The following is a 62,781-nucleotide window of genomic DNA, read 5'->3' as shown; positions in this document are numbered from 1 at the left end:
CAGCCCTGCAGGGGCACTGGCTGCCTCGTGTATGACCTGCCTCTAACGATCCTACCCTGACATGCAGGCTCTGCAGTATGTAAGGAAAGCTATCAGCTGGCTGCCTCGTGTATGACCTGCCTCTAATGATCCTACCCTGACACGCAGGCTCTGCAGTATGTAAGGAAAGCTATCAGCCCTGCCGGGGCGCTGGCTGCTTCGTGTATGACCTGCCTCTAATGATCCTACCCTGACATGCAGGCTCTGCAGTATGTAAGGAAAGCTATCAGCCCTGCAGGGGCGCTGGCTGCCTCGTGTATGACCTGCCTCTAACGATCCTACCCTGACATGCAGGCTCTGCAGTATGTAAGGAAAGCTTTCAGCTGGCTGCCTCGTGTATGACCTGCCTCTAATGATCCTACCCTGACATGCAGGCTCTGCAGTATGTAAGGAAAGCTACCAGCCCTGCAGGGGCGCTAGCTGCCTCGTGTATGACCTGCCTTTAACGATCCTACCCTGACGTGCAGGCTCTGCAGTATGTAAGGAAAGCTATCAGCCCTGCAGGGGCGCTGGCTGCCTCGTGTATGACCTGCCTCTAACGGTCCTACCCTGACACGCAGGCTCTGCAGTATGTAAGGAAAGCTACCAGCCCTGCAGGGGCGCTGGCTGCTTCATGTATGACCTGCCTCTAATGATCCTACCCTGACATGCAGGCTCTGCAGTATGTAAGGAAAGCTATCAGCCCTGCAGGGGCGCTGGCTGCCTCGTGTATGACCTGCCTCTAACGATCCTACCCTGACACGCAGGCTCTGCAGTATGCAAGGAAAGCTATCAGCCCTGCAGGGGCGCTGGCTGCCTCGTGTATGACCTGCCTCTAATGATCCTACCCTGACACGCAGGCTCTGCAGTATGTAAGGAAAGCTATCAGCCCTGCAGGGGCGCTGGCTGCCTCGTGTATGACCTGCCTCTAATGATCCTACCCTGACACGCAGGCTCTGCAGTATGTAAGGAAAGCTATCAGCCCTGCCGGGGCGCTGGCTGCTTCGTGTATGACCTGCCTCTAATGATCCTACCCTGACATGCAGGCTCTGCAGTATGTACGGAAAGCTATCAGCCCTGCAGGGGCGCTGGCTGCCTCGTGTATGACCTGCCTCTAAGTGCTTTTTCTGTGTAGCTTTGTGGCAAGCTGAGCTGGAGCATCATAAAACAAAATTATGTGGAAAATCCAAAAAGAGGCATTCATAAAAATCCTTGATACCATTTATTGTTGAAAGGTTCTCCTTCATACAATTATATTCAGAATAAAAGTTCACATTGCATCATACAAACTTTGATGCAATGGATCTGTTGAAGTATGACACTGGCACCTCGTTATGGATAGGGTCGTATCTCGTTTTCTGTTTTCTTTATTGCCAATTTACATTTGGCAATGACCAGATTTGCTCTTGTACCAATTTGACAATTATAATGAAATGGGCTTCAATCATTGAGACTGTCATTTCAAATAATAATAAAGTGACAGTGATAAATTGAAGTTCTGGGTACCTTATGATTGATACAAGGACATTTCAGTCCCGTCATCTCCATTGGAGGGCTGTGCTGGACACACTTGCAACATTATACTCCACAGTTTTTTTCTGTGCTGCAGAATAACATTAGATTGATGGTCTTAGCCTGTACCTGACATGTGTTCTGTGGCACGTCTAAGTAAAGCATGCTGAATGAGCCTTACCGCAGGCTCTCAGGCTTAGATTTACAGCGGGAGACAATAGCACTTGCTGGTGCTTAAGTTCATCTCAGATCCCCTTTCTCTTCTACCTCAAGAGAAGGACACAGTTCCTCCATCCTGCTCCTTGTGTCATCATACTGTGCAAAACAATAAGGGGATGATCCTCTGGTAATAAAGTCAATGACAATGAACTGAGAAGTTGTATGTTCTCACATTTTCCTGATGTGGGGCAGTTCATTTTGATCTGTACTGAATAGATATGTACTGAAGAACTTTGGTATGAATGCAGAGCACTTGGCTGGTGGAAGCTGCTGGAAGCTGCTGGCACATTGGCAGTGAGGCTTCAGGAACCAGAACAGGAGCTTCATTGTGTTATTTCATGAGAGCAGGAAGCCGTCAATAAAAAAAAAACAAAACAAAAATAAGTCAACACCATTAAGGCTGCCAAAGCATACACTCTGAAAAGGCAAAACGTTGGTATCCACCTCAAAAGCAAATATCAAGCTAAAATGGACGACTGGGACAGGAGACGGATGAGTGCGTGCAAAAGGCCTCACTAATGCACAAATCCATCTGACAGGCTGCTTCCCCCAAAAACCTTGAAAATGTTTTACACGTGGAAATGGACAGAACCCAGCTGCCAGGTCACGATGGCGCTGACCTCACTAGTACCTGGACCATGGAAGCGTGATCACCTTAAATCAGTCTAATGAGCCGCAAGGAAAGGAAAATAGTGATCAAGAAGGCTTAGCTCGTTTGGGACCGATTTACTCAAGTTTGAATAAAAAATTGGGGATTTATATTTGGTTGGATAACAAAATCAAATCAATGAAGTATATTTCCATTTGAAAATTGTTTGTTATGTTATTTACTTACAGTATTATCACACACAAAATGGAGAGTTTTTGTTCAGTTGTGATGGTTCTTTAGACTGGAGATATTAATCAAGCATGAGTTAAAATTTAGACAGACGCAGAGAGAAAACAGCCGAGCAAAAGACAATGGTTAGAAGTGAATTTATGACGTGCTGAGCGAATTCCAGATGCTCCTGGGCTGGGAAGCGGAGCAGGGAAGCGGCAATGAAAAGCCCTGCCATTGTTATCTTGATGGTCAGATGAAACGGCATTTGGCTCCATAAAGCCGCTCATTGGCTCTTTAGCAGGCAGCATTATACTGCCATGTTTGCTCCCTTTTTTCTGACTTCTGATAATTCTGACCCAAACACGGAGCAATTAAGAGGAGCAGTTGAAAGAGAAGGGAGACATGGTCCTTTTGAGCTCTGGATCTTCAAGCCCCCAGCAGCCAATGAACTGGGGAGGGGGGGGGGGGGTTCTGGTTTGCTTTACTGGGAAGGTTAGACATGTTTCCACTGCAGGCCAGGCCCAGGCTCACTGGTAAGTACCATGAACTGGGGCAGAGCCAGCCTCAGATTTATATGTGCTGCATCCATTGGCCCTTTAAACAGTCTGCTTCCAAGAACTTTCCACTTAGCACATGTGAAGCTGTTTACTCAGGATCTGGTTAGAGCCCCTATCAATATGGTCCTAGTCAGACAGCACTTACTTTCCATCTGCGTCACATGTTCACATGCCTGTTAAAAGTGTAATATGATAAATCCGATTTTGCTAATAAAAGATGTTGCAATTTAAGATGACAAGGTATAGTTCAATAATAAGAAATCATCTTGCTTGAGCCAATCAAAGGAGTATTTGTACTGTCCTCACTGCTGAATGTCAGTATTGCAACAGAAAAGAAACTAAATGTTTCAGCCATGACCACAAAATGTTTTCTGTGGTTTATGTTGACTATGGTATTTAGCATAGTGATATTAAGTGTTTTATCTTTGAGTAACATATGTGCCAGTCAATCAACCCTAATCTGGCATCTTAAAATGTCATTTTTTTTTGTGTGGGGCCGTTATCTTTAATATCTTTTTAACATAATTTAATATAATTATATTTATTTAATATCATTCTAATTAACATATTTTTTTTTTGGACTCTCCTGAGTAAGAGAGATTAAAAGTTTACGTTTTTATTTCATTCATGTTTGCTGTAGGGTGTGTTAGCTGTATGTAGTGTATGCAAATATATGACTAAAGCTCTTCTTGAGTATACTTTGCAAAAAAGCACTGCATATGCATTCAGTCTGGTCGCACTGCAAATGCATTCAGTCTGGTAGGACTACATATGCATTCAGACTGGTAACACTGCATGTGCATTCAGTCTGGTCGCACTGCAAATGCATTCAGTCTGGTAGGACTACATATGCATTCAGACTGGTAACACTGCATGTGCATTCAGTCTGGTCGCACTGCAAATGCATTCAGTCTGGTAGGACTACATATGCATTCAGACTGGTAACACTGCATGTGCATTCAGTCTGGTCGCACTGCAAATGCATTCAGTCTGGTAGGACTACATATGCATTCAGACTGGTAACACTGCATGTGCATTCAGTCTGGTCGCACTGCAAATGCATTCAGTCTGGTAGGACTACATATGCATTCAGACTGGTAACACTGCGTATGCATTCAGTCTGGTGGCACTGCAAATGCATTCAGTCTGGTAGGACTACATATGCATTCAGACTGGTAACACTGCGTATGCATTCAGTCTGGTCGCACTGCAAATGCATTCAGTCTGGTAGCACTGCATATGTGTTTCTCAATACTAAGAACGTAAAGAACATACTTGCTCTTGTAAACTTACCTTCAAAGAATGGACTTGGGGTGCAGTGAATCATGGGATTGGTTTTGTTTGGCAAGGATGCAGCCAATGCATCCTTGATATTTGGGGCGGGGTAAGAACAACATTGGGGGATTTTTACCATCCTCCATTTTTCTGTCTCTGAGTATTGGAGCCGGTCATCGGCCATGTAAGATGACATCAAAGTGGTAAATGAGAACACAAGTATGGTGAAGTATGCATATTGAGAAACACCCCAGGACTGATTAGCCATGATCAGGCCGCAGGGGTAGGGTCCTGTCGTTGCTCCCTTCTCCCCAAGTCGGTTCCTTATGCTGTTTTCTTCCCATTTTACTGCATTTTTTTCCACCAGCTGTCCAAGCACAAATGTGCTGAAGCAGCACTGTGTGATCTTCAGTGATGCTTGGTCTGCTTTTACTGTCATGCCCGTCTCCTTTCAGTTTGCTCTGCTGTGGCCTTATGTTCTGTCCATAATTTCTGTCTTTCGCCTTTATCTTCCCTGCCCTCTGTTCCACTCCCACTCTGTCTAGCTTCTTGTGTTTTTTTTTTTCCTTCCCTGTCTCCACTCCTTTCTCTCCTCCTTTCTGTTTTTCCATTTTATGGGCACCAAAGATGGATTGCCAGATTAGGGAGGTATGAGGTAAAGAGAATGAAATGTGGCTACACAGAAGTCTGTGCCAAAGCCGAGGAACTTTCACCTCCTGCTCATCACTGACAGATCTGAGGTTGACATATCTTGCTGTTTAAATGATCAATGAAAGACCAGGTGGTTTTGTAAACAAATGGTTCTAGTTGTCTGTGGGCTGTATTTTACAGATAATGAATGATCGTGTGTCGGGATTTTTGACATTGTTCCGTGTTCTGAAGGAGCCATTAGGTAATTTGTATCCAGAAGGGATTACATTTTGAGACTTGCAACTAACCTATATTAATCACAGAAGTTGTCTGGGTAAATTAAATTTGTAACTCACATTCATGGGCTCTTTCCTTTCAAATGGATAAAGATTTTGTGAGGTTGTTTATGTCATTTAAAGAAGGTTGCACTATGAATGAATCTTTTTAGTTTGGATTCTATTGGTAGCTTCAGAAGGGACATAATTGTGGTGAACGCCTCGCCACCTTCTCATCATCGCAGCTACCTGCTGAATATAGAAACTTTCCTCATAAGCATTGCTCTCCTAAGCCAGTGTTTCCTAACCTGGTTCTCGGGGACCCTCAGATAGTCCATGTTCCTGATCCATCCCAGCTCAAGAGAGAGCAAAAATGTGGACTGTCTGACTGGTAGCTGGGAGGGAGCAAAAATGTGGACTGTCTGACTGGTAGCTGGGAGGGAGCAAAAATGTGGACTGCTGCCTGGTAGCTGGGAGGGAGCAAAAATGTGGACTGTCTGACAGGGAGCTGGGAGGGAGCAAAAATGTGGACTGTCTGACTGGTAGCTGGGAGGGAGCAAAAATGTGGACCGTCTGGGTGTTCTGGAGAGATACTATCCTAAGCATGGCATTGACAAAATGAAACAGCTGCCAAGGGAAACAAAACTGCAAAATCACTCACGTTACACATGGATGACACTACTGAACGATAAAAAGAATAAATCATCAAATGACTGACAAGAAGCAAGTTCATGTTTCTGGTTTTTCAAGCTGTAGTTCTATAGAACAAAACACATTAACCAGACAAAGCATTTTTTTAATGAATAGGCTCTTCAGTGGGAGGTGCAGTAGTACAGTAGTTAGCACTGTTGGTGCACACCTCAGGGACCAGGGTTCGAGTATCTGCCATGGCTCAGAGCTTGCATGTTCTCCCTATGTCATCATGGGCTTTCCTCTGGGTACTCTGCTTTCCCCTAGCAGTCCCACAACAAGCTGAGGTTAATTGGAGTTGTCAAATTGCCCATAGATGTGAGTGTGCCCTGTGATGGGTTGGCACCCCGACCTGTGTTATTCTGGGATAGCCTCTGGACCACCACGACCCTGCATAGGACAAGCAGACCTAGAAAACAAATGAACTTATATTTTCCTAAATGTTCTAAAATAAAATACAGAATGGTTAGCTGACTTTGTTTTAATTCATTTTAGCTACTGGAGCAGATTCAGATTGTGATGTTGATGCTGTACAGACCATTAATGACCAGAGCATCTCCAGTTCAGCAAGCCAAATCATTCTGCTTTTGCCGATGGCAAAGTTGTTACACTGATGTTATGAGAATTTATAACTATTGAATAAAAAAAAAAACTGGACATCTAGAATACTGTTGCCCAATCACAAACCAATGAATTGAGAATAACAGTCAGTAGTTACGCATGTGTGCGATCAGCACATACACTCACATGCTAAAGAAACTGTGGAGTACGATCGATTTTACCCAGTGGTGAGTAGCTGTTAAATAATGTGCTGTACTCATGTAAGATGTTCAGTCATGGTTCTGTGATGGATCAAACCTACTCATACCCAAACCTGAGAGGTGGGCTCCATCAGAGGCATAAGAACCAAGGTTCTGAAGGGGCACGCCATTGTTTGGAATGTTCTGCCGGTTATGGTTACCTGTGGGCGGTGATTCAAAAAATTGTGGAGTCAAACGTCCATAAGTTGTCTTAAGCAGTCACTTGGTATTGCAATCAATAAAACATAGAGGACCAACTGGCAGCACAAAGATATACATTTCCTTTGATCCTGACCTGATCCAGAACCCTTCACCAGTCTTTCCAGCATGAGTATATCCTACTGCCAGTAACTAGTATTTTACCTTATCACATTTAAACAAACTCAAGTTTGTCGATAGATGCATGACTCAAAAAGACCACTATCGCTCTCAAGATGTGTGGTCACTGTCTTGAAGTACTTCTGACATTTGTGAATTATGACTATATTTTTTTGATGAATTTGAAAGATAACTTATCATGAGACTGATTCGCAGGAGAGAAACCGAAGGTACAGCTACTACACCTGCATTGATAGGAGAGGAAATGTAGCATCTTGTGCAGAAATGATAAAATATTCTGATTATATTAAAATATGCACTTTATGCTTGTGGTGAGTGCCCCATTTGCATGTGCTGTAAATACCACCTAATGAGAAGTGTCACACTGAAGTGGTTCGATAAATAATCATCATTTAGTTAATATGACTTACTGAGATGTTCATAAACACGGTATTATAACCTTACTGGATGGGCTTCTGGGTATTTTTAATATATATACTTTTTTTTTTTCCCAAGCAGATTTTCTTTTCCTTTAGCTTAAACTGCTTTTGATAACATTAAAATCACTGTACTTCAGCAGTATAAATTACTTGCCACCAATATGTTTTTTCTTGTGGTTATAAAACAATCCTGATAACATCGTGTTTAACATATCTCACCTCACACAGGTGTGAATGCTGCACGTTGTGTACACAGCGTTTTGAAATAGTAATACAAAAAAGTATCCCAGTACAACTTCTTTTAATCATCAGGGAAGCTAAATAAATGTACACAGAGCAATGTTTGATAATAAACGCCTGAAGAAAATGAACAAGCATGAGCACATTAGCTGAGAATGGGTTGGAGGCCGCCTTACATTCACAGCTTTAATATAAGTCCAAAGGCGATTCTTAACAAAAGGGCTTACAGTGTGACATTTTAAATGTAGCGGATGAGACTTGGAAATTGCTGCAGTCTTTTACTTTAATGGCACCATAAAATGGTATTAGCTCCACGTAACTATACTGGATTTTATAATAACGTCTAAAGTGGAATTTATTTGCTAGGACGAATTTGGAAGAGAATAAATATGAAATACTGGTTTAAATTCTGATATAAAATAAAACAAACATACAAACATTAGGTATTTAGGAGGCTCTAATGGTATTGTGATGGTGTTCTGATGATATTGTGACAGTGTTCTGATGGTATGTGATGGTGTTCTGATAATATTGTGATGGTGTTCTGATGATATTGTGATGGTATTTTGATGGTGTTCTGATGGTATTTTGATTGTGTTCTGATGATATTGTGATGGTGTTCTGATGATATTGTGATGGTATTTTGATGGTGTTCTGTTGATATTGTGATGTTATTTTGATGGTGTTCTGATGATATTGTGATGTGTTCTGATGATATTGTGATGGTATTTTGATGGTGTTCTGTTGATATTGTGATGTTATTTTGATGGTGTTCTGATGATATTGTGATGTGTTCTGATGATATTGTGATGGTATTTTGATGGTGTTCTGGTGGTATTTTGAGGTGTTCTGATGATATTGTGATGTTATTTTGATGGTGTTCTGATGATATTGTGATGTGTTCTGATGATATTTTGATGGTGTTCTGATGATATTGTGATGTTATTTTGATGGTGTTCTGATGGTATTTTGATGGTGTTCTGATGGTATTGTGACGGTGTTCTGATGATATTGTGATGTTATTTTGATGGTGTTCTGATGGTATTTTGATGGTGTTCTGATGGTATTGTGACGGTGTTCTGATGATATTGTGATGTTATTTTGATGGTGTTCTGATGGTATTTTGTTGGTGTTCTGATGGTATTTTGATGGTGTTCTGATGATATTTTGATGGTGTTCAGATGGTATTGTGACGGTATTTTGATGGTGTTCTGATGGTATTTTGATGGTGTTCTGATGATATTGTGATGTTATTTTGATGGTGTTCTGATGGTATTTTGTTGGTGTTCTGATGGTATTTTGATGGTGTTCTGATGATATTTTGATGGTGTTCAGATGGTATTGTGACGGTATTTTGATGGTGTTCTGATGGTATTGTGACGGTGTTCTGATGATATTGTGATGTTATTTTGATGGTGTTCTGATGGTATTTTGATGGTATTGTGACGGTGTTCTGATGATATTGTGATGGTATTTTGATGGTGTTCTGATGATATTTTGATGGTGTTCAGATGGTATTGTGACGGTATTTTGATGGTGTTCTGATGGTATTTTGATGGTGTTCTGATGATATTGTGATGTTATTTTGATGGTGTTCTGATGGTATTTTGTTGGTGTTCTGATGGTATTTTGATGGTGTTCTGATGATATTTTGATGGTGTTCAGATGGTATTGTGACGGTATTTTGATGGTGTTCTGATGGTATTGTGACGGTGTTCTGATGATATTGTGATGATATTGTGATGGTGTTCTGATGATATTGTGATGATATTGTGATGGTGTTCTGATGATATTGTGATGTTATTTTGATGGTGTTCTGATGGTATTTTGATGGTGTTCTGATGGTATTTTGATGGTGTTCTGATGGTATTGTGACGGTGTTCTGATGATATTGTGATGGTATTTTGATGGTGTTCAGATGATATTGTGATGTTATTTTGATGGTGTTCTGATGGTATTTTGATGGTGTTCTGATGGTATCTAAGGCTGGCTGTTGCTCACACCAAAGCTTTATGCTGACATGCTGCCATGTCACTCACTCTAGCACAGCAGGCACTGTCACCCAGATGGTGTTGCCGTTAACAACAAGGCATGTGCAGCTTGCATTACGGAAGGCTGGATCTGCTACAGCCAGGCCTCCTCTCGCTACTAAGGACCAGAAGGATGGAACACACTGGGGTAGAGAATGAGGAGGCAGGTCAATTCAGAGGAAAAGTTTTCAGGTCTGGGGGTTAAGGGGGGGGGGGGGGGCTTGTCATGCCTCACCCTTTTGGTAGTGAAGTGCTTTCAGGGGAAGATGGGCTCCCTTTCAGCGGTAAGCTGAGAGGATGGGGCACACCCTGCCTTAATTATGCCGTAATATGTCAGAATACCTCAGTCCTGGTGCTCTTCCAAGAATGAATGCATGCAGAAGCTTGGAGGGGGTAGGCTGTCAGTGCTTCACTGGCTATCTGTGGAGGAAAATAAATAAGGATTGTACACTGAGCCCCTGTTTTTTCACTTTCTTTTGCGGTGTGCTTTACAGAATTTTTCACTTCCATGCTAATCATGCACATTAGTGGTTCTCTGGAGCACGTCCATGTCGCTGTGTCGAAATGCAGCCCAGAAACTGAAAGTGCTTCATTCTAGGTAAAGTCACATAATAACAACCCATTACAACAAATGCTTGTAAGAGTCAATGTTAATAAGCAATATGTTACCCGTTTATTACAGGTGTGTAGCCTATTCGAGGGTGTGCTGCCAGGGTGTTCTGAGTATGTATTCATTGTGTGGTTTGTCATAATGTATTACACACAATCAGAATGTAACTGAAGACTGTAATTAAATGTTGGTCATCTTTTTAGTTACATTGAGCAGTTAACTTTGCAAATTTAGCCATGTGCCAAATTTAGAATTCATGCACGCTTGTTTGACTCCCGGTGGATCAAGGGCTGGACTGGGATTAAAAATGTAGTTAACTGTAGGGTGGGGGGAGGGGGTGTCACTATAAATTTTGTCAGCCCACACACCCAGTGGTATTGTAACACGTACGTGTATCGATTCTTTCTTACTGTGATCTCTGTGGTCACAATATTCACTGCATTCCTGCAATGAGAAAATGGCACTAAATGTAATATAGTAACATGAAAAAATAGCTGAAAAATAACATTTTAGCAGATATATGCATTGGCTTACTGTACAGATTTAGATCAGGGAGGCGATAAGTGACATATGATGCATCAGAGGCCAGGTTTCTGTTCTTTATCAGTACCAACCTCTGTAGATAGAATCCTGCGGCTCACTTACAGGAACCTTCTACACATAAAACCAGCTGACCACTGTATCTTCTCAGAGGTTTATCTTTGCGTATGAACTAGACCTAACAGGTGATGTCATTTCCTGGAGCCGACTAAGCAATGCAGTCAGCGATCCCCAGTATTTGCAGTAACTGTTTAACACACCAGTGTATTTTTTGACTCGATCACTACCTCACCTCCTTTGGTTAATAAATACCTCATTCAGTTACTTAACCAATTAAGGTAATTAATTAATTGAGCTGGCGGTAAAATTTATCAAACACATGGAATGTCTGGGGTTCCCTTTATCAATGTTCTTGAAGCCATCCAAGAAGATATCAGTACATTTTTAGAGAACAGGCGAAATTCTTCTCATTTTTTTTGCATGTTCCTGTTTGCATATTTGCATTTGTCCTAATGTTAAACTGTGTTTTTTTTTTTCTAAGTAAATATACAGTTACTACCCAGAAAAATAGCTTTAAAGTTTTTCACAGTACTTCATTTTTTGCCTGCCATTCATACTGGATGACACGTCTGTTGTCAGCACAGCATGCATACACAAGCATTTACAAGAACTGTTGCATGGACACACCTGCCTTAAGAGACACGTGGGAGGGTGGAAGACTTACAAAAGAGCCTTTTATTTGTTTCTGGGTCATTAAGTAGAGTATGAAGTTCACTGTTTCTCAGAAAAGCAACCAAAATCCTTGAAAACAATGGCTGTTTTGCCTCTGGGATTGGTTTAAATGCCCCGAACATGTTAGAGCCAAAGAGTCTGAGTAACCCGGGTCCTGAGATACAGAGGTACCTCTTCATCTGTTTACTGCCTTCTGTACTTTGTAACCATGCGTTTGGAAGGAGGGAGCCTTCATTCCAAGTCAGGGTAATTGATTATGTGGACTTTGGTGCCTTTATGTTCAGCCTTTGCCTTCTACTTCTAGGACTAAGATGCTTTTATGATTGGAAAGAGGGTAACAGGCGGCTTAATGAGCAGCTGGGATATTTTATTGTTTTAGTTGGTTCAATGAGTAATATGTTTATAATGAGGGTTTGTTTTGTAGCCCTTCTTCCAGTTACTTATCCTGGTCAGGGTTACTGGGACCTGAAGCTTCTCTCAGACAGCACAATGCCCAGGTAATGGCTGGACGGGACGCCAGTCTGTCACAGGGCACACAGACGCACAATGCCCAGGTAATGGCTGGACGGGACGCCAGTCTGTCACAGGGCACATACATTTACATACTCGCACAAAGAGGAAGAGTGTATATTTGCTCGGAAACACATAATTTAACATTAGAATATGTGCAAATGAACATAAATGCCCAAATTAAAATAAAGATGTAAACGTGTTTACAGTTTGTTGTGCGCACGGACAATCACATGCATGTAGATCTAGGTCAAAACTTTACAACATCTGTGTCTGGAGAAACTGATCAGCGAGTTGGACTGAACCAAACAGCAATCAATGTTCATTTCAAAAAGCAGGGACTGGGAAACACTGTTATCCCCCTCCTCAGGGGGAAACACTGTAATCCCCCTCCTCAGGGGGAAACACTGCAATCCCCTCCTCAGGGGGAAACACTGCAATCCCCCTCCTCAGAGGAAAACACTGCATTCCCCCTGAGGAGGGGGATACACTGCAATCCCCCTTCTCAGGAGGAAACACTGCAATCCCCTCCTCAGGAGGAAACACTGCAATCCCCCTCCTCAGGGGGAAACACTGCAATCCCCCTCCTCAGGAGGAAACACTGCAATCCCCCTCCTCATGGGGAAACACTTCAATCCCCCTCATATAACATTTCCCCAGGTCCCCACATCTGCAAGATAAATCTACAGTCAGAATGGTCTTACTTTTTATTATGTTATGCTCTTTCTTGCCAGAGCATGAACTTCATCTCATCCAGGCCTCACAAGCAGCACTGACCCATAAGGGACGTGATGCATCTGTACAAACGACCCTAGCAGCTCGTTAGCACTTGATCGCCCTCTCCAACCACGTCAGCTCTTAAACTTTCACATGACTCATGGAGTGGTAACTCGAATGAAGAAAATAATCTGTTAGCAAGGTAAATAAAGGCTGCCCTTCCCTTCGTGCAGGGACCTGAGATGCCAGACATGACTCAGAGAACATAGTCAGGCAACCGGATAAGAGGCAGAAAATGGATGGATGAACTGATGGTGTGTTTCAACCCCACCTTCTCTGCGTCTGCGGACAGGACTGGCGCAGTGAAGATCACTAGGATAATTAGGTCAAGTTATCATCCCTTACTGACTGATATTCACTACCAGTCAAAAGTTTTGGCACACAGTGTGATTTTCTACATTTGTATGTTATGCATGTTACTCACTTGGCATTAACTAAAAATACACTCAATATTCTTTGCTAACAAATAAATTTACAGTATGTTCACCTTGAGTACCTTTATTAGCAAGAAAATGTCTTATCTTTGATTCATCAAAGTAACTTCCTCTAGCAGTTATAACAGCAGAGGAAACCTGAGGCATTCTTTCTACAAGGGACATTAAATACTGCTCTGTTTCATGGGATGAAACAGGTAACTAGTTCATTTGAAGTTAAAGGACAACTGTTAGGTTCATGTATTAAATTGGAACTATTTTACGTTACGTTATGATATGGATGATACGTAGCGTGGATCTGCGGATTGATGTGACAGGTGATTAATCGTAATGCAGGTAGAGACGCAGAGTATGTGTATGACTGATACCCAGTAAAAATCTGTGTTACCTGAACGTTGGTGTTGTGTAGTGATTATCCTTTGTAAAAGTGCACAAACACAACAGCCTAGAATGTGACTCTGCAATCACCACACAACCAGTTAATAGGATGTCAGACATGCACCGTTACACACTCTTTCCATGTTTTAAAGGAAACTGACTTACATTTTCATTTATACATGTTCACTCAACTTTCCAGTGCATAACAAGAATAAAAAAACCTGCAGTTTATGAAATAAATGGAAAAGTGGTAAAAACCTGTGATGACAAAGATTGTTGTGAGATGACATCTTCATAGGTTGCACTGCAATATTTATTACATTATGCAAAGCACAAAACAAAAAGGTCTTATTTTAGTACTAAGTATTTTTATTTAGCCAGCATGATAGCAACCAATGTTCATTCTAAAAAGCAGGGACTGGGAAATGATTTATATTACCCATATAGTTAAAAGTTTTAGCTAAATGTCTGGTAAACTGGCTAACCTTTAGTTTAGTATTTTATAATATTTATTATTTTGTTATGTATTTCTAATAAATGTGTTGCTACCTTGCCAGAAGAACTTGCTGATTTATTGCAGCTAATATGATATGTTCTGTCGCAGCCTCTATAGGCATCTGGACAACTGGCTGATGATTGGGGATGGGGGTGTATAGAGGGGAGGTATAGAAGGGGGGTATAGGGGATATAGAAGGTGGATATAAAAGGGGGTATAGAAGGGGGTATGGGGGTATGGAGGGGATGTATAGAAGGGGGGTGTATAAGGGTTACAGACTTTAAAGCTTGATTTAAAAGTAAAAAACAATCATGGCTTTATATTTAAATATAAAAATTATGGCTTTATATTTAAATATAATTTGTGAATATAATATCTTGTAGCTAGTGCTACCAAGTCCTGCATTGTTGTTGTGAGGTGTCATCTGTTACGAAGGGCCTCAGAAGAGCCATGAGCAGGTCCACCATCCTCCAGGTTTGTGAGCTGCAGCAAACCCGTCCCAACATCAGCCATTACGCCATTACGCCAACTCACCAGTACATTTCAGCTCATTATTTTCTCATTGGTTGTTTGGGGTTCTATGACACTGACATGTTAATAGGGAAGTCAAGCACTTCATGGGTCAATCACCTGATATCATACAAGTCACAGTGTTGTGTAGATAGCGGCACTTACTAATCATTGTCTACTTTGTAAAAACGTGTGACTGAGACATAATATTTAGATAAACTTTTGCGGCCATTAGAAAAACTGTCAAATATCACGTATAGTCAAAGGTAATAAATTAAGTACTCTGACATGGTTTAGCTCTGGTTAAAGTGTTAGTTGTAATACATGTATATACACACTAAAAATTTCCTGACCTTTCCCAGAGGCAAGAGTTTTATATTCCTTTGTTTTGTCCAAAATTATAATAGTTTGATTCTACCATACAAACAAAGTGGCAAGAACAAAAGTTTGTGAAGGTATTTTGTACAGTTATTTTAATACTGTTGATTGAAAAGAAAGAAGAAAAGGCAGACGGATGATACCTTAGGCAAGTAACCAGGGTGGTCCATAATAAACGTCTGTGGTCTTCAACCACACCTTTGGAGTCAAGACAACTGAACAGAGGATAAACAAAAGGAGTAACACCTTTGTTTCAGTAAGAGGCTAAAAGGAGCAGACAGACTTACTGGGGAGCAGGAGGGGTTGGACACAGGCAAGGCGATTCTGTCTGAGAAGCTCAGGTCACACAGGAACAGCCACAGTCTGGGTGCGTTTCCTTAAAGGCCCGTTAGCAGCTAACATAGTCGGGCCCATTCAGTTGTATGGTTCCAAATACGTAGGTTGCTAACACAGTTAGCAACAATGCTATTGGAAAACACACTCCTGACCTGATACATATCATATGTTTTTTTTGTGTGTTAGTTATTTCTCTGTTAGTACAGTGTTCTCAAATGGCTTTTGGATTGATTGTTATTAGTGAGCAACTGCAGCAATCTTGGTACATTTTCCTAAATGCCTGACCTCCATACATACACACATAAATATTCAGCAGTCTACAGCCGCCTTTGGACTGTAAGAATGCCAGACTTCCTCTGATGCACTTTGCAGTCGCCCTCAGGACCCTGCTTAGGAGATGCCTTATCAGAAAAGAGCTCAGCTCTTCAGTAAAATACTTTGTAATTCTTAAGTCTGGTTGGAAATAAACGTGCTTTCACTCCCTTGGCGTATGTTTTGCATTCCTCTTTTTGTTCAGTCTTTTGTGTTAAATCAGCCCAAATGGGCAGCAGAATTAGTCTAGTTGTCCTGGGGCAGCTTTGCCTGCTGAGGACTTGAGTTAACTGCCTATGTTTGCACTGTCTGTTGACCTAAGTGTGGTGGAATTCTATAATTCAGTAAACAAACAGTGCCTAGTCAGGCATCTCCGACATACAGAAGGGAGGTATGCATTGCGTACGTTACAGTCCAATTGCTTTCCATGGCCTTTTTTATTGTATTTTTTGGAGTGACTCGAGGACTAACCTGAAGTATGTTTGCTCTTACAGCTCAGGCCCTTCCCTGGCAGTGTCTAACTCCGAAAAGCACACATACATTTCTATCTTTTGTCTCAAACAAAGCAAAGCATTTTTATAATTTCCCAAGAAACTGCTTTATGTCAAGTAACAATAGCACTTTGCACAAGCAATATTTTTACAAGTGTAAAAATATACATAAGCTATTTTATATAAAGAACATACTGTAGAACCATTTTTGTGTTGTGTGTGGACATTTAATTACTAGTACATAATTTCCTGGTGTCCTGGTGAATAAGGTGTCCTTATTCAGGGAAACCAGCCTTGCTTGCTGTTTATGATTTTTCTCATTTGTACAGCTGTGGGTTGTTTAGGCGCTGAAACGATATTCCCGGGGTCGGACACTGACAGCTGTCAGCCATGCCTGTACTGTATGTCTTTCATTACTATGCTGCCTGACAGGCCAGATTCACAACATCCAGACTCATTCCTGATACCGTGATAAATACCTCTTTTCTTGTTACTTCCTGATACTGAAAGGAAAAACAGTTTCACAACTATTCAGCTGTAATTCCTCCTTTGTACAAGTGATGTCTTCCCAGCTGCCTTTAATCTCCATTTTAATGCCTTGGATATGGGAATTCTGCTATATTAACACACAGAAAGACGGTCAAAGTGACAGTTGTTTTGCCTTAAGTGCAAATACTTATTATGAATGTTGGGCAGTGCTTTGTGCTCCTTTACTCTGTCTGACTGAGCATTAGTCGTTAACACAGACTTCAGGTACGAGAGATTATTAAGAGACTTGGAGAGAGGGCAGCCTTCCGCCATCGTTCAGGCCTTCCGCCTTCGTTCAGGCCTTCGTTCAGGCTGCCAGCCAGAAGCATGTGCCATTTGCGGTCATTTCAAAGCAACACTGTCAATTCAAATCCATGCTAAATTTTATGAACTATGAATGAAAATGTCATATTATTTAGTACAAAGTTTAGTCCAGAATTAATAGAATGCTGTCTGCAAGATGCTTAGAACAACGTTTACCTTAGCTGGCCCTGCTTTTATAAAAACTGTTATGTTTCAAATATAAAGTTATGTTTCAAATATACTGTATTTGCAGAGGTTAAGAATTTCCTTAACAAGTAACAAGTTAATTATGAACTTTGCATTGGAGGAAATCCAAGGATTCGGCTCATGGTGGTGTTTGTGAATTTACTTTTCAGTTTCATTGCCTGAAAGTTTGTCTTTAATTGTGTTTTTACATGATAATATCTTGACCATGAATGTGGAGGCAAACCCTGCACTTTAGTATTAGTGTAGCTTCAGAGACCATTATCACCTTTTTTCCTGCCTTCAGTACTCAGATGCACTCAGTTATTTACAAAAGGCTACTATATAGTTAAAGGATAAGTTAAACTATAAATTCATATATAACTTATATATGCACATATATATTTTTATATATACACACGCAACTATACAAATGTACAATGAGGATGAAATAGGATAAATTGCATTATAGTAAACGTTCAGATCAATCAGTAATCCACATAACAGTACCTTTGAAACATCTTTTTGTTGAGGACTAATTTCCCTCTCTGTCTCGTTATGTTACGCTGGACCTTGCCCCCTTTGCTCTCCTACGCCTCGAGTAGACAATTCATTTCTGATGTTATCTATACCAGACAATAGCTAATCATTGGATTATCCTAAATTCCCACCTTAGACATTAGACTTGAGGTTAAAGAGGTCAATATGCAACAGCCTAATCCAAACCCACTGTTGTGACAAACATGGTTGAACATGTAGGCCATTTAAGTCATGTATTCTTGCCAGGAGAGAAACTCCATTCTGAGCTCAGTTGGTAATATGTGGAAAGCATTTGAATATTTTTCCTCAGCATGTGTAAATTTAAATATCTCTGTCTAGTCATAAAAGCAGGCTCTAATTCAATTTAATTTTATTTATATGGCACTTTTAACGAGGAGCATTCTCACAAAGCACTTTAGAGACCAATAAAAAGCCAGGTTTCTAACAAACAGCCTTTCCCATCAGCTTCCAAATTTCCACCAGGTAAATCTTCCCTAAAAGCCTACCAGAAACTATAATTTAAAAGTCTGAAGTCTGCATAGAGACACAGTAGCGTGGCACTGTCCATGTCCGCGAGGAGAAGCTAAAACAGGAAGAGGCTCCAACTCCTGCATTCAGGTGTCAGTCTTACACATCTGGATACATTTGGACCGAGGCTTATGTGGGTCTTACAGGATTATCTTGGAATGAATGTTCTTCAGGAGAACTATTACTCTTTTGTATTTTTGCAAAAAGATTTTTTGAACTGTCTATTGTCACGAGGAAGGTTTGTGTATAGCAAACCAAACACATATTTTAAAAATAATTGAGTAATTTTACTCTAGAGTAACTTCAAAACGACATTGAAACACAAGATGTTTACCTACTCAAGTGAATAATAGTAGTATAATTAATTTACTCGGTAATATCTCAAGAGGGGTAGTCTGTTTAACCACTTTAGTTTGGTTTGACTGAATGACAGTGTTAGTAAATTACTTCTTTAAGTTAAACACTAACATGAACAACTGGGGAATGTGGATACTCCTAAAGTGCCACTACTGGTGGAAAGGGTTGAACTGGTGAACTGGTAGATGTTTGCTTTATGTTTCTGTGTGATACTGATAATACCAAGAGTGACTGTCACACGGACGCCCCCGAAGTCTGAGCCACCACATCCTTCTCCTCTTGAATAAGCCCTCACCATATTTCTGTGTTCTGTGAGAAAGCTTTGGTAAATTTTCTGACATCACACTTTCCTTTAGAAATACATAACCTTGTTTGAAGCCTCTTGAGAACCGCTCGACCATAGACTGATCTTTATATCTACTGCCGCAATATTATCTGCAATTAATACATAACATGGTGCTAAGTAAACATATTACTCTGTTTGAAAACTTTTTCGCAATGAATAGCCTATCACCTCAGGAAAAATGTCAGTTCAGTACATATAACAATCCAGTGTTACCAGCCAAAATGTCTGTATTGTATTGATTGACTTGTGGAAACAAGTGCAGTTGTCCAGGGTGAAAAAGTAAATTGTTTCCATGATAATAAATTTCACCAGTTGTCAAATACAAAGGCAGACATCTTTATTTTTCAAAAATACACAGCTGAAAAAAACAGCACTTCAGAAATAAATGTGTAACATTCCTGTCTTTATTTCAGCACGGCTGCGCTGGCCGTCACCAGCTCACATCTGCCTCAAGCAACAGGCTGCCTCAGAGAGGCAGGTAACTTCATCAAGGATTTAGGACTTTACACATTTCTCAAGCTGCATATATGTTTTGGAGAAAGGTCTGCAGGTTAAAATCGTCCTACAGGGAACTTCAGCCGGACTCCTCATGAGTAAGACAGCTGAAGGCCAGGCTTGTAGAGTCCTGCCCTCACCTCGCTTTGCACTATGGTGACGTATAACTTTACCTTGGCGTATTTACAGTTTTTTTTTTTTGTGTTAAATGGGAGAGGCCTGTTTGCTGCAAAACTGGAGAAGAGGTGAGCTCTGGACAGTGTCACCCTGCACATTAAAGGCAAACAGCCCCTGCACATGTAGAGCTACATCAAAGACAGCCGCCATCCCACAATGCCATCTACTTTGGCCTATCAATCTTGCAGGCTTCGAATGTGAACACAATCACACCTCCCCCAAATCCTACAACTCTGAAAGGAAGATGTATGCACGATCAATATTAGGTGTATGAATGCTTGCATGTGTAGACATTTATTCCAGTTTTTGTAATATTTTGACAGTTAGGTTTGCTCAGTTGACTCGGTCCCATTCGCCTTTAATAAGAATACCATGTCAGCGTGGCAATACGACTGCAGGTAAACATCCTGCTTTTTCATTCTGAAGAATCTCTGTAATCACTATAACTATCCAATAGGAATAATAACAGAGGAAAAAAAAGCAGGTAAATCTGACCTGAGTTGTGAGGGCTGCCTTGTGCTTTATGGACCTGCTCTGTCCGCAGTTTGCATGATCTCCTTCTCTGTTTGGGTTTTCTTTGTTCATCCAAAAACATACAGTCTATGTTGTACCTATGGTGTATCTATAATATAATGTGAGTTTCTGCGGGTCAGTGCCCTGTGACGGACTGCTACGCCATGCGCTGTGCCCCCCCCCCCCCCCCTTGTCATCCTATCAGGGAACAAATGCTTAGAATGGGTGGACATGTCTCTGATTGTTTGTTTGTTTGTTGGTTTATCTGTCTGTCTGTCAGACCTCACTCTGATGTTCTTCATGTCAGTTCATACGAAAGAGGCATTAAAGAAACCATTTCACCATTTTTTGTCCTGTTCTTTGTATCCTTTATGAGTATATGATTTCATCTGCCTTTTTATATCTTAATGCACAGCTTAATGTGTGTTTGTTTATGTGCGAGAACAAAACACACAAACAAACACACATTAAGCTGCACATTATGATATAAAAAGACAGATGATGGTTTTCTTTGTGTATATTGTCCTCACACACACACACACACACACACACACATAAACATAACATACATACACACACACCCAAACAGGTATTTCCCTGCCTATATTTCTTTGATAGATAATTACACAGAACTATGTAGTGTCTTTTAAAATGACAGCATGTCCAGTGTTGAAACAGCAAGTTACCCCGACGTTCACTTCATATTGATGAGAGGCACTCTCGCGCTCTTCTGACTGAAATGTCTCTCAGACAGCGGCTGAAGCTCTGCAGTCTCGCGCTCTTCACTCTGACTGAAATGTCTCTCAGACAGCGGCTGAAGCTCTGCACTCTCGCGCTCTTCACTCTGACTGAAATGTCTCTCAGACAGCGGCTGAAGCTCTGCACTCTCGCTCTCTTCACTCTGACTGAAATGTCTCCCAGACAGCGGCTGAAGCTCTGCTCACTAAGACCTCAGTGCTTCCCACCCCTTGGCTTTTCTGTCTCTTTGTGCAACCAACAACAGGAGCGAGTCACAGCAGGAAAGCGAGTCACAGCAGGAACATCTCAGGCTTCAGTCTAAAAGCCCCGTGGTTGAAATAGCCCTCTAATTTCACTGAACAAAGCAAAATGTTAACGAGCGACACCGAATGATTCAGCTGTAGGTGACAGCAATAGTGTATCATATGTTTAAAGAACTGAGATTATGATTGTTATTGAAAAGAAACTTACGGAGGTTAGCCGTTTAAACGAATCTGAATTACTGGGCCAGAAACAGTTTGCATAACTGAGTAGGCAGCAGTCAATGTACACATTCGATGGTGAAAATGACGTGAAAATAATAAGCACAACACAAGGTGATACAAGTCTAATGTCATGCCTGTCTCTGGTTGTTTGCCAAGGCCTCTCACGCCCGTACTCCTCATTCTTCATCAGCCAAAGACCACTGCGTGTTTATTTGAGAAATGGAGCTGTTGCCATGGCGGCAAATATATATAAATGGATTGCATGTCAGCGTTGTACAAACAAGCAGCAAATAGAGCAAGATCACCTCTATTCAGGAGAGACAATAGCGTGTTCCCTCTGTGGGAGGGCGGGGGATAGGCATTTGAAAGAGTTTTCTTTTTGAGTTCTGCAGGTTTTTCCAGATCTGATTCTGAGTATTCAAGGTTTCGTGGTGAAGGATACAGTGTATAAAGTGTAAGGGGTGTGAATAACTGGATATCATTGCTGCATTTCTCACTGCATAAATTCTTTTACAGTGTGGATTAAATATCAGCCACTTTACCATTAATGCCGTAAATGCTGTCCAGGTATGAGGAAACCAAACAAAAACCAGCTGACGATCAGCTTGGCCATTTCTCTGTAAGCACACACTTAATGCAGGGTCACAGCAGGAATGGGAGCCTGGCTGGTGGGGGGGGGGGGTCGCATAGTACAGGGATGCCTCATCTTTGGCCCTCCACAATTCTGGTATTGAAATCCACTGTATCACCCCTGCTTTCGCTGTTTCCCCCAAATCCTTGATAGTATGAATTAAGATTACAATATTTTTTAAACAGGGGCAGCATGGTGGTCATCACTGTCGCTTTACACCTTTGGGACCAGGGTTCGAGTCTCCACCATGACTCCATGTGTGTGGAGTTTGCATGTTCTCCCCGTGTCCTCGTGGAGTTTCCTCCGGGTACTCTGACTTCCCCCCACAGTCCAAAAACATGCTGAGGTTAGTTGGAGTTACTTAACATTAGTTGGAGTGCCCTGCGATGGGTTGGCGCCCCATCCTGGGTTGTTCCCTGCCTTTTGCCCGTAGCCTTTGAGATCCTCTGGATCCTCAAGACTCTGAATAGCACAAGTGGTTACAGAAGATGGATGTATGCATGGATAATTTTGACCATAAGGCTGCAGCCACACAAAACATGGGGGCCAGACCTCAGCATGTGTGTCATCATCGTCTGTTCCATGCATTTGGGTATATTTGCCAAACTATATGTTATATAAAACTGCATACTCGCTCTAATAAATGTCCTCCCCTCGTAAGACTGCAAAAACAGCCTTCTGTAGTATTTAATTACAATTACCGTGAATCAAAGACTGAAGCAGCAAGATACTAAAGTGTCGCTTTATCCTGGTTTTCTTCAGTTAAACCTAGTAAATTTATCAATAATGGAATCCGCCTTCTTGTTCTATTAAGAAATTAACTGCACTCATCTGTGTACAAAAATTTCCCCTTGTTGATTTAAGCATTCAACTCTGACCCAACATATTAACTCTGTCTATAGTGCAGACAGATGTTATCTGCTTGGTTATGAGCTGCATCCTTTCTGGCATAGAAATATATAGGTATAGATTGGCCTTATATAAACATCATTGATATCATCCTGAAATGACTACAAGCAGCTGTCATTGTCATACGGCAAAGTTGCTCTCATTTGTCCATGAAACAAAATGCACTTTTCTAATATTCCTTGCATATGACATATAAACCTTCAGGTCTAAGTGTAAGTCTGACCTCTAGGATGTTTCAGCTAATGCAATGACAATCTACACATGTCATTGGTTAAATACTGAATTTGATAGATGTACATTTAAATAGCAGACATCCAAAGTGATGTACAAGTGCTCAAAGCTTTGTAGCCAGAGAGCAGAGGCAGTCAGTGGTCCTTGGGTTAGGGGCCTTGCTCAAGGGGCCCACATTAATATCCAAAATTAGGAAAATGAGCTTAAATGTATTATAATCCAACAATTCTCTCTTACAGATAAGATGACACTTTGCTGGAAGAAAATCCAGCAATAAGGATATAAAAGAAGGCTGAATGGATACAGAAGGAATGTATGGATAAGGAGATAATCACAATGACATAAATAACAAGAATATATACAAGGTATATAGAATAAAAAATAAAATAAAAGAAATGAAAAGAAAATAAAAGTAAAATAATATACAATAGGGAAGATAGAATACGTGACTATTGCAAAACAGTAAACAGTGACAGCCTAGTCCAGAATGGCAATAAGGTGCAGCTAATATAGGCAAAGAATACAACTGTGCCATACATATGGGCAATATATGCCAGAAGGGCAACAGCAATCAAAACAACTGTGCCATACATATGGGCAATATATGCCAGAAGGGCAACAGCAATCAAAACAACTGTGCCATACATATGGGCAATATATGCCAGAAGGGCAACAGCAATCAAAACAACTGTGCCATACATATGGGCAATATATGCCAGAAGGGCAACAGCAATATGTGTGCTATACAGGTGGGGTGCGAGACACAGATGGGGAAGTAGGAGTTAGAGATAATGTCATTCTGCTTCTAACTGGCTGCTGATGTAGCTGTTGGAGGGAGAGACATTGAATAACTCAATGGCAGTAGGTGCAAAAGAGCATCTGAAGCACTCAGCTTTGTATTCAGGGGAGATGGACGTTTGGCTGAATGTGCTTCTGAGTACATCCGGAGAACCTTTGGAGTACCTCTGGACTCGAATAAAAATAAACAACATGGAAGACAAGAGAAATTGCACTAACAGCCCAGAAATGTATGTATTTGTCAACATCCTGTGTAAAAAAAAAAAAGAAACCATAAACCGTAACATATATCGGAGCCAGAAGAGGAGCTTACCCTGTCCACTCCACACATCGGCCCATTATTGCAGTGCCTCCGGGAACAGAACACCTCTTTTTTGGGGGGCAGTGTCTGTATCTTTGGGGGCGGATCAGTGGCTGAGGCTGTGTCTGTGGCAGACACAGCCAGACGGTTGCCAGATTTGAATGCTGGAGTGATTTCACCATTGGGCCCTTGAGTGTGGCTCTTAACCACCCTGGACTGGCTGATCCTGCCCTTGCAATCACTTTGAATAGAAGGCTCTGCTAAATTAATAACATGTAAATATAGAGAATGCATGTTCCTTTCCCAAGGAAGTTAGTATTCTCATGAATGGTTTCTACACAGCCAGCAGTTGAGCCGTGAAAGATGCCGGCTTTGTGAACGGCAGCATCCCTGTGCTGTTCGTCGGCTTCCGGAGCCTTACAGATGAGCAGTGTGTGACCATCAGGCGGCCGTGTGTCTCACTCAAAGCAGACCTGCAGGTGTGGGTTCCTTACTGGGATTTGGACAGAGCTGCTGTCCCCAAATTACCATCTCACTCTTTATTAAGCTAAAAAAAAACAAAAGGCATCAAAAAATCCAAAGAAATAGACTGTGTTTTGTTGTGATTTTCTTTGCATTTTATTCCGATTTTGTTCGTACGATGGGCGTGATTTACGCCTGACATGCCTACATGACTGTTGAGAAAATGGTTTCGGTTACAGCAGCGTAGAAATGTTACATAAATGGCTTCAGCAGACATGGAGGGATGAACAATACGTAGCATTGCATCATCTAATCAATGCACATTAGCTCCTTTACTGACACAAACACCATCAGGTTCCGGGTTGATTTCGATAGATATTGCATGGATTACAGACAGTAGCCACTCAGTCTAGACCCCATTCCTGTTGCCTGAGAAAAGTGGCTGATAGACCTGCAGAGGGTTGGGGGAGGGAAGAGGCCTTGAGGCATCTGTCACATGCTGAATGGTTGGGGGAATCCCCTCGACACTGTAGTCCTGAGGCTTGCAGAAGGCCTGAAAGTCAAAGCCTTCTTACCCCAAGGCCCGAAATGTGGTGTCATTAAGACACATGCCAGGTGAACCCTGCGTGCCAGAGCCTTGAATGACAATTAGCAATGATGCATTGTTCCACCTTTAATGGTATAACAGCACATTTGTGTTATCTAACTAAGTAAATAAAGAAACATTCAGAAAAATGTCGCTTTGGATTTAATGCACCTTAGACACAAAACCTGAACAGCTTTACCACATCATAGACGGAGCTACACTCAGAGTGTACACCAGACCTGCAATGTAACAGCTACACTCAGAGTGTACACCAGACCTGCAATGTAACAGCTACACTCAAAGTGTACACCAGACCTGCAATGTAACAGCTACACTCAGAGTGTACACCAGACCTGCAATGTAACAGCTACACTCAGAGTGTACACCAGACCTGCAATGTAACAGCTACACTCAGAGTGTACACCAGACCTGCAATGTAACAGCTACACTCAGAGTGTACACCAGACCTGCAATGTAACAGCTACACTCAGAGTGTACACCAGACCTGCAATGTAACAGCTACACTCAGAGTGTACACCAGACCTGCAATGTAACAGCTACACTCAGAGTGTACACCAGACCTGCAATGTAACAGCTAAACTCAGAGTGTACACCAGACCTGCAATGTAACAGCTACACTCAGAGTGTACACCAGACCTGCAATGTAACAGCTACACTCAGAGTGTACACCAGACCTGCAATGTAACAGCTAAACTCAGAGTGTACACCAGACCTGCAATGTAACAGCTACACTCAGAGTGTACACCAGACCTGCATTGTAACAGCTAAACTCAGAGTGTACACCAGACCTGCAACGTAACAGCTACACTCAGAGTGTACACCAGACCTGCAATGTAACAGCTACACTCAGAGTGTACACCAGACCTGCAATGTAACAGCTAAACTCAGAGTGTACACCAGACCTGCAACGTAACAGCTACACTCAGAGTGTACACCAGACCTGCAATGTAACAGCTAAACTCAGAGTGTACACCAGACCTGCAACGTAACAGCTACACTCAGAGTGTACACCAGACCTGCAATGTAACAGCTACACTCAGAGTGTACACCAGACCTGCAATGTAACAGCTAAACTCAGAGTGTACACCAGACCTGCAATGTAACAGCTACACTCAGAGTGTACACCAGACCTGCAATGTAACAGCTACACTCAGAGTGTACACCAGACCTGCAATGCAACAGCTACACTCAGAGTGTACACCAGACTTGCAATGCAACAGCTACACTCAGAGTGTACACCAGACCTGCAATGTAACAGCTACACTCAGAGTGTACACCAGACCTGCATTGTAACAGCTACACTCAGAGTGTACACCAGACCTGCATTGTAACAGCTACACTCAGAGTGTACACCAGACCTACAATGTAACAGCTACACTCAGAGTGTACACCATACCTGCAATGTAACAGCTACACTCAGAGTGTACACCAGACCTGCAATGTAACAGCTACACTCAGAGTGTACACCAGACCTGCAATGTAACAGCTACACTCAGAGTGTACACCAGACCTGCAATGTAACAGCTAAACTCAGAGTGTACACCAGACCTGCAATGTAACAGCTACACTCAGAGTGTACACCAGACCTGCAATGTAACAGCTACACTCAGAGTGTACACCAGACCTGCATTGTAACAGCTACACTCAGAGTGTACACCAGACCTGCAATGTAACAGCTACACTCAGAGTGTACACCATACCTGCAATGTAACAGCTACACTCAGAGTGTACACCAGACCTGCATTGTAACAGCTACACTCAGAGTGTACACCAGACCTGCATTGTAACAGCTACACTCAGAGTGTACACCAGACCTACAATGTAACAGCTACACTCAGAGTGTACACCAGACCTGCAATGTAACAGCTACACTCAGAGTGTACACCATACCTGCAATGTAACAGCTACACTCAGAGTGTACACCATACCTGCAATGTAACAGCTAAACTCAGAGTGTACACCAGACCTGCATTGTAACAGCTACACTCAGAGTGTACACCAGACCTGCATTGTAACAGCTACACTCAGAGTGTACACCAGACCTACAATGTAACAGCTACACTCAGAGTGTACACCAGACCTGCAATGTAACAGCTACACTCAGAGTGTACACCAGACCTGCATTGTAACAGCTACACTCAGAGTGTACACCAGACCTGCATTGTAACAGCTACACTCAGAGTGTACACCAGACCTACAATGTAACAGCTACACTCAGAGTGTACACCAGACCTGCAATGTAACAGCTACACTCAGAGTGTACACCAGACCTGCAATGTAACAGCTAAACTCAGAGTGTACACCAGACCTGCATTGTAACAGCTACACTCAGAGTGTACACCAGACCTGCATTGTAACAGCTACACTCAGAGTGTACACCAGACCTACAATGTAACAGCTACACTCAGAGTGTACACCAGACCTGCAATGTAACAGCTACACTCAGAGTGTACACCAGACCTGCAATGTAACAGCTACACTCAGAGTGTACACCAGACCTGCAATGTAACAGCTACACTCAGAGTGTACACCAGACCTGCAATGTAACAGCTACACTCAGAGTGTACACCAGACCTGCAATGTAACAGCTACACTCAGAGTGTACACCAGCCTGCAATGTAACAGCTACACTCAGAGTGTACACCAGACCTGCAATGCAACAGCTACACTCAGAGTGTACACCAGACCTGCAATGTAACAGCTACACTCAGAGTGTACACCAGACCTGCATTGTAACAGCTACACTCAGAGTGTACACCAGACCTACAATGTAACAGCTACACTCAGAGTGTACACCAGACCTGCAATGTAACAGCTACACTCAGAGTGTACACCAGACCTGCAATGTAACAGCTACACTCAGAGTGTACACCAGACCTGCAATGTAACAGCTACACTCAGAGTGTACACCAGACCTGCAATGTAACAGCTACACTCAGAGTGTACACCAGACCTGCAATGTAACAGCTACACTCAGAGTGTACACCAGCCTGCAATGTAACAGCTACACTCAGAGTGTACACCAGACCTGCAATGCAACAGCTACACTCAGAGTGTACACCAGACCTGCAATGTAACAGCTACACTCAGAGTGTACACCAGACCTGCAATGTAACAGCTACACTCAGAGTGTACACCAGCCCTGCAAAGATTGATGCAGGAATCCCGGTCTTCCTCTGTAGGGGAATATAAAGCCTATTCTCCACACACAGCAGCACATCCCAGCCAGTCACTCATTTCCCACCCGGTATCCAGTGTGACCAGTAGAGCTCATGCACCTCTGCAGACACCTCGATGTTTTATATATTCCCTTGTAAAGTCTTCTCTGCACGAGCAGGACAAACATCGTACATAGATGCTGTACAGAAGCAATGACTGCAGAGTCTGTAACAGCCTAAGCAGTATCGCTTACCCATGACGCCTGCAACTTTCAGTCCCCCACCCGTGCAAAGCAAATGTAACTGTGAGCTCCCAAAGAAAGGAAACGCAAATATTGTTTGACTACAGCCCTACATGCTTTGATACCCACTGTTTAGCATGACACCTGCAGCATTTACTTGCTGTAAACATCGTGTCTCATTTTGAGCATGCATGCACGCATAGGCAGACTCACGGTATGAAGTCTGAAGCTGACGTGTTCCCATGCTGAGATTCCTCCTTCCAAACGCATGTGTAGACTCTTAAAGCTGGAAAGTGCTCTTTAGTAAGTATGTGCCTGCCCTTCCTGCGTGGTTCCAGAGATACATTTTAGTCACTGTGATCAAGACTACATAGTAGTTACTGAAATTTGGATTAGTGGGTGAATTTTAAGTGCATAAAGCATATTTAAATTTTAAGGACTGAAAACCAAGACTGGAAATCTAACAGTTCACAATTGGTCATATTAAAAACTAAATCCATGAGGGGCCTTATCAAATAAATGGAAGTGATTATAATTCAGAAGAGCATATATCCTCTGATCCGGCAGGACTGTAACTCGCATGCTGAGGCTGGCTGAGGGGACTCTTGTCTCTCGTATGTTGTGCTTCTTAAACATGTTCTTGAAAGCAAATTTACCTTGGATGGCAGCGCCTTAGTGGTTATTTAGCCAGAGGTCTGACGAATACGCAGATACAGCATTGATTCTGTCTTCCGTCACAGGCAAACTCTCTCCATTAGTCACTCCTGTGGTTCACATAACCTGCCCTTGAATTCTGGTTTCCTTTAGGCGGCTTAACCAACATTCCATGAAATCTTTTTTTTTTTTTTGGGTGAGGGGTGTTCTTGACTTTCAACTCCTCGGATGAGTTACATTAAAATGGCCCCCTTTGACTTATATGGAAGCTGAGGAATCAGCTGGCAAACTACGATAAATTATTATGCTTCCTGCGTTAACTAGTGTACCAGACAGCACCCATGTGGAACATTAGGCAGACGTCACTGCTGGCGCCCCCTGTCTGAGATAAAGGGAAATGGGCTCGCTAGGTCGGCACCCCCTCCGAAGACAGCACCCATGTGGAACATTAGGCAGACGTCACTGCTGGCGCCCCCTGTCTGAGATAAAGGGAAATGGGCTCGCTACGTCAGCGCCCCCTCAGAAGACAGCAACCAGCAAGGTGTGGACCAGGGGTTCTTCTTTGGTAGGGCTGGCTAAACGAACCATAGTAAAATGTACATTTTTACATTTGGATGGACATCTAGAACTTTTAAAAACACATCCTTAGTTGACAGGGTGTGTGAGCCTCTCCTTTATTCCAATCCTTATACGTTTCTCCATTATTTGTTACTTATGGACTAAATCACTGTAAGGGAATTGTAATGTTAGGCTATTATGAAGTGCTTTTCTAAAATTAAAATACATTTATAATCATCGTGTGCTTCCAATCGGTCCCAGTTTTGTTAGGTTCTCATTTTTAATGTGAATAACCATAATCGTAGATTTCCCTGTAGTGTTTTTGTTGCATTTTTAACAAAGATTACAATTTCAAAAGGGACGCCCAAGAGCACAGAGCTGCAGGAGCAGACACTCTGCATTTGCGGAGTGTGATTGCTGGAGTAAGCTTGCCTGGGTTTCCTGGCAGTAATTTCACGTGGGCATACAGTATGAGAGAACCCCTCTCTTCGTACTGGTAAAGTACACTTTGCTCACTCTAATCGTGAGCGCCCACTGCGCATAATCATTAAAATACTAAGATGTTAACTGCTTTTATTACAGATATCACAAGCACAGGTTAAAGACCTGAAATGACAACGGAGTTAAAAATGAGCGCGAAATGACATCTAGTGGTGAGAAAGTGAACAGATCCTAGGTCGCCTATCCCGTTAGTAACCTGCCGCTGGATAAAAATGCCAAACCGGTAATAGCTGCTTAGATAAATTCAGAAATCGTGTTCTCGCGCACACACATTATGCAAAAATCTACGTAGTTTCTGCTATGCCTGGTTCTGTATAAAACTTCGCGGTTTATTTCCTCCTCGGCTCGCTTCAATCAACGGTCCTGGCCGAGTATGCAGTTCGGTCTCCATCTTGCGTGTGAAGCCGAAAAGGCACTTAATCACCCAGGCCGGGATCCAGCCCGTATCACATGCCGCGCGTCACTCAGGACAAACGGTGTGGAGCACCGACTTGCACAAATTACACAGAAACATTTCACGGCTCCAAGCAATACGTAGTAATTGGCTGTCATATGATATGATGATTTCGCGCGTATTTCTTAATGATTATTTATATTAAAGAGAACCATGTTTTGATGAAAGGCAATGCATGAAGCAAGAAAATAACATGTTAACCAAGTGTAATGATAATAGGAATAAACAAGAACTGGGCTGTTTTTGCCTTTTGGTACATTTTACATTTATTAAGGAAAAGAATAATTACTACAAATTACAAACACTAGGAGCAAATCACTGTCAGCCTCTAAAGCAGACATTATGATACAAGAGATCACTCAAGTATTTTACATTTCAATATTTTCCCCATCAGGTGTTTTTAGCTCCCAAATATTTAATGGTTGTGAACTATTAATATACTGGATCTTATAGAATTATCTTTTTGTTATGGCTTGATGGATGTCGTCCTTCCGTTCCCATGCACTACCGGAGCACCTTGAACGTGACAGCACAATGCTGAGGCGAGATCTCACAGAAGACCCTGAATGGGACGAACCTTCAGAGAGCGGCCTAGGGTCAGGACCCGCTACCTGATGCAGGTAACCAGAGCAGGTTTGGCCTCCCTAGTTACATCCTCCCAGAGGATTGATTTTACATTTTCTGCATTTACAAATGAAAATTATGACAGTTAATACACTCCGACCATAAAAAGCAAAAAAGGTAATTTAAATAAATCAGACTAAAATAGACATAAAGATCATAGAGATTTTCATATATTCAAAGAAAAGGGAACAGCTTAAGTCAGCTCTCATCAGGAAGGGAGTTATGGCTGACGAACACAAAACCATGTTTTTTTTCTTTCTGGGAAATGCTGTCAAAGTGACAGTTTTTCACACTTTTGGCGAGACAATGAATCTGGGTATATTTGTAGGAAACCTGTGGTGGGAGGATTGTAAACACCTGCCAAGGACCTGCCACCTGCCAACAGCTGGACGTGACACCCCACACTCACACTACATCTAGTAGTGATACAGTCTGTCTGTCTGGCTGTTTGGTTCTTGTTGCTGGAAGATGATTATTCAATAGCACCAAAGATTTCAGGTAGATTGTGGTCTCCGTCAAGTTCTCGCGTGGAATGTGTAAATCCAGTCACTCTGTAATTCATTGGTGGAAGAAAAAAAACAGACTGGAAGACTGTACTACAGGAGCAGCTGGGAACGGTGGGTGAGTGAGTGGGGAGTGGGTAATTCGAGAGTTTCCACTGGAACAGAACTGATATTGCATATTGCAAGCAAAATGTTCATCCAAAAGTGACGGGCATTCTGAGGGGAGAGCACACAAAGTAAGGCAAATGTCATTCATTCACTCCTGCTTCAAGCCAGTCAGGTGAACAATCTGTTTTTCGGAAAAAAAAAAACCAAAAAAAAACCAAAAACAAAAAAAGCACTGAAAAAGGTGCCAAACAGCCATGCAACAGGATAAAAAAAATAATTCTTAAAATAAATGGCATGTCTTGTAAAAGAATGTGATGCTGTTGTCCATTTAGAAGTCATTCAGTCTTCTGTGCACAATAAAATGACGTCTAAAAACAATTAGTCTTTAAAAGGAAGAGCCTTGATCACAAGCCAATGTAAATGCCTCTTTCTGCAGCAATTCCGCTGCCAGAGGCACCTCCTCACTGCTAGAACTGAAACAAAGAGGATCCGTTACTTCTGGGGCTTGCTGTTGGATGTTGCCCCCCTTGGGATGAGGACTCTGGCTTCAGCGTCAGCTGTGGAGGGGCCCTGTTGAGGCTGCACCGGGCTGGTCTGACTGGCGGCCCTGGGGGGCCGTGAGCTGTGGTGGCGGTGGCTGTCCCCTCCAGACGGGTGTCTCTTTCCTCCGCCGTCCTCCATTGGTGGCTGTAACGATCAGACCGGTGTGTGACAAACACTAATCATGGTTACAGCCACTAGCAGTTTAATTGATCAGCAGTGTGTCCATCAATGGATCAAAGATCTGCCCCCACGTCTGGAAGGTTGTGGGCTCGAATCCTGTGGCTGGCAGAGTAATACTACTTTTGGGCCCTTGAGTAAAGCCCATAAACCCAGCTGCTCCTGGGGCCGTGCACACAGCACACAGCACACTGCACACTGCACACGTCATGACACCAAAACCTTCTGAAGAACTCCTATGTACTTGTATAAATGGCAAATAAAGTACATGAAAAATACTACTCTGTTACTGCATAACTAATGAAATGAAGCTCCATTTTGAACAAGACTGAAAAAATGTTTTGAACATAAAAGCACTTCAAAAAAGATGGATATTAATACTTACATCAACTCTGAAGTCCTCAAGCCGTTTAAATTTCCTTAAGTACTCCTGTAGTTTAGGGTCAATCGCCAGGTTCTTTGCTTTAGAGTACTTGAGAAATGCCCAGAATTTCTCAAGTCCATACAACTGCCCTAAAGGAGAACGGGGGAACAAAAAGGTTTGAGAAAAAGGCACTTATGTGAGGTAACCATGACATTTAATATCCTTGAAATAAACTCACCTGCTTCATAATCCCTCATTGTCTCCTCCTGAAAGTCCTTGAAAATATCTGGTCTAAATTTTCTTTCTAGTCCATAGCTGTAGTATCTGAAAAGGCACTCCAAGCCATACCTAAGGCACACGGAGAATTAAAAGACATAAAAAGTGATGATTGGAGTAACTCAACAACAGAACCCAGAGAAAAAAAGATAAAGAACTGGAATTTAACACTTCAGCTTAAGCAGTTAAGATATTTGCCTGTATCCCTCTTTGCCGTCCTCCACTGCCAGCTGTTTAAACTCCTCGTACATCTTCCTGTTGAAATGGTCTCGCAAGAAGAAGGACCAGAAGCGGAAGAGAGTGTTCATCTCCTGAGACTGGCCGACTCCCAGCCTCCTGCGCTCTGTTACGTGGCGAAAACGAAACACAAGCTTTACATGCCGAGGCACGAAGATGGGCAGGCATGAGAAAATCGGGCAGCTGAATGCGAGTCCCACCATTAAGGGAGCGCCGTCTGTACTTGTGGTAAACATGCTGCGTGAATCCGTTCTCCTTCAGCAGCTCATGCGACGGGTGCTGGAATTTGGGCAGAGATTGAGGCGAACAGCCATAGTATCCCGTAGCTGGGATTCCCTCTGAAGGACTTGCATTTGAGCTGAGGGACGAGAAAAAAAGCTTATTGATTTTCCCAGGTAAAAAAACAAAAAAACAAAAAAAGACTCCGTTCCAAAGTCAAACTATTTTGAATACAATACAAAGAGATTTCAGTGATACTTTGATTCCCTGGTTGTGAAATAAAAAAAAGCGAGAGTATCTTTCATATACTGGAAGATCAAGGCTCCCCCGTCCCGTCTCTGTGATCTTAGCAGATACACAGGGGGAAAAGATGAGATCAGGATCAAAGCAATTTTAGAAAAACCGTTAAAGATGGAGTATTAGTATGATGGAGTATTAGGTAGACTTCTTCCTTGGCAAAAGAAGTGTACATACAGGAATACCGTTCTTCCCTCCTTTTCTTGGGACATCAAAATTTACAACAAGATGCTTTATTTTTGTGATTTGATTTAGAAAATGGTTTTGGGTATGAATTCAAAGGGCCAGTTTTTAAATGTAAGTTATATTTATTAATAAAATTAAATTTAATAATATAAATTATGCCACATATCTAAATTTTTGCCTTTTACTATATTAATGTTCCATAATCGGTTGTTTAGGATTCTGTTTGTGTACTGTACACTGTTCTGTACACTGTGCTGTACACTGTGCTGTACACTGTGCTGTACACTGTGCTGTACACTGTGCTGTACATACTTGTATGCACAAGAATTTTCCTCTCTGATAAATAAAAGTTCCTTCAATGTTACCAGTTTCGAGTACTGCCCTGCTAAATAAACCATTTGACACAGGCAACACCAATAAAGAACTGATTCTGCAATTACACAAAGGCAAATCAATATCAATGCAATAGTTTGCTTCTAGACGTCAGCATTAGTTTACTCCACAACTTAAGGTATCTAGCAATAGAAATGGTCGAGGAATATTACAGGGCTGCCAAACCCCCCGAAAGCTAACCTGACTGCTGCTGTGTGGGACATGTGCTCGCGGGAGTCCATCACCCAGCCCACGTGGCACTCCATGGGGGGGTTAGAACTGTGCCGAGTCTTCCTCTTGCGTGGAGTCTGCAGGACGAGAAAGGCAGGAGTCACCATGACAGGTCTGAACTCGCCGTCCCGTGCACACGTGGATGGGGGGGGGGGGCTCCTTCATCTCACCTTGGCATCAACGGGCCGCCCCTCCTTCACCACTGGGTAGAAACGGGGCATCTGACTGGGGTCCTTAAGCCGAGGCGTGCGAGGTGTGCGGGCACCGCGGTAGCTGGGAGAGTCGGGCACGGTGGCTGGGAGAGAGCGGGCCATCGAGGACGGTTCCGGGGCACCGAAAAGCTTATTTGCCAAAGCATCTGTGGGGACTGAGAATGACAAGAAGAGAACTTGACTGGACTGGTTTGTGTTTGGAGGGAAAGATGGGAGAAAATAACTTTAATTAGTCATACGGTTAAGTTAATCAGAGGCATGTCAAGACTGGCTATTAAAATCGCTCACATTGCTTGTAATCATGTACTCCCGTAATTAGACAAGGCCTGTACATCCGTTTAGTATTCATTCGCCTATGAATTATTCTTAGTCCATCCATCGCTTAAATCAGTGGAGCCCCCGCTTACTTGGCTGGGGTCTTGGGGGGGCAGGAGGTACTTCTTGGTTGGGGTCCACAGGAGCTTCTGGAGTCAAGCAGTCAAACTGCTCTCTGCTAATCAGGTGGACTTTCTTGAAATTCTCAACTTCTTGCTGAAAAATATTCACAAACATTCATTTAAATGTCAACACATTTTATATACATGACAAGCAATATTTAGCGTATCTGTCCATATCGTTCACACAGACATTTTCCTTTTATTTTGTGTCATAATTCAGTTCTGTTCTTGCCATTTTGCTATTAATTGCAATTGTAGCCATTGGCTCCCAAAGGGATACTAAACACAAATCTTTGGCTTTTTATGTTACTGCAAAGGTGTCCCTAATTAAAAAGCCCCCCAATGAGCCTGCTTATCAATTAACTTTTTCACTCAAGGTTTTATAAAACCAAAAATGTGCAACATTTTTACTGAATAAGGCAAGCGTCTCAAGACTTTCTGTGAGCACTTTATATACAAAATATACATTAACATGTTTGCTTAGTTAAATGCAGGTAACTATGCTTTACAGAACTACTGCTCATTAAGGTGGGAATAACAAATATTGCCACAACAAATGATTATTGATGAGACCAGACAAATGCAAGACTCACTTTGATGGTGGAATACTCAGGCATATAAGAGTCACTCCACAGGTCTTGCTCATAGTAGTGCAATCCATCATTGATGACCTTGGCCAGCTCAGAGGTAAGTTTGGACCGTGAGGTATGGTTCCCAGTACGGTCCCCCCCGGGATGCTTGCGCAGGTTAGGGGGTGTCTGAGTCACAATCAGGATCTTGTTGACATCATGATCGTCGATCTCGCCGTCCGACTCCTCGTCTGACCAATCGGTAAAGGTGTTGCGTCGCCCGTCGATTTGCTCCATCTCCTCGTCGAACATGAAGTCCAACTCCTCCGGCTCATCCTGGTGCTGAGTTGGGAGTCGGGCCTCTTCCACGTCCTGTGGGGGGGTAACAGTCATGCACATGTATGCATTTGCACCACAGGCATGGGAAAAACAGGCTGGTTACAGAAAATATTTCTATCCAAAGGTTTGTAAAATGAAACATACCTTCGGTTTTACTGGTGAAGGTCGCGGCCTCTTTTTCACCTCAATCCATGAGTCTGAGTCCAAGTCAGGCAAGCTGGCAGATAGCCCCTTGGGCATAGTCTTCAAATTGCTGAGATCCTCAGTTCTGGACTGCCCTGGAGTGGATGCTCTTGGAGACCCTGGGGCAGACTCTGTGGATGACACAACAGCAATGATGAGCTCCAACCAGATCTCTTGCTTTACTGACAAACCTCCTGACCTCAACACTGGGCTTCTCAGCATCTCCTCAGACACTCAGCCATGCTTAGTGGGATTAGTTGCCATGAAAGTTTCACCTGTCTGTTTGTCAGAGGCTTGGCGAGGAACAAATTCTGCACAATGGATGAGCTGAGAGAAGTCCGTATGTGCGTGGTCTGGCACAGTGAGGCCGGGTAGCGGCCATTTCTCTGGCTCCTCTCGTGGACGGATTTTCAGCTCTATGACCTCCACCTCTTTGCTGTTCTTCAAGGCCTACAGATACGGTCAAATACACCTTCACATAGAGGCATGTAAAACTAAAGACTGCAAAGAAACAAATCTATTTGCTAAACATAACCATGTAATTTCATTAAACAGGTTTCTTCAAAGTCTGATGGGTAAATACATTTGTTTGAAACCAAAAGGATGAACCATGCAAATGGAAAGTATAATAAAACGAAAGAACCTTGTTCATGAAAATCATTTGTACGATTCGTATCTCTATAAAGGTTTATATGAATTCACTGCACAAACAGTGATTGCATTAAAAACTGATTCAAAGGAAGCGCTAGTCTTGGGGTTAATCATCGAAAGGTCCTTACCTCCATAATTAGCCTGAGGTTAGTGGTCAGGGCTTGCACACGGTGAAAGCTGGCTATGAGAGCGATGGGCAGGAAGCCATTCTGGTCCATCTTCTGACGTAGGAAAAAGTCCCTCTCCAGGTTCTCAACACTGAAGTAATACTCACTATAGAAACAAACAGAGGAGAACTCGATCCAGGCTTCCGGACGTCAACAAGCCAAGCTTTGCAAAGACAAAGCATTAAACAGAGGCTGAGCCTCTTCTGTGACAGGCAGGCGCTTACATTTGTCTCTTGACGTAATCCTTGAGATGTTCCTGGTCAACAGAATAGAGGTCACTGCTGCTCATGTTGTCATAGTAATAGGTGACGGTGCTGTTGAACTTCTGCTTTTGACAGTATCCGTCTTTGCCATCGTAGGTCTTAGAGACGTGTGGATGTTCAAAGTTCCCTACAACATCACACATGAGCAAACACAAAAACTGACACGGGTACGTCACATACCCATGAAGTGTATAAAAGAACGTGTTTCAATACAATCATCATTACCTTGATGCAGAAGTCCCGCTGAAAATATCACATTTCCAAATAAGGTAAAAGAACTTTCTAAGAGCAAGCTGAGAACCAAACTATACACTGTGTAGTTACTGCAGCACTAAGGCTGTCGTTTGAAGTAAAGATACAATATATAACAAAATACCAATAAATGAAAAAGGACCATATTTCCCTCAAAATAATAATAATAATTATTATTATTACTATTGTCCACCTGCAGTGGTGCCCATGGAGCTGGGGGTTAAGGGTCTTGCCCAAGGGCACACAAATGTGACTATACTGCGGAGGCCAGGACTCGAACCGGCGACCTTCCGATCACAGGCATAGAGGCTTAGCCCGCCAAGCCACAGGCTACCCCTTTTCATCCTTCGGCTTAATACGAGATCCTGAGAGAGGCCATCTGACATACATATGCTGGGGAAGCCAATGGGAACCGACCCAAGCTGCCAACAGCCAGTCGCGCTGCCAGTGGCACTGCACAGCAGTTTCATTCATGACACGGATTTTTGGTGTGCAGTTACCATGTACACAAACAGAGCGCCACATTTACCATGTATATTTACCATCACATTACACGGGATGATTAAACGTAGGTTTGTGAATCTTGCATGTTCCCCTCATCTTAATAATTCCGTAGACTTACCCCTGGCTCTTCCGCGTGCCCTGCCCCCGCCACGTCCTCGGAAAGCGCCCCGGAAGGAGGCGCCCTCGCTCCTCACACTGGCCACTTCGCCTGGATCCTCCTGCCGCTCCGCCTTCCCACTGTCCCAGTCTGTGACCACACAAACCAGACTCTCTCACCGCTACAGACTCACAAACACCCAAACCAGTTTTAAATGGGGACGTCTCCTATTTCCACACTCCACGATACACACCGATCCCACACATCATTTTTCCCGTTATGTAAATGCAGAAGCGAGTCGGGGCCCGCGAGACGATCTGTCTGTGCATCACCTTGCAGCTGGTTCCTGTGACTGAATGACATCCTTTGGGGGTCCTTCTGCCGGCGGTTGCTCCTGGAGGCCAAGTGCTCCCCAGGACCTGCTGTGTTCATGTCAATCATCAGAGGGACCCACTTCTGCTTATTTCCTATAAAAGGGAGGGCGGGGCAACCGGAGGTTACTTTGTGGGCAGTGTGATAATGCATAAGGCCCAGGAGGAAAACCCACGATAAATAAATTAAAAATGTAATTCCACTGCCCTGCCCAGTGACCTGTGCTGGCTGTCACAGGACCCAGGACACCTCGCAACTCTAAGTGGTCAGAAGACAGACAGATGGATGGATGGATGGATGGATGAAAATGTCATTCCCAATCATTTTAAAACTTCCAGAGATATTTTAAACTATAGACTTCTGCCTCTAGGTCCTGCAGCTGCAGCTTTAGGCTGCCAGTGGGCTCAGCATTCCAGCTACTGGCCAGTGCTTCCAAACTGCTTCTGTGCAGTGTCACTGCACTGGGAAGCAGCTCATGTGCTACGGGTAATGACCATGTGCATGTACATAAAATTTTAAAACTGTAATATTTCAGTTATAAAGTTTAAAAACACTCCAGGTGTGTGAACAACGACAACAGTTTTCTAGTCATGCGTATGCGGCAGTCGCATGTGGTTTGTGCATCATGCTGTAGGAAACAGCATCCAATTTTTAGCCCTGTATCTCTAATCAGTGGGGGGGGGCGGGGGGGGGGGCGGTCCACATGCGACACAGCAAGCCACTAACACCCAGGTCAAATAAAGCAAACCTAAATATACAAGCATACGAAAAATAAATAGCTGACATGAAAAGAACACTCCTTTTCTGAAGCTGCTCGGAGAGATTTGCAGCAGATGATCGCAGCAGATCTGCAGCAGACTCTCACCTTTCTTTTTCTGGCGGTTCTTCTGAGATTCTCCGTCGCCATTCTTCTCCTCACCAGAGTCATCAGACTTAGATTTTTGGTTCTCTTTGCTCTCCTCGTCTCCGTTCTCCGTTCTATCTTTCGTATCTGTGACCTTCTTGTATGCCTGCAGGGTTCCACCAGATGACAAGTTTCACATTAACTAGGAGTAGCAAAATATTAATGTTTTCAATCAATAGGTGTTATGGCCTACGAGTTACTAATGTAAAATACCTTACTGTACTTTTTACTAGGGAGGGGCAATCCACATTAGGTATGGATCGGTGCTGGTACTGATCCGATATTGGGGTCAGTGCATCTCTACTTTTTAACCACTTCAGACATTTTGCAAACTGCATTATCCATAACAACACTGGCACTGTTCTTTTGCTGCAATGTAAAACACTCTACACATCCTGGTCCGTTTAAGCATACTAAGCATGTGCATTAATTTATGCAAAGTATATAATGAAGTATTGATCATAGCTATTGACTTGCTGATTACAGACTTTGCCCAGTTTAGGCACTAAAAAAAAGAAACTGTGGCCAATTGGAGGTCAGACATCCCTAAAAGGTCAGACATCCCTAAAAGGTCATCACTGGTTACTCCTGGGCTTGTCCCAGCCTAAACTGCATGGACTGGGACATTCCCCCCAACTAGGAGGAACAACCACTAAGAAACAGAAACATGCCAATAATGTACTAAATTTCTCAGTCAGTTAATGTAATTACTCCATAGTGCTTTTCACTGGGGACTCCGGTCTCCCCCCACAGTCCAAAAACGTGCAGGATAGGTTGATTGGCGAGTCTAAATTGGCCCTGTAGTTGTGTAAGTGTGCGTGCGTGTGTGAGTGTGCGTGCGTGTGTGAGGGGGCGTGCGTGTGTGAGTGGGCGTGCGTGTGTGAGCGGGCGTGCGTGTGTGAGCGGGCGTGCGTGAGTGTGCGGGCGTGCGTGAGTGTGCGTGCGTGTGTGTGTGTGTGCGTGCGTGTGTGAGAGTGGGCGTGTGTGTGAGTGGGCGTGTGTGTGTGAGTGCGTGAGTGTGCGTGCGTGTGTGTGTGAGAGTGGGCGTGCGAGTGTGTGAGTGGGCGTGTGAGTGTGCGTGTGCGTGTGAGTGGGCGTGTGTGAGAGAGTGTCTGAGTGTGCGTGTGTGAGAGAGTGTCTGAGTGGGCGTGTGTGAGTGAGTGGGCGTGTGTGAGTGAGTGGGCGTGTGTGAGTGAGTGGGCGTGTGTGAGTGAGTGGGCGTGTGTGAGTGTGTGAGTGAGTGGGCGTGTGTGAGTGTGTGAGTGAGAGGGCGTGTGTGTGTGAGTGTGTGTGTGTGTGTGAGTGTGTGCCCTGCGGTGTGCTGGCGCCTGCCCAGGGTTGGTTCCCGCCTGCGCCCATTGTTCCCGGGATAGGCTCCGGTCCCCCCCGCAACCCCAGTTGGGATTAAGAGGTTTCAGAAAATGTATGGATGGATGGATGTAATAACTGGACAATAATGCAATAAGTTATTACAATATCAGCAAAAATGTTCTGAATCCATAAATTAGTATGACATTATTGGCCAATTGTTACATTATTGGTTGTTACACAGCCTCTGTTCAAAGCATCCTGTTTCTCTGTGGGAAGCAGAAACACAAAGACATCGTATCCCATGACCGGCACACTGCCACCATCTTTGTTCACAATACGTCCTGTTTTTAAAAGATGTTGTGGCCTCGGAGCTGCTGGGTTTCCTCTAAGGGAGCACTAAGATTTTCCACGACCAAAACATTAGCATGTGCTGTTTGCTTTAAGTGCAAAGTCCACAAACTCAAAACCATGAATGGAAGGAGGAGTCCTTCCTGGAGTCAAAACAGCACATAGCGTTTATTCTCTACTGGCATATAGAGGACAAATGGCAAAAATTTAAAATGACCCCAATCAATAATTCCAGTATGTTCCGCACACGTCACACGGCCCCTTGTCGGCTCCTGTAAGCTTACCTGCATGTCATTGCTTGCAATCTCGCCGGGGGTCGGCCAGCTGTTAGCATCCACAAAGTTCCCCGCCTAAAAATATCAACACTATAAATCGCCAATGACATGGACCAGAAATTTCATCCATAGAGGGTCATGGATTCCCTTTTAGCTAAAGCAATGGCTCATGTTGGCTCCACATTCTGCAGCATTCTCACACAACAGATGAGTCCGTGTAATAATAATAATAAAAAAGAAGACCTTGTAAACCAGTCAAAACTTCATTCTTTTTAGGTTGCAGGCTAATGCAGCCTCCGAATGGGATATGAGTTTAAACAGGGTCTTACGCTTGTCAATAACAGAACAGAGCTAAAGGTATCATGATTTGATCATGGCTGCTTTGTCTATGAAGCCGCTGTGCTGTGTGTTAACTCAATAGGAGTTAGGTGCATTTAAAACAGGTCAGACTCCATATTCAGTGATGTGAGGGTGCCTTCAATGCGGAAGAAGTCAAAACTAAAGCCTCCAAGAAATCATTTGTTCCGAAAGTGAGACAGGAATGTAAATGCTGGGGATTGTGCATTTACTGTTTAACAATTACAAATCAGCACACAGATACTATCCACAGTGATTACAGCCATACGGCTCATATGATGGAGAGAAATGACACACAGATATACCTTTCCACCTCTCTTTGGTCTAGAAGGTCCTGCTTTCACCAGCCTGGCTGGTTGCACTGGTTCTGGGAAAATAAGGAAAAGTCAGTTACAGCACCCAACTTGACCTAGAACAGATGAGAACTATTAAGAATTAACATTCTATGACATTCCAAAAAAAAAAATACTGATCTATATTGTGGATCGCAATTATAATTAAAAGTATTATGATATGACATTTCGGCCATATCGCCCACAATCCCACTCAGGATTCATCCGCAGTCGTCTCCGCCGATGTTGTGTGACAGGTAAAGTAAAACACTTCATGGGAAATGTGCCAGTTGTTTGCAGCTTCTTTACAGTGTGCGACAATGACATTAAATCTGCAGTGTGAGAGATGTAAAAGAAAACTTTTGGAACAACCAATTTATTTAGACACTTGCTAATTATTATTAAACTAATACAATCAGAATTGACCAGGATCGGTGTCGGCAAGTCAGGCTTAAAATAAATTGCCAATCAGATCGGCCAAGGAAAAAGCAATCAGCGTATCCCTATTTCTTGAACATTGAATCTGCACATATTTAAACAAATTAATGACAAATTGTGGTAAAAGTGGTAAACTGTCAAAATATAAATACTTCCTCTCAAATGGTGACATTTAAAAATGACAGACTATGCTAAGAAGCTGAAACAAAATGCACTTAACAAAATGGCTTTTGTCGGGGGAGGCGGACCTTGCATTTCGAAGGGTCCACAAGTCAAGCACTGAGCAAATATTGGCTCATCTCTAAAATGATTAACGTCAGGTAGTGGCAGGTCACATGGCCTAGTGGAGAACACTGCCCGTTGACCAAGTGACTCAAACACTGTTCAGCTGATCTAGAGATTTGCAGACAACAGGTGAATCTTTGAACTGGAGATAGGGGCGAACCAGACGGTGCTGGTGAATCGTTTGTGACTGCATTTATACGATTTGATGTTTAATAAAGTTTCCACACACCCTGCAAGACAGGCAGTTTCCATGTTGCATCTCTAAACATTGCAGTCATGATATAGGTCATAGGAGGAGAAATTTGATGCCATTAATAATAAATACAGAATTATTCCAGAGCCATCTCAGTGAGAAACAAATCAGATGTTCATAGGTACGAAATATAATATAAAGACTAAAACTATAAGCCCTATTATACTTTTCTTAGCTGAGGTAAAACAGCAACACGGTTTCTGTGGTGAAAAAGCTTACTTCAAAGTTTTAATACTATGCAGAAATAGTGTGAAGTAAGTAATGAACAAGAAAGTAAAAAAAAAAATAAAAACTTTGGAAATGACTATGAAAGAAAATACCAAAGCTGGAAATAGGGAGAAATGTATGTGTAAGTATGTATATTTATATTTAACACACATGCTAATCAATAATAGAATAAAAAGAACTGTCAAGGAGGACAGCATAGTGTCAAAAAACCCCTGAATGCCAAGTAGGACTAAGAGGTTTTCCTGAGAATGTCTGAGCGAGGAAAATAAATGCTGTCAACAGAGCTCAGGAAGCAAATCTTGCCAGTTCTACATAACTCACTGGCAAATGATTAAATCTGACATTTAACCCAGTTCCCTGAAATACCATAATCACACAGTTTGAAAGCAGAAACCATTTTAACACAGAAGCAAGACATTGTTATTGCTACATTATTAACAATATTCCTTACTGATTATGGGAAGTATTAACAAGGTGAAGTAACAAAGTACAGATGACTGGAATTACTGAAATGTTTTAAAACCTGAAAGGTTTTATGTACTTTAAAAATGTGATACTAGAATAATTAGTATCCCCCCACCCACCCCAAAGGGCCAACCTTCACAAAAATAAGCAGTTAGAAGATTAGAGGATGGATTCATGGGTGGGTGGAATGGATGGAGATCAGGTAGAATCCACTTTAAAATTAACCCACTTATGCTATAACTTTTCCCACATTTTATGAATGTAGGTCAAATCCCAAAATATATCCGCCCATCATGACTAATTGTAAATGCAGGGTGCAGGGAAGTGAACATCTGCAAAGAAATAAGCAAGAACTAAACACTAACTTGTTGAGCCAAGGTACAATATCGGCTTTGGTGAAGTATATTACACAAAAGGTTAGATGCAACTTTTCACACATTAACTTCCCCCTTCCAATGTACATGAGCAACAAGCAGAAATCCAGGCACCGTTTCCCATTCCTGTGAACCGGACTGTTCCGGTATAGTTCCCTACAGAGCTGTAATAGCAAAGTCAGCAGTATGTCTTTTATTTGTAGATGTTTACCTTTAACATCCTGTACAACAAACCCATGTCAAAGCAGTGCGGCCCATAACACTGACAGATTGCATTTACTTCCCTCCCCCCTAATGGATCGAAAAGCACCCGATGACCCTGGGGCAACAGGGGTTAAAGGCTCGGCTCAAGGGTGACATCACAGCAGCCACGGGGTTTAAACTAGTGACCTTCTGATCATGGGCACGGAGCAGGCACATGACTGGGCTTGGGCATTCGGAGCTAAAGCCACAAATGATTTAACTCCGACAAGCATGACAACAGGTTTCCCAAAACCGCCCTAGCGCTTCATTCTTATTTCTCTGATTGCCCAAATGGGAGAATAGTACGAGCAAAGATTTTTAAGACAGACCTATAGTGTTATTTACAACCAGGAAGGAATGCAAGTGTTTCAGTCATTATGTTGCACAGAATCCCAGAATTTAGAGTGAAAATCAAAGCATTCATTTAGCTTCGTTTCACGGGAAGCTGCGTCTTTATTCTGAGACTGAATACACGGACTGTAAAATCTTCTTTTACGTCGTATTGCAACATCATTGTTTGTGCGATTAATTGTGCAATTAATCTACAATGTGTGCGACTGCGATTAAGAAATACTGCTGCTTTGACAGTCCAAAGTCTCTATTTTCAAGCATGCTAGATCAAAAACAATAAGGTGTCACTTTACAAAAGGCTACGCATATAAAGCGTTTATGAATGGTTTATAATCTGGTTACTAATTAGGTTGTAACACTTTTATTAATAGACTATTTTAAACAAGTTAACAGTTTTCTTTTTATTAATGAGTTACTACAATTTACAAGTGGCAAAATGGAGCCTAATTGTAAAGTGGTACCAACAATAATGTAATCAAAAAAACATAAGAAGATGTGTGGATAGCTCAATGACTGGCTTTAACTGACTACGTGCAGCTATATTAGGTTTCCAGTGGTAATGACTAAAACTTACCACTGTCGATCGATTTCGTCATTAATTCCTCAAAACAACAGACTTGTGAAAGAGATCCACTCGCATTATTAGCACCAAAGGAATCACTCGTCCATATATTCCCGGTTACAGAGGCAGGCCCTCTGGCAAACACCGAGACAGCTCCGACTATGGGTTCCCGAGTGCCTACTCCGCCCCTAAGCCCTCGGCCGGTCACGGCAAGACGGAAGGCCAGCTCGCACTCATTCTGTCCCTGTTCATACAGCTCTCAGACAAGGCACGCAATTCACAGTCATCAGTTGAGCTCGATGTTATCTTAAACTACCAGAACAATTTCAGACCTTAGTTCCAGTTGGCGGAAGCTCAGAAAACTTCTGCTTTCCTGCTAGCGCTGTGCCAAAGCCGGATGATCAGTAATGCGACCCGGTAATGCAATGTCTTTTTATATTAGCGAGCCACTTAGATGGGGGTGCCGGTAGTTCGCAATATCGCCACGCCGCTTTGACACCTCTCATCAAACACTGTGTGCAGTGAGAAACAATCGACGAAAGCGAGGACAAATGGGAGAAGTTAGAGAAGATACATACCATGGTTTGCGTGACCATTTACACTGACCACCGTCACCGTGTTCTTAGTCCAGGGGTTCGCCTTGGGTGGGGGAGCCTCGGCCAAATCCTTTTTGGTGCATTTTACGCCTTCATCGGCTCGTTCGTCTGCATCTTCGGCGTGACAGAGGTCGCTGCCACGGCTTTCCTTCTCCCGTACGTTACTTTCCTCCTTGGCTCGTTTTTCGGTCTGCTCACTCGCGGAGGATCCTCCCCGGCCGGACTTCGCCCCTTTAACATTTACCTCCACGCCTGCCAGCACCGTCTGCTTCGCCCCTATCTCCAGACAGCTGTCCCCAGGCTTCATTTTGCTTGCATGTTCGCATTCCTCTCGTTTCATAAGAGTAGTACTGGGTAAGACCGTCTCCACCTGAGTGGCCATTTCCCCTTTCATCCCAAGCGGCTACTGGTTTAGCAACGTTAATTACCCCGAAATTTATCATCCACTTTATGACAAAATGTGCTCTTCCTGGCTACACAGGTAGTTTCTCCCCGCTCTTCCACAACACTGACACCGAGTACACTTCAGTGTAAGACGCAGACTGGTCGAATTAAATTAAAATATAAACCGAAAAGACAAGCCACCCCCTTTAAAGAATAAAATTTAACGAAGCAACCCAAGCAATATTCTCCAGAGCCACAGCGGCAATATGGAAGACCACCACGCGACGGCTGGGAGCGAGCACGCAGACGCGATCGAGGGCAGCGCTCGTCCCCGCGGCGCGGCCCCTAGAGACTGTCTTGGAAACGAGGACTCGAATCTAACACGTGTTCAGCCGGAGGAACTGTAGTATCTGGCTGGTCCGCAGCACGTATGTTACAAAAAATGTGCGTGGATTTTACGATACGGTATCTAACCTTGTAAATGTAGTTCAAATAATAATTTAATAAATAAAAATATTACTATAATATAACACGATATACTATACAGCATGTGCCATATTTTTGACACCATGCATGAGGTGGACAGGTAAAAAACCACCGACAAGCCAATTAAAATAGTTTTATGTGGACTATATAAACATAAATCATGTATATACCCAAGACTGGCTAAACATAGCGAGCGAAGAATGCCATTCTGTAATTGCTAGTCCGTGTCATAACTGAGTTAATCTTCAGCAAACAAACACTTGGCTGAAGTTAAGTTTGCCGGGAAGTACTATGAAAATCTGACCGAAAGCGTCTGCGAACTCTGAGAAAGTTTGGGATCAACAATAGCGCCATGTTTGTTGCACGCTCCTCGAATTTACTTTCCAACCTAAACAAGCTGTACCGAAAGCAAATTCATGTTCCATAAATAGCAAAGTTTAGAGGATACACTAAAACACACATATAGTCAGACGGCCTACAGTATATTTTTTCTTGAATAACAACTTAATCACACGTTCAAAATCAAAACATATTTAGAAATCAGAAAGATGACTTCATACGTCTGAACAAGCCCACAGAAGATACTAGGGGTGATGACTTATAGACACTAACTCTTGCAGATAAATAAAAATAAAAAATAATTAATAAATAAATAAATAAATAAATAAATAAATGTAATTAGTGATAATATTAATTATAGCGTGCAAATTAGAAACAAATACAGTGAAAAGTAACACAGTAATGCACAGTGAACAGTAACAGTAATACACAGTGAACAGTAACACAGTAATACACAGTGAACAGTAATTGGTACTGTTGGATGTAAATATTTGGCAAAGATACATTTTTACACTTTCATAACCTTTTTTTTGATATTCTGAATTGATTGTGTTTCAGTTTTTCTGATAACACCGATACGATATTATTAATGCATATAATGAGTAAAGCATTTGCATTGATACCTGGGTGTGCTTTTGATGTATGAAAAAAAAACTGTTATGCGGTTGAACATGTATTTTCCTAATCTGCTTCTCTTGCCAAATTGCCAAAACCCAAAAGGGGCAACATATGAACCTATAGTATGTTGTCATCATCTGTTTACTGTAAGACTCTATGGATGATGCTTGGTGAAGATATGGTGAAGAAATATTAAGACAGGTGCATATGCAGATGTCTAGGTTTGAAGCTACCTAGCAAAATACAAGAATTATACCTAACTAATGTCATTTAAATAAACCATTCCCCCCCCCCCCCATTACCAATCATATGTTTCAAATCCCAAGAATGTAGGTCTTTTGATTTAGAGCTAAGTATACAGGGAATGCTTTAAAAGGTGCGTCTACAGAAATATCATCCATATGGATGCTGTTTTTAAAGTGCTCACACAGGACAGGTAAGACATAATCGAAAGTGGGATATTTCCCTGCTTGTAATCAAGCCTTTTTCAGGCAGACGAGTAATTTCATCTCCCCGTCTGCAGGCTGGGTGGAGTGTGCTGGGGGCAGCAGATCAGATAGTGGGAACCACCCTTTCCAGAAAAGGCTGCAGAGCACTACTTCACATCAGTTGTTTACATACAACAAATAATTTCTCTCATTTATGTGGCAAAACATTAGCATAAAAATTCATTAACTCAAGGTTTGCTGATAATATTGTTCAATAATAAACAGTAATATTTTAAAATCTCAACATATTTTCAGTGTAAGAAACACTGATGTTATGAGAGTTTGATTTTAAGTACAAATATTCAGAATAACACACATGTATAAGAGTGCCAAGGATAAATGGTAACTTGCCCTTATGTTTAAACATTTGGTACTACTGAATATTGTAATGTGTCATGCTGTTCAGTCCTAGAAACCCCCAAGTACCAGTCATGACGGAACTCTTACCAGTGTATCATTTCACATCCATCTAGTGGTGAAAATGCACAACTGCAGAACATTGCACAACCACTTGGTTTGAGAACTTCAGGAAAGGTGACTACAAACTTTGTGAGCTAGTAGTTCAACACAGGTTTTCAATTTTCACCCCTTTAATTATTACAGATATGCCAGTGATATAAAGAACACCATTACATACAGATGTGCCTTGATAAAGTTTCCATCCATCCATCATACCTGCTTGTCCTTGCCTCAGAAAGAAAAATGATGCAACATCACCACTGAGGGTATTTATTTAAAGCAAAATTTATACAAATACAGATAACCCATCTCATCTAAAACAGCAGTTTACGTGGAAGACAGCACATGCAGTACACTTTACAATATGCTACATTTCCCTATCACAGCTCAAATGGATATTTAGCTAAACATAATAAGTTATCCAACTGCACTGGAATGGGGGAAAAATTAAACACATCGTGGCAAAAGGGGTCAGAAACATCCGTCCTGAATCTGGTTCTTTCAGATTCTTTGGGACCGTTCTGAGTATTAACCACATTCACATCTGGATTTTTTAATAAGACACACAACTTAGGTGTTACTACAAGATCCCAACTTAACATTAGGTCAAACAAAACAAGTGCCACATGTATTACTACATGTACTACAATTAATACATTAAACAAAATTTAAAAAGAGAAAACCAAAAGAATCAGGCATTATCATGGCTAGGGATGGACACTCTTCATAAAGCAGAACAGGCTTTTAGAGGGGCTACCCAGTCTAAATTTTGGGATTCACATCTAGCAATGTAAACTGAAGGTCATTTTGAAACCTGTGAGACTTTGACTGGATTTGCCAACACCTAGCACAGATAATGCTTCTAATGCATAAAAAAAAATTCTCCATAACATGAACTTGCTAAGATACACTCAGTAAAAGAGGGTTAGCAATTGATAAGAAAAGGGGTGGTCAAATAATATGAAGTCACAAGACATCAAATAATATTTTCTTTGTCCACAATACTATCACTTTATATATAAACTTCATAATTATATGCTTTTGGCACAACATACATTGTGAAGTATATACTCAAGAGTTGATGGGTGTCAAATATACGACCATTTCCCTCTATTATCAGCTTCCTTATTTCTAAAGAATATTCTCTTGTGTAAAATCAAGCTGTGTTTACCTGACAAAAATATCTGTTAATGCTTAAGCCCATTTGTAAGAGATGTATCCCACGCAACACTATTCACTATTCCAGCTGTTTACTGCCTTCTGACTTCTGGTCAAGTCGGCTTTTGTTGCTCTTCACCATATAAATGAAATAAGTCAGAGTTTCCTTCTCATTCACAGGAATATTCCGGAAGTGGCGACTTACAGTCTGGAGGAAAAAAAGAAAAAAATATTTTCCATATTACCCAAGTAAACATGTTAGAGATTATTTTTTTATTTCACAGATAGCTTTCTCTTATTTCACATCTTGTCAGTAAATGTTGAAATAGTGTTACAAAGAAGTTGTACCATAAAAATAAAATTACGAATGATAAGACTGCACTAAGATAATCAAAACCAGGGAGGGGCTGATCCACATTTCAGTTCAGATCCCATTCCGATACACAACTGCTGATACGATACAGATTCCGATTTTTTACTTTAATATTTTAATATAATAAAAAGATTTATATTTTACACATTTTTAACTAGTAAATACAGAAGAAAAAAATGTATGCCAAAAAGTCTTTAATTGGGCTACTAGAAACATACATAACATACTGTTCCACCTTTTGTACAGCTTGTTTTAAGCGTTTTAGACATTTTCAGTTCAATTTGCATATCTTCCAAGCGAGGATACGCAAGCTGCGGATGCTTAAAATGCCCCACAATGCATCACAGCCCAAGCTAGTGACTTCAGAATTATCCATTGTTTTTTTTCATATTGTTCACGTTGTCTCCCAATTGTGTGCACTTTCATTAGTGGGATTTTCTACTAAACGCTACTCCTACCTCTCAAAACTCAATTTTTTTTTACAAAGATCGCAAATCGCTATGCTACTAGTTGCTGTAAAATAGTCTATATTGTATAGTCTACAGAGGCTTCATCATTAAAATTGATAAAAGTTGGATACAATGTATATAAAGTAAGGCATGATATTTGAGTGAGTTATTTTCTCCCACATACAGACATGCCATTTTTGATGTTACAATTAGAGATGCACCGATTGCAAATTTCTTGGCCGATTCCGATTTCCGATTTTACAGTAAGTGTGACCTGCCGATTCCGATTTTTGCCGATTCCGATTTTTTTAAAGAACTGTAATGAAAGCATATGACATTCATTTAAATTTATTTTATAATAAAATAAATTATTAAAACATGACAGGATCTTCTCACAACAAAATAAAAATATAAAATAAAGTGTGTTGTAAGGTATAAAATAAATTCCGGTATATAACATTAGTATAGTTATACTAACAAAAATCTTTTCCCCAATGAAATTTTTTATAATAAAAGAAACGTTACAAACTGCGATCTTTGTCTCATCTCCACTCACAAAAAATAACTTCCACACCAACGACATATTATCACTAGACTGAGTGTGCGCGTAGTTGTGACGTAATTGCCTGCGCTGCTGCTGGCAATAAAAGGATCGGCAGACGTGAGCCTGACCGGCCGGTCACCGATCTGGGTCGATCATACAAAAAAATCGGCCGATTCCGATCACTAGCCGGTCAATCGGTGCATCTCTAGTTACAATTCTCCTGATTTGGAAAGTTTCTCAGAAATTAAAAAAAAAACAAAGCTCAAGTTACAGCACGATTTAAGAGTTTACTCTTCTTGACATTTATAATTTTAACTATACCAGATATATTGACAGGTACCTGCCCAATGTAACTGCATAGCTGCACCTGCAACAGCTACCCATGATCTGTGAAGCTTAAACTTCACTTCAACCAAACCATAAAATAGCCCGAGAGGGAGTGTGTATAGCTCTACAGCAACATTTAACAGCTATTGCCTTGCATAAAACATAAAACGTAGAACTATAAGAGTTCTGGTGTCTCAAAGTCACCTCTGCCAATTGTGCTTTGTTTAATCCCGGTCTGGTCTGCAGCTTGTAATGCCGCTTATAGCGTCTCAGAGTGTTCACCTGAAGCTGGAACAGGTCAACCTGGAGCGGAAAGACATGTTAAATGTTAAATTCAGTGTTTCCCAACCTGGCCCTAAAGGACCCTCAGACGGTCCACGTTTTTGCTCCCTCCCAGCTCCCTGGCAGACAGTCGATATTTTTGCTCCCTTCTGGAGGGAGCAAAAACATGGACTGTCTGCAGCTCCCCGAGGACCAGTTTAAGAAACATTGGTCTAATGCAAAGTAATCATGGATAATAACCAATGCAAGACAAAATCAAATGCCAAAGGAAGATTTACACAGCTACTTTTAGATTCAATGAAGCACCAGAAAAAGGTGGACAAAGTAACAAACAACCTCTGGAACTTCTACATCTTGGTCTGGAGACTCTCCGCCATCGTCACTGGTCTTCCTCTTCCGTTTGTTGCGAACACTCTGGATAAAATTCTTGTGGAAGTCACAGATGTACAAGTGTCGGACCTGGAAAACAGCAAGTTGTTAAAAACCAAAAACCAAAGCAATGTAATATTCTTACAGATCAAATTATCAAAAAATGACAATTATATGGACGGTATAAAAAGAAACAACTACTTGATCAAATTAAGACAGTATTCATATTTTACACTATTACACAGTCTTTAACTTCATAATAAAGTCGCACACATAAGTTATTTTCATATTTGTGTTTATCATTTGTCACATGCTTTTATCCAAAGCCACATACAAGTGAGTATTACAGAGCAGGGAGAGTGTGTCTAGAGCAACCCGGATTAAGGGCGAACAGCGACATCATCTGCCAGCGACCTTCCGATCACAGACGCGGTGTCCGAACCAGCAGAGGCACAGGCGTGACACCCACGCCAAGCCCCCGGAAAGGCCGGGCATCCAGGGGCTACCAGTGGGAGCGCACTCACGCTCTTGTCGATGTCCAGCTTCAGCTTCTTCTGCGAGATGCTCTTCTGGATGCGCTTGCTGAAAGAGGCATTCCCGGCCGGCTGCCTGCACCGCTCGCCGTCATCGATCAGGCAGCAGCTCTGACCGTGAAAGAGCGGCGCCGGGGGGCCGTCGTGGCTGTCCTCCTCCGTGCTAAAGCCGTTCATGCCGAAGCCTACACACTTGCCTGTTAACTACACCGTATATATATATTTATATATTTCTCGTCCCACCGTTTAAACGGAAAAAGTACTAGTGCATTAGTGAAAAAGAACTAGACCAGCGTCAAACAAATAAGGGCGAAAGCCGATGTCGCAGGAGTCGACAAGGGAAAACTTCGAGCCACTGAAAGTCGCCCAAATCCAGAAGTGGCTAATTAAAGAGACATGAGCCGGTTTCATTACAAGGTAAAACTTAAAAGTATTAGCCGCCCAGACTAAAGTTGGATAGAAAAGTCTGGCACAAAGTGCCGACTTCGGTAATAAAATGCGTCACCGCTGAATAAGGGATCGCGAACAGATACCCAGCGGTTACCAGAGCACTCAGCAGACACGGGGCAGCGGCATTTCAATCGCAGAAATAACCAGCAGCGACAAGCGGTTTTCCTAGTAGATGGTTAACAAACAGATGGCAAAACATTGGGTAGATATTACCGAGAAAGAGTCACGACAAGCCAGCTCTCTAGCGAGCGGTAATATCAGAACCGACTAAAGTGAACTAGAACAAGATCAGAAACGCTACGCACACGCACCGTGATAGACGGCCACCCACAGTGGATCTTACGCGTGATTCTCTTCTCAGCAGGTATACATGCTTAATTAGTTATACTAAATGGATGCGCATGTTATCAAAAGTCAATAACAACTAGCTAGTTAACTAATATCTCTAACAGTGTGGTAACAGAACCAAAGAGTACAAGCTTAAAAGACAGCCTTTCTGCTTGGCCGAAGCACCACGAAAGCCAAATATCACATTACCGAGAACATGCTACTGACACTGTCCAAAAAAGAAAAAACGAAACTACTTACGAGTACGTAGTAACTATGTATCAAACACAATACAAACGCAAATAGTTTCTTCTCAGTTCTCTTAGTCTACTCTCCCGCAACCGTGCAATGAAAAATGTCCCTTTTCTGTACCGGAAGCTTCTCTCTTGAACCACGATTGGATAATATTGTAAGTGGGCGGGCAATTGCGCCCGCACGGTGGCTTGTAATAGGTTCGCTGGTTTTCATCCGCACACTTACTTCCTGGATCTTACACGCATTGTAGTATTGTAAGTATAAAGTGAATACTTGCACGTCCATGCATTGCGGCGTAACACATATAGCATGAGTATCGAGAATTTGGATTTGCGATCGTGATTTTGATTGCCTTTGATAATGATAAATTAAGCTTTCCGACTTTTCACGATGAGCTTTTTTATGGCTTGTTTAAATGACATGCATTTGAGATCTCAGAAACGAGAAAATGAAATATATTCAACTTCACACAATGGATGAACGGAAATTTGTTGGTTGGATGTATTCCAAGCCCAATTTTTTATAAAGGTAATTCTAGTTACAATATGCATGTATGACATATCTGGTACAGTGTATTTCTATTTCGATTGAAGTGTTATTATTTATTTGTAAGTAACTTAAAAACCGGCTTCTACTTACCTTATGACACTAGGTTAAACTGAAACTATAATACATAATTTTAGCCACAAAATGAGGATGGAGATATAGATGAAGATTTTTAAAAATCATGTGGTATGGACCTAGTCTGCTAGTAATATATAGCGCACCAAAATGTGTCAATTTCGGGGGAACAGACTGCCTTTGACTCTTAAGCCAAAACATGGCATGAACACATCGTATGACAACCGTCGTAGGTGAAAGTAACTAAAATATATTTAGATTTCCAACTACATAAATAATTGTTTGCTATAGCCTATCAGCGCAATCTTACCACGTTAAATGACACAATCTTTTTTCGCACACCCGTCGAAAAAAAACCCTTTTAATAATAAAACATATTTTAAACATATAATTTTACTTAAAGACACATTTTAGGTTAATTCATTAGAAATGTACAGAATATAACAACGACTAATAAGTGCATCACGAAAGTTTTCGATTTGGAACATTTGGAAAATTAACGAATTTTAACACATTTGACCAGAAATAGGATATTCCTTTCACGTAAAATGTACATTGTTCACTTAAGATTTATTCACACATCACCCAGAGAGACAAGTGTGCGTATTTCAGTAACACTGACGCATTGAGTAGTTTCTGGGCGCCTGCAGGAACACAAATCTATCATAAACTGATGAAATGCCAGTGTAATCATTTAGTTTACACAAAGATAGACATGTTGAGGGGAGCCAAAATACATTCACACATCAGTGGTAAGGGTTCCTTAGCTGTGGTCCGATTTCATTTGGTAGTCCCTGTTTTTAGAAAGACGTCTCTTCAGAAAGTTTCCATGTATTAATTCATTAGGTGTACATTCAACATCGAACTGGAAGTTGGTAGCTGTGGAAGTTACTTGTACATGTGTTGGCGTGAATGTTTTCCCAATTTCCTTCAGATATGGATACTGTTGAGTGAACTGTTGCGTTCAGGGGCGATTCTAGGTTTTGACCCTTAGGGGGGGCTCAGTCCCCAAGAAATACTGGATGAAATTGCTAAATGGATTTAGAATAATTCATTTTCAGGGGAGCTGACACAAAAAAAACAGGGTGTCTGAAAAACCCTAAATAGCGTCAAGAATTACCTGTGGTGGTGACATGAATGAATCAATTCATATTAGAGTTCAAAGCATAAGACAGTGATGGTGTAATGCAAGGTATTTCCAACACTTTTAGGTTTGTGTACCAGTATTTTTCTACAACTGTCTTCTATCCTCCGTACCCTGATGCTCCTTGTTATTGCTACCTCCCTGAGTGAGTCTGACAGAGCTGCCCCCCACTCAGGTTTATACTTTCCTCAGCCATTTTTCAGTTCAGTTCAGTTTTGTTTATTTGTCATATGCAAGTTAGCACAGGGTCCACATTGCAATGAAATGTGATTGACGAGAATAAACAAGTCTCTCAGCAATATATTACAGAGAAGTAAGACGACGTTCTTACACATGAAATAAAGTGACAGCAGTGTAATTGTCAATGGTTAAAGGTGGCAGTCAAGTGCCAGTATTGCACATAATATTTTTTTATATATATACTTTTGTTTTTTTTTTATAGTAATAAAGATAAAAATGAAGATAAAGTGCATGGTGTACCTGAGACTGTATTTTATGGGAACAGTGTGTATTGCATCCAATGAAGTGTGATGTGTGTGTTCAAGTGTTGTAGTTGAGGTGTGGAATGGCTTGATGGTAAAAACTATTTTTTAGTCTTGTGGTCCGAGCAGACAGACTCCTGTTTCGTCTGCCGGATGGTAACAAGGAGAACAGCTGTTGTGCTGGATGGCTTTGGTCCTTGATGATGCACACAGCACAACAGCTGGATGAAAGGAAACATTCAGCAATGATGTCAACATCTCATTACCTGTTTCTCCAATGCCTTTTATTGGACTGACATGAATTCTATTTTCAGCTGAAGTCCCCCACGGAGTTTTCAGAAAAATATTTCTGGCTGTGTCCAGGAGCCTACACGCCATTATTTATCACGGCTAAGTTGGCGACTGCAGTCTGTGTCACCATTTGAGGTACCTGCTCTGCCAAATGTCCCCAACAGCATCTTAATTTAAATTTCTCACTTAAGGTATAAATTAGCTTAGGAATTGCTTGATTGTTGTTATATATGTTTGTTGAGGGGGAAACTTCCACGTTGCATGGTCTTAGGAAAGCTGGGTCACTGTATCTCAGTGACACATTTTCCAGTGCAGCAGTGGTATGGAGACACAAACAAGACATCAAAGCAGCCTGTTTGCCTGTCATGACCCATTTGTGTCAGTTCCCTGCTCAAGGCTCCATTCAACTCTTTTCTGTAAATGTTGTCTGCTTGTCAGTTTAGGTTTTAGCCCCTTTCATCAGCCCTGCATGTATTTTTAGGTCAAGCAAGTCTGAGTATTCTCAAGAGTTCTACTCAATGCTATCAGTTTATTTTGCTGCAATACATCACCACCCCAGGAATGGTGCAATGTGTCTACAAGTATTATGTTTATAATTCTAGTAGTAATTTCATTCATTTGTTTGTTCATTGGTTGGTATCTGGCACCAAGACATTAGCAACACATCGTTTAAGTTTTGTAAGGTGGGGCCTCCATGGATCGGACTTGTTTGTCCAGCACATCACACAGATGCTCGATGGGATTGAGATCTGGAGAATTTGGAGACCAAGTCAATACCTTGAACTCTCTATCATGTTTGTCAAACCAATTCTGAACAATTTTTGCAGAGTAGCTAGGCACAATAACCTGCTTAAAGAGGTGACTGCCATCAGGGAATACTGTTATCACGGAGGGGTGTACTTGGTCCTCAAAAAGGTTTAAAGAACTTGGCTGAAGAGTCCTCACACCCAAGTTTCAACACCTGACCTAAAGGTTAGCCAGTTGACCTTGTTGACTTGTAAGATTTTGGTTCCTCTATTCCATTGTTTTCTAGCTTTTATTATTTCTTCCATTTTTCCTGGTTGAATACATTGTTCTATATATGTGATGTAGTAACACACTACTGCACACCGATGTCATGCACTTTGGGATGACTCTGTTGTGCTATTTAAAAATAAACAGAACTGAAATCAGGTATTTTTGTGATGTGGCAATAAAATCCATCAAATACTATCAGAGTTATCACATTCAAACAGTCAAGTGTTTTCTGCAGTCACCCTTCTCCCTGGTACTAATATGTGGTTATATAAATTCTCAGTTTCAGATCTTCACCCCTAACAATGTATCTGCAAAGTCTGAAAAAAGACACAACAAATACTTGTGTTATCATGCTATCAAGAAAGTGTCTTTAGCAACGGCAGACTGGTCCCAAAACCGTATGTATTCCCCAATGTAAGGGCAAGAAAAAAATTCTCCGTCAGTCTCTATTCACTGAAAATAAAATTAAAAATATGCTGTGGTACAATGCACAATATATAAAACGCCAGGCAATGTTTTAAACCATAAAATCAGTTAAAAGGTTACCTTAGTTTTAGTACAGCAGTTGCCTTTATTATGGCATAGAGTCTGTGCGAATATGGAATGAAATATTTTAAAACTATTTTATAATTATTGACTGAAACATAACATGATTTTGATTTAAAGTTAAACTTGGTTGCTTTGTGAGGAAACCTAATACCAGATCTATGATCTACTGCATTCCATTCATAATGCATACATGATTTCAAATATACTCCTCAAAATATGTCCCTCAGAGATGTTACAGCAGTGCATGTCATTTCGTAATCATTCCGTGTATTACTTCCACGATGTATCCAATATGCCTTTATTTAACTATAGATTATTAGCACAACTCCTCTGTTTAGTTCGCGGGAAGCGGTAAGAGGGAAATGACGCAAGCGGAAAATATAGGAGAAGCGGCATAGTGGGAAATGCAGTTTAACCCATCAGATTAATCCAAGAATTAAACACTGGATAAACTATGAAGGAATTTTTGTATAATTATACAAATACTAAACACAACCCTATTACATATACAATAAGTACACTTAACGCAGCATATCCCCAAGAGCTGCCTAAAATGTGCGCTGAAGAGCGTGTGACGCAGTGTGACGTGCTGCCGTCGTGGGTTCATGGGTTGAGCGTCAGAGCGCATGCGTAAGTATCCTTTCGACTTCCGGTAGACAGCGGAGAAATTTAAACAAAAACTTGGAAAAATATCATTATCAGACAGCTTTCTAGGCATATAAAAATACGGTTTGTAAGCCTATTTTTTCTGTGCTTGCTAAACAGGAATCAGGTTTTGTAGCGATATGTTTTGCTCGATATATTTTAAGGTCGTTACGACTTAGCATAGATTTTAGCTATTATTTCAGAATTATTGACGCTACTGCTTAATTGCTTTATAAGTATGTGGTTTTGTTGTTACACTAATGATATCTGCTTTTTGTTTGTTGCTTATAAAAGTACGTAAGCTTTATCTTTAGGAAATCTGTTTTATTGTGGTCAAGAACTTTTAATGGACGTTTAAGTTTCCAGTTTTGTTAACTAATTATGCATTGCTTTCTAGTTGCATGCTACTTGTATATATTTTGTCTAACCGTGCAACCGATAGATTTAGGCAAGCGTGAGCTATATGGGATTTTAGCTGCCGTAGGTCACTTGGTCACTTGGTCACCTGCATTGTCAGGCATTTGTTTATCTTTTACTTAGTGGTTTCTATCTGCCGTAGCGATTGAGTTGAGCTATGTCGCTGAAAATACGCGTTGAGCTGGTTACTTTTGATTTACCAGATTTGATTTACTTTAACGTAAGACCCTATTTTCTCTTTATGACAGACTGCCGAAGAAGTTCTTGAAGATTTTCAGTCGTTAACTCTTTTGTGCAAAATGCCAGCCGCACTTGCAGATACCAGTCAAATTATCTGCGAGGTCTGGGCGAGCAATGTGGAGGAAGAAATGAGGAAGATCCGACAGATTATTCAAAGTTACAACTACATTGCCATGGTAACCCTGATCTTCAATAAGCTCAAATGTTTAGATTGTTTTGCTGTTTTTTTGACGTGAAATGTTATTCTACCAATAACAACCTAACCTGCAGCTTTTGCCCTTCATTGGGCTGCTTGAATCGTGTGATTTCAGGATACAGAGTTCCCAGGAGTGGTGGTTAGGCCTATCGGGGAATTTCGCAGTACTGTTGATTACCAGTACCAGCTTTTGCGTTGCAATGTGGACCTTCTGAAAATAATCCAGCTGGGGCTGACCTTTATGAATGAGGACGGAGATTATCCGCCTGGGACGACGACATGGCAGTTCAACTTCAAATTCAATCTAACGTATGTACATTCTGCTACTGGGGAAAGGAGTGCAAAGTGAAATGTATGTGAGTAATATGTATACACACCCACATGCTTTTAATGACTGTCCTGTCTTTCAGAGAGGATATGTATTCCCAGGACTCAATTGATTTACTCCAGAACTCTGGACTTCAGTTCAAAAAGCATGAGGAAGAAGGAATTGATACTCTGTACTTTGCAGAGCTACTAATGACATCTGGCTTGGTGTTGTGTGAAAATGTGAAGTGGCTGTCTTTCCACAGGTAGCAAGCGGAGTGATACTCATTTTGAAACCTAAGTCATACACCGTCCTTTGAAAGTGTTTTTGGGACACTAACGCGTGGAATTTGAATTTGCAGTGGCTATGATTTTGGTTACCTGGTGAAACTCCTCACCGATGCTCGACTTCCGGAGGAGGAGCACGAATTCTTCCAGATACTCAACCTGTTTTTTCCAGCGATTTATGATGTGAAATATTTAATGAAAAGCTGCAAGAATCTTAAGGTTAGTTGATCTTCCTTTGTGTTGGAGTTGCCTAGTAGAGTTGTTTCATTATTCATATAGAAAGATTAACACCTGATCGAAATGACAGCATTAGGTGCTTTTCAAAAGCTGAACGCAGCTGGAAATGTGAAAATGACACGTAAGGGAGAAATGCTTAATACGGTGTTTACAGATGATGTAATCAAACTATTATTTACCAACTTGATATTCAGGGTGGCCTTCAGGAGGTCGCTGACCAGCTGGAACTGAAGAGAATTGGGCGGCAGCACCAAGCTGGCTCTGACTCCTTACTGACTGGGATGGCCTTCTTCCGCATGAAAGAGGTATTTAAAAAGTAATTGGCATTGCCATTTCAAATATTAGTTTTTATACTACCAGTGATTGCGGGCTGAAAAGAGCATATTATTAGCTGATTTGGCTATACGAGTGTTGGACATGAAGGTCCATGCAGGAATTGTTCATTACCATCGCTGTTGTGGTACATTTTGAAATTTTAACGGGCTAATGTTTTAATCTACACAAGTAATGAGCTATTCAAAGCAAGGCTCAGTCTAATCACAATGATAACTTTTTTTCTCCCTCAGTTGTTCTTTGAAGACAACATTGACGATGCAAAGTACTGTGGCCGGTTGTACGGCTTGGGGTCTGGATCTTCTCAAAACCAGAATGGCATCTCCAGTGTTTCTCAAGAGGACAGTAACAACAAACACTGACCAAAGGAATCAAGAGAAGAGCACCCATCAATGGATGCACCTGTTTTATCTCTACCAGCAGCTATGTTGAGTATATATTTGAGTAAATATTTCTTACCGGCACAAAACCATAAATTTCTGTACAAGAGCATTGGTATACATAAAAGAGAACCTTGTAGCTAACCCCCATGCCCCCCCCACATTGATATGTGTTGCCATTTAAATCTTTGACAATTCTGACGCCAAACCATTGTAACGCCATTTATTACTTTTATATGTGTTTTACAGCAGAAATCCAGCCAAATTTGAGAATATGGGACCAGCATATCTGAATGCAGCTAATACAAATTAGCATTTTAACCTGCTTAATCTCTTATCCAAAACCTGTTGTGTTGCTTAAAGTTGTTCTTGACCATTTCAACTGGTTCAGGGATTCATATGGATTCATAGATAATTGTACACTTGTTTGTAGAAATTGTAATATTTTAAATTATGCTGGAAAGGTATGTATATTAAAATGTAAAATTTCAAAGAATGTGGCATGTTTTACCATTTTTCTTCTGAGGGATGAAGATAAGTTGACTTGAGCCAACTTGGAGTATTTAAGAACATCTCATTCTTTGTTCCTTTTGCTTTTAAGTTGTTCACTATTGTTTTAAATTCCATTGTTTTAAACAGTTGTATATTAAAGTGTTTTGTATGAAATTGTTGCAGTTTAGTATTGTATCCTGTCTTGGCCACTTTTCTCCCATGACAAACCACTAGATAAGCCCTTAAGAATTATTTTAAAAATGGGCACATTTTAATGCTTGAATATAAATTGTTTCATGAGTCCAATGGCTATACATGTGTTGTCATGTGTTTCTGGAAAAATGTTTTCAAGTTTATGTTAGATTTCGGCAATAACTTTCTCAGATAAAATTGCAGTTATACAGCAAGGGAGCTCTTATTATGTAGATCTGCACTGATTCTACTAATACTTCCTTAAGAATTTACATAATCCTGTGTCAGACGAGAATCTTGAGTAACAACATTTATTTTATGAACATGTCTAAATATTTCTTGCCCATGTAAAACTAAGAAACTTTTTCATTTAAAATGACACCCATGCATGTTAAGTATGAATAATTTGGATTGTGGTTACTGTTGTCATGCATCACTTGAATACGGGGCCGACACTTTTAACAAACAAGACAAACGTTTGGTGTCACTTTTTTGATATGTTGTTATCTAGTTCCTTTATGTCAGGCATTACAAACACTGCACTACATAACATAGCAACATTATATTTTCCTTCGTTA

At 41.6% G+C, this 62,781-nt stretch overlaps 3 protein-coding genes across 7 annotated transcripts; 1 reads left to right on the top strand and 2 right to left on the bottom strand.

Moving 5' to 3' along the window:
• Window positions 1-31,267: 31,267 nt before the first annotated feature.
• On the bottom strand, window positions 31,268-47,250 carry LOC111847936 (la-related protein 1-like). The gene is made up of 19 exons (XM_023819564.2): window positions 46,515-47,250; window positions 42,711-42,772; window positions 42,058-42,123; window positions 40,076-40,220; window positions 39,171-39,305; window positions 38,860-38,988; window positions 37,947-38,112; window positions 37,684-37,828; window positions 37,180-37,354; window positions 36,866-37,035; window positions 36,407-36,754; window positions 35,784-35,907; window positions 35,335-35,531; window positions 35,135-35,241; window positions 34,060-34,217; window positions 33,821-33,965; window positions 33,585-33,694; window positions 33,368-33,495; window positions 31,268-32,949 (listed from the first exon to the last, which is right to left on the bottom strand). Exons 1-19 carry the CDS (start codon window positions 46,924-46,926, stop codon window positions 32,755-32,757), a joined length of 3,117 nt encoding a protein of 1,038 aa, XP_023675332.2. The 5' UTR covers window positions 46,927-47,250; the 3' UTR covers window positions 31,268-32,754.
• Window positions 47,251-49,560: 2,310 nt separating this feature from the next.
• LOC111847954 (histone deacetylase complex subunit SAP30L-like) lies at window positions 49,561-54,489 on the bottom strand. The gene is made up of 5 exons (XM_023819594.2): window positions 54,380-54,489; window positions 53,333-53,545; window positions 52,776-52,898; window positions 52,362-52,460; window positions 49,561-50,672 (listed from the first exon to the last, which is right to left on the bottom strand). Exons 2-5 carry the CDS (start codon window positions 53,516-53,518, stop codon window positions 50,544-50,546), a joined length of 537 nt encoding a protein of 178 aa, XP_023675362.1. The 5' UTR covers window positions 53,519-53,545; window positions 54,380-54,489; the 3' UTR covers window positions 49,561-50,543.
• Window positions 54,490-58,966: 4,477 nt separating this feature from the next.
• On the top strand, window positions 58,967-62,185 carry cnot8 (CCR4-NOT transcription complex, subunit 8). 5 transcript variants are annotated; one of them, XR_002839193.1, is made up of 8 exons: window positions 59,093-59,206; window positions 59,788-59,955; window positions 60,091-60,284; window positions 60,386-60,547; window positions 60,644-60,788; window positions 61,001-61,111; window positions 61,373-61,566; window positions 61,772-62,185. XR_002839193.1 is itself a non-coding variant. In XM_023819530.2 (7 exons), exons 2-7 carry the CDS (start codon window positions 59,839-59,841, stop codon window positions 61,499-61,501), a joined length of 858 nt encoding a protein of 285 aa, XP_023675298.1. In that variant the 5' UTR covers window positions 58,967-59,107; window positions 59,788-59,838; the 3' UTR covers window positions 61,502-62,185. The 5 variants fall into 5 exon arrangements, 3 of the variants coding, with proteins under 3 accessions (XP_023675298.1, XP_023675297.1, XP_023675300.1); XR_002839192.1 differs by having other exon boundaries at window positions 61,769-62,185; XM_023819530.2 differs by having other exon boundaries at window positions 58,967-59,107; window positions 61,373-62,185.
• Window positions 62,186-62,781: the final 596 nt, after the last annotated feature.

Source organism: Paramormyrops kingsleyae, chromosome 10 (assembly GCF_048594095.1).
Source record: "Paramormyrops kingsleyae isolate MSU_618 chromosome 10, PKINGS_0.4, whole genome shotgun sequence".
Lineage (NCBI taxonomy): Eukaryota > Metazoa > Chordata > Actinopteri > Osteoglossiformes > Mormyridae > Paramormyrops > Paramormyrops kingsleyae.
Note: the sequence above shows the minus strand (reverse complement) of the source record. Positions and strands in the feature narration are given on the sequence as shown.

What these genes read in the sequence shown, in the direction of transcription:
- LOC111847936 (XM_023819564.2), bottom strand. Translation starts at nt 46,926, where the DNA reads ATGAAAGGGGAAATGGCCACTCAGGTGGAGACGGTCTTACCCAGTACT. An exon ending in TCACAGGAACCAGCTGCAAG is followed by an intron (nt 38,989 to 39,170) that starts GTGATGCACAGA and finishes GTGTGGTCACAG; the next exon opens with ACTGGGACAGTGGGAAGGCG. An exon ending in CTTCACCAGTAAAACCGAAG is followed by an intron (nt 36,755 to 36,865) that starts GTATGTTTCATT and finishes ACCCCCCCACAG; the next exon opens with GACGTGGAAGAGGCCCGACT.
- LOC111847954 (XM_023819594.2), bottom strand. Translation starts at nt 53,518, where the DNA reads ATGAACGGCTTTAGCACGGAGGAGGACAGCCACGACGGCCCCCCGGCG. An exon ending in AAGATGTAGAAGTTCCAGAG is followed by an intron (nt 52,461 to 52,775) that starts GTTGTTTGTTAC and finishes TTTCCGCTCCAG; the next exon opens with GTTGACCTGTTCCAGCTTCA. An exon ending in ACAAAGCACAATTGGCAGAG is followed by an intron (nt 50,673 to 52,361) that starts GTGACTTTGAGA and finishes TTTTTCCTCCAG; the next exon opens with ACTGTAAGTCGCCACTTCCG.
- cnot8 (XM_023819530.2), top strand. Translation starts at nt 59,839, where the DNA reads ATGCCAGCCGCACTTGCAGATACCAGTCAAATTATCTGCGAGGTCTGG. An exon ending in GTTACAACTACATTGCCATG is followed by an intron (nt 59,956 to 60,090) that starts GTAACCCTGATC and finishes GTGTGATTTCAG; the next exon opens with GATACAGAGTTCCCAGGAGT. An exon ending in AAAGCTGCAAGAATCTTAAG is followed by an intron (nt 60,789 to 61,000) that starts GTTAGTTGATCT and finishes CTTGATATTCAG; the next exon opens with GGTGGCCTTCAGGAGGTCGC.